General features: G+C 39.3%; 5 protein-coding genes across 7 annotated transcripts; 3 read left to right on the top strand and 2 right to left on the bottom strand.

The window, feature by feature from the left end:
• The first annotated feature begins 1342 nt into the window (after positions 1-1342).
• On the top strand, positions 1343-6009 carry LOC106653391 (twinfilin). 2 transcript variants are annotated; one of them, XM_014372800.2, is made up of 5 exons: positions 1343-1586; positions 1882-1959; positions 2331-2984; positions 3053-3171; positions 5732-6009. In XM_014372800.2, the coding sequence occupies exons 1-5, from the start codon at positions 1562-1564 to the stop codon at positions 5891-5893; spliced, it is 1038 nt and encodes a 345-aa protein (XP_014228286.1). In that variant the 5' UTR covers positions 1343-1561; the 3' UTR covers positions 5894-6009. The 2 variants fall into 2 exon arrangements, with proteins under 2 accessions (XP_014228286.1, XP_014228285.1); XM_014372799.2 differs by lacking the exon at positions 5732-6009 and adding an exon at positions 3486-5015 and having other exon boundaries at positions 1347-1586.
• Positions 6010-6384: 375 nt separating this feature from the next.
• Positions 6385-7635, bottom strand: LOC106653569 (RPII140-upstream gene protein). The gene is made up of 4 exons (XM_014373068.2): positions 7306-7635; positions 6980-7234; positions 6654-6902; positions 6385-6583 (listed from the first exon to the last, which is right to left on the bottom strand). Exons 1-4 carry the CDS (start codon positions 7473-7475, stop codon positions 6499-6501), a joined length of 759 nt encoding a protein of 252 aa, XP_014228554.1. The 5' UTR covers positions 7476-7635; the 3' UTR covers positions 6385-6498.
• A 1536-nt stretch (positions 7636-9171) lies between these two features.
• On the top strand, positions 9172-39311 carry LOC106653492 (probable cationic amino acid transporter). Of its 2 annotated transcripts, none has more exons than XM_014372946.2 (8): positions 9172-9372; positions 18405-18558; positions 18649-19033; positions 20139-20347; positions 24062-24233; positions 24316-25335; positions 26206-26427; positions 35528-39311. In XM_014372946.2, the coding sequence occupies exons 2-8, from the start codon at positions 18424-18426 to the stop codon at positions 35938-35940; spliced, it is 2556 nt and encodes an 851-aa protein (XP_014228432.1). In that variant the 5' UTR covers positions 9172-9372; positions 18405-18423; the 3' UTR covers positions 35941-39311. The 2 variants fall into 2 exon arrangements, with proteins under 2 accessions (XP_014228432.1, XP_014228433.1); XM_014372947.2 differs by having other exon boundaries at positions 18408-18558.
• On the top strand, positions 28170-35170 carry LOC111693390. The gene is made up of 2 exons (XM_023457925.1): positions 28170-29522; positions 34405-35170. Exons 1-2 carry the CDS (start codon positions 28427-28429, stop codon positions 35028-35030), a joined length of 1722 nt encoding a protein of 573 aa, XP_023313693.1. The 5' UTR covers positions 28170-28426; the 3' UTR covers positions 35031-35170.
• Positions 39312-39388: 77 nt separating the features above from the next.
• LOC106653496 (pheromone-binding protein-related protein 6-like) lies at positions 39389-41419 on the bottom strand. The gene is made up of 5 exons (XM_014372951.2): positions 41130-41419; positions 40846-40933; positions 40546-40755; positions 40388-40452; positions 39389-40315 (listed from the first exon to the last, which is right to left on the bottom strand). The coding sequence occupies exons 1-5, from the start codon at positions 41205-41207 to the stop codon at positions 40298-40300; spliced, it is 459 nt and encodes a 152-aa protein (XP_014228437.1). The 5' UTR covers positions 41208-41419; the 3' UTR covers positions 39389-40297.
• Positions 41420-57881: the final 16462 nt, after the last annotated feature.

Genomic DNA, 57881 nt, shown 5'->3' on the forward strand with positions numbered 1-57881 from the left:
CACGTACGGATCGATAATAAAAAAATTCATATCATGCCCAAGCACGTACTTCTGGCACTCGTAATCGTCGCGGCGTTGCTCTGTCAACGATCTCAAGCCATCGGGGTGTCGCTCTGCTGCTCGGGTTGCAGCATCGTCGGCGTCGCCTGCTTCGCCGCGGCGGGCTTCGGCTTCACCGTGCCCCCGGAGGCGTAATCGTCGCCACGCCGGCCCTCGTCGCCTGCAATGCCGCCCTGGCCACGTGCACGTCGAGATGCACCAAGTGAATGTTGCACAGAACTTGGATTTTCATTTTCTTTGTACCGACAGTTATTCACGAAAAATTGTTAATAATTTTAATACGTGTGCGTATATAATTTTTATGAGTCATAATATTTAGTTCTTTTAAGTAATTTGTGGCTGCATTGTTATCGCTGTCTATTATTTCTTATTTTTTTGTGACACGTATTATGTTGAATAAATTGGAGAATTATGACCCCGAAATGCAATTATTACATGGAAACAACCGGTCGATAATTGATTGCAAAAAACGAACACAAACGTATTATCGATCCAAATCCATCCCGTTTAAACTTTTCATGCGAATACACGAAATAAAAATTGAATAAAATTAATTACTCTGCAGTAGTAATTAATTTATGATGCACCACAGTAAATTTATTTATTTTCAATGTAATCCTCACTGCATTACAGTAAGTGATCGGTATAGTCGGCAGCTCGTTGCACAGGCAGACAGTCGCGGCTGTCAGAGTTTACTTTAGGTCAATAAATGAGATTGCTTTATTCTTCAAATTTGATTCACTTCCAGTTGAATTTTTTATTTATAAAATCGTTATCTAAATGCATATCGGATGTACCATATTCCGATTCGATAGATGATTGTAATTTGTGATAAAAATCTAAAAATCTAGAATTTCACTGAAAATTGTAATTATTTCGAACCGATCTACTCTCTTCATTATCAATGAAAAAAAAAATCATCGCCAAGTGTTGCAACTGTTCAAGATAGCAGCGTGTAAATTCACCAAAGAAAATTTATCTCCCGACTATTATATGCATTGTGTGCTCATACGCTATACAACATTTATCGTTCGGCGATTAAATTTCTTCTGCCGCGGGAGGCTTATTACACAAAACAAACTCAACCATGTCTCGTGTCGTGTTAGCCGCGCGTCGTGTACTTTTTGAACTCGCCGCTCCGCGGCGCTTCGGCACTTGTTAATGGACCGCCGCTGCTGCTGCCAAACAAGCTCAGCAACTACACTGCTGGGTTTTTCGATGCGGCTTATATGTCCCCGCGACTGTGTGCGAATGTGTGTGCGAATGTGTAATAGCGGCGGCGGCGGCGGCAGCAGCAGCCAGCCAGCAGTTAGTTAGTTGTTGACCGTGTGGCTCAGTGTGTACAGGCAGTCAGAGAGCGTCGAGAGCGTCTGCCGAGCATCGCATTTCGGCCCGTGCGGTGGTGTTTGTTTTCGTGTGCTTGTGTGCGTGTGTTTGTCATCCCATTTTATACATTACGAGTATCCCGAATAATTTTTGACGCGATAGCCCGCTGACAAAAATGTCGCATCAAACTGGTATAAAAGGTAATAACGATCTCGTTACTGTTGCTCTTACCGTTAGTTTTTTTTTTCATTTGCTGCTTTTTATCGCGTTCGACCTTTCTCGCGATGTCATCGCACCGTGTCGACGACGAAGCAGCTGACGCGCGCGGCTCTTCGGTTATATACACGCGTGTATGTGTGTGGGTTTTCTGTGTTATACACGACGATTAGGGCGGCTTCCCGACACGCAGCTGCGAAAAAATTTCGAGTATCGTTATACTCGTTGATACGTATAATCGTATTAATTCTCTATTTTATAATTTCTTTTTTTTTGCAGCTAACGACGCTTTGAAAAAGGTCTTCGCCAAGTGCAGGGATGGCAAAATTCGCGTCCTCAAAGTTTCCATCGAGAACGGTGAGTTTTGTTTGTTGCACAAATACATCCACATATATATGCAGCACGATCTATTTTCGTTGGAGCAATTAAACTCCGACTTTCTCTGTCTCTGTCTCTCCTCTCTCTCTCTCACCTCTTTCGCTCTCGAGAAAGAGGCTCCGTTACTGACGAATGTAGTGTATTTTCGTTGATATATTTCGGGAGATTGTTTAATCAATATGACGCATTTGAATTATTGGGGAAAAAATCCACTTTTAATTCGATATACCCGACGTCTCGTGCGTGTTATGCATATACTGATCATGCTTGACGCATGAGCGCTCATGCATGGAGAGAACGTTTTTTTTTTTCTCTTTACACAATCTAAAGCTCTTTGCCTTGTATTACAGAGGAACTCGTTCCGACTACTTCCTCCAAGCCCGTCGGTAAATGGCAAAATGATTACGACAAAATGGTCAAGCCGCTCGTCGAGGAGAATCAACCAGCTTATATACTCTATCGTCTGGACACCAAGTCCTCTGATTCAGGATACGACTGGTTGTTGATATCCTGGACCCCCGATACAGCACCAGTCAGACAGAAGATGTTGTACGCTTCCACCAAGGCAACCTTGAAGCAGGAGTTTGGCTCTGCTTCTATTAAGGAGGAGTTGCATGGTACCGTACTGGAAGACATCACTCTGGACGGCTATCACAAGCAGAAGAAAAACGATGCTGCCCCTGTTCCACTCACGAGCGCTGAGGAAGAATTGGCAGAAATGAAGAAAAGTATCGTGCACACAGACTACAGCGTCGAAACCAGACATCAAACTCTCAGCGGTATAGCTTTCCCTGTCACGGATGAAGCTAAGCAGGCACTGACTTGTGATGACTACAACTATGTGCAATTGAGAATTGACTTGGACGAGGAGAAAATTCATTTGGTTACAGCTGCTACAGATGTATCCATTGACAAATTGCCAACTAAAGTACCTTCTGACTGTGCTAGATATCACTTGTATACTTTTAAACATACTCACGAAGGAGATTTATTATCATTAAAAGGTATTACATTATCTTCTATATTTTTACAGCGATGGAGTATCAATTTTTATGTATATTTTTGCTTGTAGTATTTATATACAGTATGCCAGGGTATAACTGCAGTATTAAAGAGAGGATGTTATATTCATCTTGCAAAGCACCTTTAATCGAGTTTATAAATTCTCTTGGAGTGGAAATAGCAAAGAAGGTAGGTTTTCACAATTTTTTTTTAAGTGTACCTCTACTTTTCTAATGCATGTTTTTGTTTCAAAAAAAAGTTCTTTCAATTAAAAATTTTTTTTAAATTGTACTTGATTTATTTAATTAGACTTTGATTTTGAAAAAATATTCAGGTTTATGGTTGACTGTAATTGTAAATATATTTTCAATATAGATAGCTAGTCTTGAATAATTCCAAAAAATTAATACAATTCAAAGTTTCATAGTTGATAATCAAAAAGTATAAGCATAAACAATTTTTTTACCTAACTAAACACAACTGTAATATACACAATAACGCAGTTGGAAGTGACTAGTGGCGAGGAGTTAGGCGAAATACTGGAAGACTCACCTCTCGAAATCCTCTCGAAAAGTACGGGCCCATCGACCCCGGCTACCCCGGGTACGCCTTCGACGCCTTGCGGTCCACCGAACTCGATAAACCATAAGAACCATAAGAAATCCAAGCCGAAACGATCCTGCGTTATAAGTTAACTAGGGCCTTTGACAATATATATTTATTGAAAAAAAAGCACAAAATGAAAGAACAAATTTAAATGCCAATCATTGCCAATCAAATAATCACGAGGCGTTTTTTATAAAGAATTTTCGATTGAATTTAACTTGTGATAAAAGATGATGAAAAATATATATTTTACGCGATTATTCTACAACGGTATCATAGTAATAATATGATGATAATTAATATTAAATACGTGACGACCTAGATGGAATTGTCATAGACTCAATTTTTCGAAATAGCTTTTTAATAATGAGAATGAGATTCAGCTATACAAGTGATACTATTGATACTAAATATTTTTCGATTTTATTGCATAATAATGAAAAAAGTAGACTAACTTGAAAATATTTTTCTGAATTTTTCGAGTCTTCTCATACGCCATATAATATGTATATCGTACGTAATATTGAAAATATTTCATTGTATATTTCTACCTATAATAACAATTGCAATATTTTTCTGAATTGATATGAGGTTATCAAGTAGGAAATACGTACCAATTAAATAGATATTTTGAGATCGAAATAGCCTGACATAATACTTGCGTTTATGATAAACATAAAAAAACTCGTGTTCGATTTCGTCTTGATTTTAAGACGTTTCCGTAAGTTACTACTGTCATGTTGATGTGATAGTTAATAGTTTAATTGTTATAATTGATAATAACAATAACGTTGACAAATGTGCACCTATTTTTTTATTTAAAACAATTTCAAGATAATTTACCAGTGCTTTTTCCTAACGCACAAGTTTCACTTTGAGCAACTTCTATGATTTGTTTTTTAATGATTAATAATTGAAAAAAATATTCATGTCCTTTTTTTTCTAGTCTTGCAATTAAGTGATATTTGAGCTTGTAATATGGTCATGCATATATGCTTGGCTGAATAATTAATTTTAAATTATAAAAATGAAATGTTTTGCATGACCGAAATTTCCTTATATGCTTGCACGCATAGAACTACGTGATAAATAACGTATAAAATTTCGAAGAGTTTGAGTCAATTTGTTAAGTATATTTTTACTTCCAGACTAAAACAATGCGAGTGAAAAAAGTCTAGTTTACTACTAAAAATTAATTTATATCTTATTCCAAAGACGAATTTTGCCTAATTGATTAATTATTGAGTTAAAAATTTTTTTTACATAGTTGATACAAATTGTTCACACCTGTCACACAATAGAAGAATAAATTTTTCATCTGCAATGTGTAATATATTAACATACCAAGTTGTAATTCGCGCACTTGTTGCAAATGACATACTATTTTATTGTTTATTGTAATTATATAGTAAGAAAAGAAAATCTAATTTATGTATTTGCCTGGTTCATCCATAACATTCCAAATTTGTTTAGACTAAGTGAAAAAAAGTAGATTTGTGTAGGCTATTTTTTAGGACATAATATTGTACGATTTAAATAAAAGCTATGTTTGGGATGAAGATAATAATTCAGAAATCAAATAAAATTGGATATAAAATTCACAAAAAGTAGTTGTAAAGTTAGATATAAGTTCTTTCATATATCTGTAACAATTCAACTAATTTATTCATTAGTTAGCTTAAAATCTTTTTTTAACAAAAACAAACCTTTTTTGTTACTAATAGCACTTTTGAATTTAAATTCACCTATTTTAACTTGCTAATATTGGGATTTTGTGATAAATTAACACATGTGTGCCTGGGGCTAGATTATTCTTACATTTAAGAGGGCAATACTTGCTCCAGGCCTATTCTGTAACATTTGTTAAATAAAGAAATATTATATATTCAAGAGTCTAACAAAATTATGTTCTCAGAAAATAGTATTTCAGAGGTAATACTTTTTGACAACTTGTACATCTCAGTTAATGATACTTTTGATATCTTGAAAATAAAGTTGCAAAATTTATGAAAACGACTTGAATTTCTTTCTATTCCTTCATCACATATTTAGTAAATCGTAAACAAAATTTACAAAATGGGCCTGAAATTATTTTAATTATCAACTACCTAAACTGATAAATTTCTTTGTTTCTTTTCTTTAGATTGAAATTGATGATGGAAATGAATTGACGGAATCTTTTCTTTATGACGAGCTACATCCTAAAGTCATTTTGTATAAACCAAAGTTTGCAAAACCAAAAGGTCCACCTAACAGAGGTGGAAAGCGTTTAACAAAAGTTCAAGAAAATGAACCAACAGAGTAAATCTTTTGGATAGTTGTTTCATTTATGAGAAAAGAAAACCTTTGTTTTAAATAGTAATGATTTGAAGTATCAAAATCATAATAATTTTGTAATGAAATTTTAAGCAATTTTTCAGTATATTATTTAAATCTGTATTCATTGAAAAGTTTTAAGTTTTGTTTTGAATCAAATGATGTATATTTATAGATTTCTTTAATTGATTTGAAAAGAAATTGATGTTAGATAATCATCAGGCCTATTGTAAGAATGTGATCTTTATTATACAATCTATGCTAGTTTAAAAAGATTGAATAATTAATCTTTAATATTATCAAAAAATATTTATACTACTTTATATATTAAATACAGCTAGTAAGAGATTTGTAATAAACATGTATGCTCTGTATGCATGCACTCAAAATATGACCTTTTTTTACTGCAAAGATTATTTATATGTGCTTAAGATTGAATTATATTACAAATAAAGGAAACAATCAGTAATGCATTTTCACTTCTAATGAAACTATTTCCATAAACAAGAGAAAAATATATTTAACATAGAGTATGTACAAATTATGTCAACAACATCTTTGATCAATAGCTATATACAAACATAATCATTACGATTACTTTTTTTCGGGGAGCATATCTTTTTTCAAACCTTCCATTGTCTCCGACATTATCTTTTGCTTATATGCGTTAGTTACAGCTCTAAAAATAAATTCGAATTAGTTGATTGCAATATCAAAAGTATAAAATTAAATAAAAAAAATAAACATACTCTTCTCTCTGAGCCCAAATTTGGTACTGCAAATTTTTAAAATCTTCTTCTGTCATGTTGAAACCTTTCAGCACCAAAAACCTGAGGCCTCCGTAAATAGATCCAAAGAATCCTCCAAAGACAGCTCCCGAAACCATACCTCTGAGACCCAGAGGCGACTTGTAAACTGCTCCAGCCGCGCTACCTCCAAGAATGTAAAACAGTATCGAGTGTTTGTTGTAATACGCTTGGAGTCCGGTTGTAACAACTCTGAAACATCATCGAGGCCTTATAAATAGCGATCGAGAAATACCCTTTAAACACAATCATTGCAATCGGGGCCTCACGTGTAAGTCACCGTGAAGAAGGTGACCTTGGGTCCCCACGTGTTGGCACCCTTCATCAGGGCGATGAACATCTTGTCGGACAGCTGCCTCTTGGCGTCCAGATGGCTGCGGAACTGGGTGGCCTCGTTGGTCTCGATGAACTTGATGAAGGCCTCCCTGGACTTCATCACGCCCCCGTAGAGACCGCCGACGATGTAGGAGAACACGGCGGTCTGCACGACGTTCACCAGGTCCGGATGAAACGTGTAGTCTTTGCTGAAGCAAAGACGGAGAGATTGCGTCAAAGTGGCGACATGAGAGGAAAATCAAGGTAAAAGAGAACTCACTGCTTCTTGAAGATGCTGCGGATCCTCTGCCAGCCGGTGGCGTCGGGATCGTAATGGGTGAGACTGTCGCGGCCGTCGTCGTCGGCGATCTTGTCGTGGGGATTCTCCGTCTCGAACAGGATCGGACTGAAGGCGAGCACGCCGCCCCGGCCCAGCACGCGGAAAATCATGATCGCGTCGTTTCTTATTCTCGCGCAATCTCGATTATATATTTTATTATTATTTTATTTCAAGGGTGGGTGTTAAAATCCGACCGGCAGCATGTTATTTCACCAGCAGACAGCTACACACGGCACAAGTTTGGCACGACGCGCGCGCCGACTATCAACGCGAAATAATGATAATCGCAGCTGACGCGCGAACTCGGTCGGTAACGTTGTACGCGCGCGGGAAGATTTCGCGCGCGAATCAATTCCGAAGTAGCTGCTCTCTCGGGGGAATTTCGATCGGTAAAAAATCGATACGAGATATAACGGCACTGCGAGCAGCACTCTCGAGAACCAAAAAAAAACGCTATTAGGGAGTCGAGCAGCTATATATGCGGTATATAATAGCCAGGTGTTGGATCAATGGGACTCGCGACGATAAGGCTCTTATCGAAGCGCGTGCTCGCGCTGTAACTCGTATAATACCTATCTAGCAAAATTTGGCAACGAACCAAGAATGCGCGCGGATCAACAGTTGGTCTCGGCATACACTACACACACACATACGTACATCCTCGAGGGCTCGTTTGCTCGCAAAGGGGGGTGGTAGTGATGTATAATATCGCGTAATATCGTCGATTCGGAGGATTAAGGATCGCGACGCGCGCCTCGAGATATTTTGCATATCGCGTCGCCTGTATACCTATGTATACATGAACGATCCACCCCCGCAAGCGCGTAACGGTACGTGTATAAGCTATATATACTCGTACTTGGCGCGGAAGGATGTAGGTAATGTGCGCCTGTGTGTGTGTGTGTGTGTGTGCATGTACGGTAGCATACGCGAAGGATAGTGCCGTTATTGTATACCTGTGTGTAATAAACGGCCGCGAGAATTGACTCCATGGGGGTTGCATGTGTGTGTGTGTGTGTGTGTGTTTATACATGTATATGTATATAATGTGCGAGCAATATGTGTATACGCGCTTGTATGTGTGTGTATATATTAGTAAATTGAGCGCAGGCGCGTCACCATTGCACAGCAGCAGTGAGCAGTGAGCAAGCAGGCAGCAGCACTCGCAAAAGCAACAGCAGCAGCAGCAACAGCAGTAGGCCAGGAGGAAGGAGCTTTGCTCTTCAAAGCTCTCTCTCTCTCTCTCGCGCGCGCGGAGCTTTTTTTTCTCTCTCTATTCTTCTTCTTCCCCCCAAGCAGCAGTAGTAGTGAGTAACCTGCGTCTCGGTGAGGGTTCGCCAGCGTCGTTACTACTGAAAAAATTACTGCCTCGCGCGAGATTCGAGTTGTATACATATCGACTTTTATTTTAGTTGAAATATAAATATATATCATCCCGATAGCGAGTGTGCAAGTGCGAGCGAGTGAGTGTGCCATGCAGCCAAGAAGGCGCGAGGCTAGCAACAGCAGCAGCGGGACGGCAGCATCGTACTCCGCGCACGACAGACCCAAGGATCCTTAAAGGAGCGCACAGACACCTGGACTATACACTCATATATATAATCTCGTCGAGTCGGAATATTAAGAGTGGAGCACAGCAACGGGGGATACGCTCGGCTAGACTCAACGAGTACTACTACCATACATATACTGCACAGCAGCGTGTGTAGATATATCTTCGCGATCGATCGAGCTTTTCTCACGCAAGCTCGAGCGAGCGAGCGAGCGTCGTTATATATAAAAAGAGCGCCGTTATAAAATAAAATACCTGTGGCCAGTGAGTGTGGTGAGTGTGTGTGTGTGTGTTCATGTGTGCGCGTGTGTAAGTGCAAGTTGTAAATTGCATCAACGCTAAATTTCATTTCACTATAAAAAGAAGAGGAGCCCCAACGAGAAGAGTGTGAAGGATTTTCCTCGAGTGAATTCCTTGCACCCCCGCAGTCAGTCAGTCATTCCGTCACTCAGTCAGTGAGTATATATAGATAATATAAAGTATCACACACATTTATAACGAGGAGCACGACGACTGCTCTCTGTGACGTTCGTGCATGCATACACACACACACAGTACATACACAGCACAGCACACAGCTGCCCCGCGAACGCGCAGCCATTGCAGGATGTGCGCGCGAGTGCGTAAAACCCGCGCTGTACATTACATATACGTATACGTACGCAGTGTGTGTGTGTGCTACTACACGTATACACGAGTGATTCACTTCGCACGCACACATCTTTGCGCACGTATAGTCGAGCATGTGTATCAAACGCGCACGCAACGCGATCGAAGGATCGCAGCGCGCGCGCGGGGGGTGCAGTGCGAGCTTTTTTCTCTCCTCCTCCTTCTCTCCTTTTTCGTTCGTTCGTATACGAGATCCTCGTTATAAAGCTCGGTGGGGCTCGCGCGCGAGCGATAGATCGACGTCGTCGTCGTCGTCGCTTTTCGTTGATATAATCCCGTCGTCGCTTAATACAGCGCTCGCCGCAGCCGCAGCCGAGCGCGAGCTTATGCCGGTGCAGCTGCTGCTGCTGTAAGCTCCGTTAGACGCGACAGAGACAGACTGTAATCGAGCTTTTTTTTATACAGAGGCGTACATAAATCATTGGGCATTTAAGAGCGCGCGTGTATTAACGGCCGCGCTGATTCGATTAGGTGCCGCGACGTGGATACACTCCGGGCAATTTGCCGAGGCGCGCGAGCTTGCAACAAGTATATATAAAACGAGGGGCTTTATTCCGTATACATACACATGCATTATACGCGTATCAGCGCGGCGGCGATCAATCGGATAAATTACAGTGCGCGACGAGTTCCGATCATCGACGTTTCTGTCAATGATTGTCTCTGATCCACCTCCCCCCCGCGGCTTGTGTGCGTACGTACATCAACGCACCGCACGGACGTGGTTAATCCCCGTGGATAGGGACACCATCTCTCGAGCTTGAATAATATATTAATTATTATGTAGGCCGTGCTCAGCATATTTGTCCGATTTTATCCTCCGTCTAGTATACGAGTCGCCTCCTGCGCAATTCGTTCAATTTTAATGAGTTTCCTTGCAAACGACTACGACGACTAGCATCGTGTGTATATGCAAATGTGCTCGTGCATGCATATGCACAGCGATATGTGCTACGTATGCAATATTCCGCTACAAGCGCGTGACCCCCTTGTAGCACACGTCTAGGTGCATACATATACGTGTTGCAATACATACACAGAAACACACACACATATATATAGGCAAACGCATTTATGTGGCTGACCTGCAAAGTGGACGGAAAATCGAGTGGAAGTTGTCGGCGCTCTATATATATGTATACGTGTTTGTATATACGTAAACTTTCGTAGTTTCTATGCCAGCAGCTTGCCACTGCAATCTATGCTTTGCTATACAGCAGCAGCTTGCCAATGTACCAACTCTCTCGTTTCGCACGGGATGTATACCAGTCGAACTTGGTTGGGACGCGCGTCGTTATTCGTTTTTGCGCCGATATCGCCTTGCTGCGCCGCGACAGATTTTCGATTGCATTTTTCGCTGGCTTCGTCTCGTATACATTCTACACTTTTACAGGTATTAATGTACGAAAAGAGAAGAGAGAGAGAGAGAGATAGGTAGAAAAAATGAAAATTTCAGAGCATGAGCTATTCGATTGATTCATAAAAATGAAATCCGTCCTTTATATCCGAATGTCTCGATCGCTTCGATCGCGTGTTTACATTTCGAGCCATCTCGCGTTCGTACTATCGAATTAACACGGCGACGCGGTGTGTCCCCCTCGACGCGCGGAGAATTTGTCCGCTCGACGATGTTACTGCGCGCATAAGTCGATATCTGCCAATGTCACATGATACCGATAGGACGAATGTGAAATTGGTGGAGGTAGGGATTCTTGAATCGAATGTAGTTTAAAAAATTTTTCAAAGTTTCATCGCTCTTATAGAACTTATAGAAAAAAATCAATGAGCAGCTACTTAAAAACAGCATTTCAGAAGGGAAGCCTCGAAAAAACTCCACGTCAAAAAAAACGAGAGTTCAATCCTTTTTCTGTTCGGTGGAATTTTACTTCAACTCATTTTACGATCTTTACACACTCGGATCGATATCCAAGCGAGAGAGAGACAGAAAAGAAGTTTCACTTCGAAAGCAGAAGAAAAAAAGGAATTAATCGAGCAGAAAAAACACGGCTCGTCGTCGTCGTCGTCGTCGTGTTAATCGAGATAATCAGCTCCGGGAGGCGGTTTCAACGGCTCCGCTCGCCTCGCTTCGAAGGAACGTATACTACGTATTATTATACATAGCCACTCGTCGTCGTCGTGCGCCTCTCGCGCGCTTTAACAAATTTTCTTTTCCTTCGTCGCTTTTTTTTTATCTTCCGTGTGCAGCTGATAATGGCCTCGAGTGTATCATCCGCGGCGCACACGCGCTCGAACTCGGTCACGAAAGAGCGGCGCGCGCGGACAGCCGTGTACATCCCTCTTTTTCGTAATTTATTTTCTTTATTCATCTTGCTGTTGTTGTTGTTGTTGTTGTTTTATTCTTCTTTTCCTATTAAAACTCGCCCCAACGCGGCAAATATTGAATATGCTAAAAGTGACGTGTCGCTTTTTTTACGCTCTCTCTCTGGAACTTTTTTTTTTTTATTTTTTTTTATACCCGTGCATCCGACGCAAAGCGATTAGCCAGTAAGTTTTAAAAAGGCTTTGTGTACACCAGCGGCAGCGAGTTTAAAAAATAAGCCAAAAAAAAACGCTCTCGTCCACCGGGAAATTCGAATCTTCAAAAAAAAAAAACAACAAAAAATTACGTACACGCGAGCTCGTATAATAAATTTATACACAACGACGAAAATTCGATCAAAGGCCACTCGAATTACGATATCAGCAACGGGACAGCCCTTCGAATTCAATATGGAGCGCGTAAACCCGTCTATACATACGTTTCGCGGGATTAACGACAGCCTAAGCTTCTTCCATATAGCGTCTGTCGAAAATGATCCGCGCTAAACTCTCACTCGCGCGGATGTATTATATATAGCACCCTTGAGCCGCACAGAGAATATATAAGGAATCAACAAGTTGGTACTGTATCGCGATACCGTTCCCTGTTGCTTTTTGGCTCGAGTCGACTACTCGCACACACAGACGTACATTTAGAGAGATTGACGAGCGAGCGGAAGTAACGCGATTGTCTCTCTCTCAAACTTGGCTTAAAAGCTCCTACGCGCGTCCACGGTCATTATACGCGAAAATTTCCGTTTTCCCGCTAGACCTCGATGGGAGGTGTCCCTTTTACTCAAGTCTGATGAAAAAAAGAGGAAAGAAAAAGAAACTAACCAGAGAATCTCGCCGAGAAAAGACAGCAGTAGTGCGGGTCTATACAATGCGGGCGTCTGACTGTAAGCAGACACGAACTACTTGCTGCGATGCATTCCGTAATATATAATATCGTATCCGTATCGCGCGGAGATACACCCAAACTTTCGTTTCAATGAGATTATCTCGCGCGTGCCGAGAACAGAGAGAGAGAGTTTCGTGTTCGCCTTCGGTAAATATATAATATTGCCTTTTTTTTATATCTAATATACATAACGTGTTTATGTGCCGCAAAACGCTTACTATTTTCATATGAGGCATGTAATAAAAACAACGCGCGGTCGGGATAGGATAAAATCTACCTATTCAGTGCTGGAGGTCTTAAACGAGAAATTCATTTTTTCATACTTTTACAGCCTAACACTGTAAATGAAAAAATTTAAATAATTCAAGCCTCCTATTTAGGCTCTCGATCGATTCGTCGTATTTGCCTTACTAATTCGTATTGTGCACTCAGAATTTTTCAGTTTTATAGTTGGATTCATACTTAGGCAATTCCGGAGCTACAGTCGATGCGATATTTTTTGCTGTTCGCGCGTCTTAATGATTACTGACCAACCTCTTGTATTCCAAGATCTATGTATTAGGGTAAAAAACACGTGGGCGAAGTTGCAAAATTACGAGAAGCGCTGGCTATACTATACAATGCTTAGCATTAGTAATGGCCTAATGACTAAAAAACAATCATTTGAAATATTTTAAAATGAATCACTATCAATTGGCTTTTTTTTATCAATTATTTTTTATTTAATTATGTTGCAAATATTAGGCGCATTTTAAGTGACCAGAAAATAACAATTAAATTATTTCAAAAAATTGAGACCAGTTTTCAATCACTTTTAATACGATGATGTCACTTTGAGCTTTCGACGCTAGATGACGAGTACCTTTAAATCTGTAAATCTGCAAGTGGCAGAGTAAACCCAACTGTATAAGTCAAAGCCCGGTTTCGTAAAATTTCCAGATAAGTGTATATCTTTTCGAATCGTCGAATCGTCGAGCAATTGGAATAATTCATCGAGCGCTCCGCGCTTCTTTCTCTCCCGTCGTCTTTCGCGAATCTTAATTCGCGCTTTTTCGCGGGCTTATATCCGATACACACGGGTACATAACGGACGTGTACGCCGCAACTCGCTGCTGCTGGCTCGCGCGGCCTGGCCCGCGGGGGGCGCCCCGACAACTACACGTCTATAATATCGATTTATCGGGAGAACCTACTTTCTCGCGCGCGCAAACGTAACGAATCTTCGCCTCGCGATGTATACATATATATCGCATCATCCATCCGACCGCCGCATCCTATTATTAACGTGCAAATAAACTTCGACGTCGTTCCTCGTCGTCGTCGTCGTCGTCGTCGTCTCTATCGGAGTCAACGTCACTGATTGCGTCGACGTATTGCGCGACTGAGTGACGTATTTACCTTGCCAATACGCAGCTGCTATACACGTGCATAATGGCATCGTCATTAATATCTTCTCTGTATATGGGTCAAAATAATACTTTTTTACAAAACCGTGCGCACGTATGTCACCGATCTTGACGCGCTTTTGGTATGTTATAGTACATGGTAAAAAGGTCCCAAAAAAAAATTTTTAGACCCCCTCCCCCCTCCTACTCCCCACTTCCGGTATGAACGTCCATTTTCGATCTATATTTTTTCTGAGGACATGAAGCAATTAAAAAATCTGAAAAAATTCACAAAAATACTTTTCAATAATCCAAACCACCTTGAATTTTTTCAGAATTTTTAAGTGCTTCAGGCCTTCAGAAAAAATCATTGAAAATTTTAAAAATCGAGGTACGGCGATATGAGCCGATATAGTAAACGGAAATTTTTTCAGTTTTTTATTGCATTGAAAAACATAACCTCAATTTTTTTCAGATTTTTTCAGATGACCTAACGCACCTTTTGAAGCAAAAAACCGCTTTTTTTGACGAAAATAATTTTTTTAGGACGATACGGAGCCTCGAAAAATCTGGAAAAAATTTTTTCTTGTTTTTTTCATCAAAATACATAACCTCAAATTTTTTCAGATTTTTTAATTGAAGGCGATAGCTTCTAGGGCCGAAAAATGCTATTTTTAACAAAAAATGGTTCCTAGAACCCGATGGTTCCGGTGAAAAAATTTGAAAATATTTTTTTTGAATTCCTTGTCAAATTTTAATAAATTTTGACCGTTTCAAAAGTTCGATTGAAGCTTCCTAGCTCATTTTAGAGCATCAAACGAGTTTTATCATTCCTTAATGTCTTCAGAAACGTCTTCAGATATTTTGCACTAATCTTTGTCCTGCTCTAAAATGAGCTAGGAAGCTTCAATCGAACTTTTGAAACGGTCAAAATTTATTAAAATTTGACAAGGAATTCAAAAAAAATATTTTCAAATTTTTTCACCGGAACCATCGGGTTCTAGGAACCATTTTTTGTTAAAAATAGCATTTTTCGGCCCTAGAAGCTATCGCCTTCAATTAAAAAATCTGAAAAAATTTGAGATTACGTATTTTGATGAAAAAAACAAGAAAAAATTTTTTTCAGATTTTTCGAGGCTCCGTACTGTCCTAAAAAAATTATTTTCGTCAAAAAAATCGGTTTTTGGCTTCAAAAGGTGCGTTAGGTAATCTGAAAAAATCTGAAAAAAATTGAGGTTATGTTTTTTAATGCGAAAAATAACTGAAAAAATTTCCGAGTACTACATCGGCTCATACCGCCGTATCTCGATTTTTGAAATTTTCAATGATTTTATCTGAAGGCCTGAAGCACTCAAAAAATCTGAAAAAATTCAAGGTTGTTTGGATTGTGGAAAAGTATTTTTATGAATTTTTTCAGATTTTTTACTTGCTTCATGTCCTCAGAAAAAATATAGATCGAAAATGGACGTTTATACCGGAAGTGGGGGGTAGGAGGGGGGAGGGGGTCTAAAAATTTTTTTTTGGGACCTTTTTACCATGTACTATAACATACCAAAAGCGCGTCAAGATCGGTGACATACGTGCGCACGGTTTTGTAAAAAAGTATTATTCTGACCCATATATATACGCGAGGCATTAGTATCCGCACGATGTACACGAGTAAAACGATACCTCGTTGTTTGGCGTTTCGTGCCGTGCGATCGCGCGAAATTAAATGAGCTTACGTTCGGTGTCGCAGCGATGCAATAAAAAAATAACAACAACAAAGAGATGAGAGGGAGCGACAGAAAAAAGCTTTTAAATATTCAACTGGCGTGTATCGATGTGCTCGTTGTATTTGCGCGTAGCAGCGAGATGCAGATCGACGTTCGGCGATGCGTACGCTACATGTATACGGGAGCTTGCAAGCATAAATAAACTTTTATCTCGCGACGCGCAGAACTCGCGCATCGGAAAACATCGTTTTTTTTTTCATTTTTTTATTATCTCTCTCTTTTTTTTTATTTCATTTTCTTTTTGTACTGCTGCTGCTGCTGCTGCTTTTGCTCCACTATCTCTCTTGAAGCTGCTATATGCATACAATCAATTTATCCTGCGCTGCTTCCTCGTCGAGGAAGCATGCTGAAAATTTCCCTCTCTCTTTCTCTCTCTCTCTCTCTCTCTCGGATATTATATTTTCCGCGCGTATAATCATTCACGGTGCTCGATGAAATTGGCCTGTTCGAAGCAGCTCTTCTTTCGCAGTTGCAATAGTTTGTGTGTATATAATATATATTTATCATCCGCAACGATGGCGAAGCAAAAACAAGCTCTATTATAACAAGTTTATGTACACGGGTGAATCCCTCGCGTTTATTTCAATTGTTATTTGTAATTGTTTATTTAAAGGGTTGAATTTCGTATGAAGCACAGGGTTAAAAAAAGGCTTTGAATTTAATGTCGATTTGATGAAAAATCAGACATGAAAATTGAAGTAACCGTTACAGAAACTTTGCACACAAAATGTACGAAAGTGCAATCGCGTACATGATTTATAGAGCTAAAATGAATAAAATAGATTTATTTCTGTTTTTGAGTCGAAACATTCTGATTGAATGTAATCAAAAATTTTATGAAGATTCAATCGTATGTAACGCCAGCTTCCACCGCTAGACGGCGAGGTACCTTTAACTGTGTAAATCTGCATGCGGCAAAGTTAAAATAATTGTATAAGTCAAAGCAGGTTATATATATGATCATGTTGTGTTCGGAAAATTTCGATAAATAAATCACATACATTATGTTTAATGCTCAAGTGAACGAATTGGATTTAAGTCTATTCTCAAGTCGAAACATTTTGATTGAATTTACTCAAAATTGTACGAAGATTCATTTTTAAGAAAATCCAGCCTCCATCGCTAGATGGCGAAGTACCTTTATCTAAAAAATTGCAAGTGGCAAAGTCAAAATAATTGTATAAGTACAAACAGGACACTGAAACAATTACGTATTATTTGTTGTTACTATTTGTTGAGAATGAAAAGAAATATAATAAAGCCTGTTTGAATTCACAAAAAAAAAAATGAACGTTCAAGTATTGAGCATTACATAGAAATGTATACACGTTTCCCAATAAAATAGCCACAACATTAAGTCATCACGTATCGCCGTAGGATTCACCCATATACATAAAAACAGCGCGAGTCGTCGTAGTCGCTGCCAGTACCATTATTATACATTAAACTCTCGCAGCCGATCGCGCGCGTTTATCTTTGCTCTCTCTCTTCCTCTCTTGGCAGTTATGAAATGTGTGCCGCGTCGACAGCAGCAGCTGCCGCGGCGTGCGCGGAGGGATATGCAATTTCGCTCTTTTCTTTTCATTTAACCGTCGTCGATTGCGCATTCCATTGTCATCGCTAGCAGCAGCCCCCATGACAATAGTATTTTTTCCTTTTTCTCTTTTTTTTTTCATTATACGCACACATCCGCGTGCAGCACAGATATGCGCAGCCGGCGCGGCTCGCGTTGAAATTCGAATTAATTTCCAAGGAGAAGCTCGATGAATAATTTTCTCATTATACGTCGGGTCTCCAGCTATAATAAGCATTCGATTAAATTAAATATAACGGCGAGCTTTTAAATTATAATATCGTATATACACGATCGATCGGAGATCGAACTTTCTTCTCTCGCGCGTTTTCGGTCCGACTACTTTCGGCTGTATGCGACGATAACCCGCTCGTCGATGACGGTACCTCTCGAGCCGCGTGTGTATTTTTTCATTCCGCTATTTTTTTTCGCTCTCTCTCTCTCGACTTGGGGAATAAAGTATAAGAGGAGGAGGTGGAGGAGGTACTTGTAAAAGGGTCATGCTTTATGTGTGTTGAAGCTATATACACACACATACATAGGAGTATAGAGCACATAGCTCGTGTCAAGGAGGGATTCTCGCTCGAGTTGTCTCGAGCGGGCGCGTATCGATTAGTGCCAAGCGGCTGCTGCTGCTGCGGCTCCCACTCATACATACACACATACACATGCACGCTTTATACACGTTATACATCTTGCCTCGTTTTTCACTTTATACCCTCTCGCGGTGCATTGTTTATCGTCGTCTGTATATTCTTCCGGCAATTGTCGTGAAAAAAGAAAAAAAGTAAAGAAAAACAAGACGCGATGATTGCGCGCAAAAGGGGATACAATGGATGAACTATATATTTCTCTTTCATTCCAGCAGTAGCAGCAGCAACAAAATGAAGCTAGACCTGAACCTGGACCGCGACAAGGGCCTGGAGCTGTTCGGCAAGTTCATACGCACGAAGAACGTGGACTCGCTGCAGGGCGGCGAGTCCCAGCAGTCCAAGTCCGGCTCGAAGCAGAAGCTCGAGGTAAATTAATTTTTTTCCCTCCTCGCCGTGAGATACATATATACTAGGTACTAATAATTTGGCTCTGTGGATGCGATTACAATTATACAGAAGTGCCTGACGACCCTCGACCTCACGTCGCTCGGGGTGGGCTCGTGCGTCGGCACGGGCATGTACCTCGTGGCGGGCATGGTGGCGCGCGCCGTAGCCGGGCCCGGCGTCGTCGTCTCCTTCTTCATCGCCGCGCTGGCCTCGATCTTCTCCGGTGCCTGCTACGCCGAGTTCGGCGTGCGGGTGCCCCACACCACGGGCAGCGCCTACATGTACAGCTACGTCACGGTGGGCGAGCTCATCGCCTTCATCATCGGCTGGAACATGATACTCGAGTACCTGATCGGCACCGCTGCCTGTGCCTGCGCACTGAGCGCGTGCCTGGACGCCCTCGCCGACGGGGCCATCTCCGAGTCGATCGGCGACACCTTCGGCACCATATTCGGTGAGAGTCGAGCAATTATTTCCGCGCTTGCGCCCCTCCCCCCGCCGCCTTGTGTATAAGGAGCGTGAAAAGCTTACAAGCTCTGTGGAGCACCTGTGGACCAGCATCGATCTTGTTTTTGCCCTCTATATGTGTATGTGGCACCTTAACCTCGAGTGCGATATTATTAAAGAGTAAAGTTGTGTATATACACCATCCGTTTCTATATAGGATACACGATAAACTTTGAGCGCCGCTGAAATATAACGGGAGCTCGATTCGGAGCTTTTTATATAAGCTCGAAATTTCCATGAAACGGTCGACGCCGGTAACTCCGGAGATTTTATGTACAACGACGAGAAAGTAAAGAGCCGTCGTTGTCTTTTTTTTTTCATCCGGGCAATTTTCGAAGCTCCGCCGCGCGCAAGCTCACTTATGTGTATGCGTCTCTTATCTCGCGCAAACTCGTTTTGCTGCTCCGTTTGGCAAATTGTATCGCAACTTTTTTTTTTATATCGTATTAGGTATATGCCGACGCGTGTCAATAGAGATCACTGCGAGGAAAAAGCTCGGACGCAAGTGCGTGAGATAATGTTAATTTTGTTTAAGGGCTCGTATGTAGGTACCTTTGAATCTAAAAATAATTTCTTCTCCTTTTCGAGTAGCATTTTTTAAAATTTTAAAATGTTTATTTTTTATAGTCTGTGGCAGTGAAATGTAAAAAGCGAGAGAAGAAAAATTTAAAACGCAAAGTACGAGAAAGATTTTCACATACAGAAAATACTGTACCTCGGTAAAAAAAAAACTTTTTTTGAAGTTTGAAAATGCTATGAAAGAAGTAAAAAAATATTTTTCAAAAATTTGATAACATCCATCGAGATAAGATCAATCGCCGCTGCAATAATTGATGTTTTACCTTGTTTACCGGGTTACATAGTTTATGTGTTTTCTGCCTCGTTCATTATGTATACGAGATCAATGGCCCTATACAATAAGCCTACGCGATTTATTTTCAATCCTTTCGTGCCGTGTATCGTTTCGTTACGTGATCAACATCACCGTAAAATTCATAAACACTACTTTTCGTCATTAATCAATGGCCTCCCTTTGCAATTACTATTCACAGGTCGACCGCCGGACTTCGTGGCGTTCGTCATCACGCTGCTGATGATGACCCTGATGGCGGCCGGGGCTCGCAAGTCGCTGCTCTTCAACAACGTCCTCAACGCCGTCAATCTGTCCGTCTGGGTGTTCATCATGGCCGCGGGCCTGTTCTACGTCGACTCGGCCAACTGGTCCGAGCACAAGGGCTTCCTGCCCTACGGCTGGAGCGGGGTAAGACAGACACAGAGCGATTTTATATATACACGTTATAATGAAATCAATCGTAAGCGAGGAGGAGGTGTCGACAGCCGCCAGCCTCGTAAAGCACGCGAAAGCCGCTCGTTTTTGCTCGCCGGGGGGTGATTGCGAGAAAAACGTCTTCTTCCGATCGCAGGCAGTTTATACAAAAGGGAGCAAAAACGAGCTCGCGCTTTTATCTCTATGAACTGCTCGTGGATATATATCACGATATCGTACGGAAGGATGGCATTACGTACATATAGAGATAGCGCGATGCGAGTAAGCCAAGTCGAGACTTTGGACAATCGGCCGTATGTATAGATACGTATATAGCACACACACACACACACACACACACACACACACACACACACACACACACACACACACATATATACGCGAGGCTAGACAAAAGGAGAACTTGTTGCTCACTTTCGAGCGCACTCCAAGCCTCGGTCGCGACTCGGATCGTAAACGCGCCGCACACAAGCTCATACACATATATAATCCACGCAGTGCTTCGTACTTTTTTTATATAGATATATATATCGTCGTTCTCTTAAAAGAGCAACTTCAGCTGGAGGCGCGATTGAAAAGATAAAGAAGAGGAGTAAAAGCCGGGCGATGAGATTCTCCGAAAGGTTTTAATTCGAGCGCGTGTCGATCGAAAGACACCGAAAGTGCTAAAGTCAAGATTTGCTTTTGATGCATATAATAGGTGTACATTGTACAAGCATAGACAGCGTTGTGACACGATCGATTTTATCTATCGATACTGTAGTGCCGACCTATCAATATGAAAATGATCAATATACGATATGTTGAATAATATGAAATAAAAAATTATTGTTTTTCACAGTATTTTATTCATTCCTCTCGTACAATATCAAGTATGCATCATTGTTGCATGATAAAAACGTAGACTCTCTTTGATTAAAGTCATTATCGTTGACGCAGTATCAGATATTATTTTCCATTAAAATGTTCGAATTGTAATGGCCACTGTTCGGCGTTTCTCCATAATGACTTACAGTACTTAGGGGAGAGACGGGCATGAGTGACACCATAACTTCAAACTTGCTTCCTGAAGCGAATTTTTAAAATTTTTCAAATCTGAAACGATCATTGCAAAGGGGAGCTCAAGCTCTATAACATATATTAAAATTAAAAAATTACAATGAAATTTCTATTTTTTATTGAATTTCAAAAAATTTGTCACAATTGCCCGTCTTTTTTCAATGGCCGGGAATTGTGCCATAGGAGTCGGGCACGAGTGTCATGTATATCATCATGCAAAAAATACATATATGTGTAGAATAATATATTTTTTTACTCAAAAACAATGAAGTTTAGAGAAAAAGTTTATGGAATAAAAAAGTCTCCAAATTTATCGAGAAACATTCTCAAATATTTTCAGAATTTTTTGAGATTTTTTTAAGAGATTGCACTCGACGAATTGTCGGATAATTGACAATCGTCTCCGAAAATTCTGAAAAAATTTGGGGCTTTTCTTTGATAAATTTTAAGACTTTTTTGTTCTATAAACTTTTTCTCTAAACCCAATAGTTTTCAAGATAAAAATCAAGTTTGGTTTTTTATAAACATTTCACTTGAGGGACGCCATTTTGTTAGAAAAAGTAGCTAAAAAAATTTAGGAAAATTCTTTACGGTACTTCTACATCCATAATTACCTCTCATCATATTTATACCTCGAATTTTATACTGCAACACTTGGAAAAAATTTCTTTAAGTTGATTTTTCGCACAAATTTTTACGTTTGTTTTTGTTTAAACAACCATAACTTTTTGACGAAGCATCAAATCTTCAATTTGAGCCCGGATTCTGAAAGGGCATTAAATTTTACATGAAATTATGTATGCGCAAAATCTTTTTGCGTTTCAAAATATAAAAAAAAATCGCGTCGATCACGAACAAAAAATTTCATTATTCTCGACGTGAATGGGTTATTGATAGGTCGTCATGTGACACTGGTGCCCGACGGAAGGTGACCCTCGCGCCCGGTTTGAGTACCTTCTTTATTTTGTTAATAACTTTTTTAATATTAATCGTAGAAGAATTAAAAAAAAAGGAAATTAAAGTTCAAGCTCCTAGCTTTCTAGTGATATAAATTTCAAAAGCAAAAAAATGTTTTTAATCGTTTTGCTACTCAGTTGAAATATTGGTTATATTGGATTTTTTAGTCAAAAATTTTCAACAATTTTTTTTTGTTAAAAAAAATGGATTTTGAAAATTTTTTTTCGTACAAATATCATAAATGATGAAAGGACTATGAAAAAATTTATTTCATAATTTTAAGTTGAAAATTGCATTTTTTATGGGGGTGACACGGTTACCAGCCATGTTCCACTTACCCGCCTCTCCCCTATAATATGATACTTTTTATTATCAGCATTATCTATGAAACTATCGTCAAATCTAAAAATTAATGTTAAATTTATATTTTATGAAGTGGAAAATTATTTAAAACTATTGATTTAAATTGTTACTTACTCGTAAGAATTGAAATTTAATATAAGGGGAATATTTATCAAAGATAAACGTATTTAAAAATGAAAGAAAATCTATTCATGACAATGACATAATTAAGCATCAATTTATACATTTGATTTCTAATTTCGAGTTCAAGTTGGCTATACTGTGTCGATCGATAAAACAGAACGATCATCAGCTGTCGCTTGAAATCTGCAAAATGGTCCTCGAAAATCTAACGAACAAAGATTTGTGTAATATTTGCGTAGCGGCTGCTTGCAAAAGTGACGAAGACAGTGAGAAAATTTTAGAAACAAATGAAATTGAACGCAAGAGCAAAAGGCCAGCGAGGGCCAGAAAAGCCCCAAAAAGGCTAGAAATTGTATGGTGAAATATTGCGTACTTGCTTCGCAGTCCGAGTTTAAGATGATTTTTGTGACAATTTAAGGAGGTTCCCTCGGGTAACACGCTAGTCAATTGATAAGACATTTCTAATGATTTAAATAAACAAGTATAATAATTTAAATAAAAGAGAGTTTTAATTTTCAAATTACACTTGATAGTATACCTGAACATTGATTTTTAAGAGTTCATAAGAGTTTTCGAAAATTCATAAAACCTTGCGGAGATTTGATTTTTTAGCAAAATTGTCGAGCTTTTTTTTCATTTTTTTTCTATATTGTTCATACAATTGCCCGCACAGTTTTTTCCAATGACTTTTGGCGAGCGTTGATACCGATCAATAGAGTTTTTAAAATTATCAAATAACTTTTGTCAATTGTTAATAACTGTTAAGAACTCTTCAAAACAGTCAATTGCAATTTTTTTTTAAATTTATTAAGCGATTGCCTTACCTGTATGAATATTTCGGAAATCGATTATCAGGTTTCATATAAATGTTTAAATTTTATTCATATCAATTACAATTCTTGTAAATAATTTTAAATTCTTTTTTACTTCGTGTACTATTCAATTTACAACGTGGATTTGTTAAATAGTCATCTATAGATGTTTTCAACTCTACAGATTTAAAATTGACTTGAAAAAATGTACGTATTTTGAATCATGTAAAATGTATACATTTTTAAGAGTTTTCAAGAATTAGATGTATTGGAGGTGAATTTCCGTAGGGGCAGGTTAAAAGTTTAAAAAGACAATTCCTCTTATTTCAAATTCATACAATCTATTAAAATCTCGATTTTTTACGATTCGTAGGTGTTCACGGGTGCTGCCACCTGCTTCTACGCGTTCATCGGTTTCGACATAATCGCCACGACGGGCGAGGAGGCGACCAATCCCAAGCGCAGCATACCGCTGGCCATCGTCTCGTCGCTCGTCATCATCCTCATCGCCTACGTCACCAGCAGCATGATTCTCACCCTCATCGGTGAATATACATACAATTTTCAAAAACAACAGTCAAAATGCCGCTATACTAATACCTGCTTTTTTTTTCTTTTAAAAATCAGTGCCGTACGACGAGGTCGATCAGGATTCGGCCCTCGTCGAGATGTTCGGCCAGGTGGGCGCGTACAAGTGCAAGTACATCGTGGCCGTGGGTGCCCTGGCCGGCCTCACCGTCTCCATGTTTGGCAGCATGTTCCCCATGCCGCGTATCGTCTACGCCATGGCCTCGGACGGACTGATATTTCGCCAGCTGAGCCAGGTCTGGCCGATGACGGGCACCCCGGTGCTCGCCACCCTGGCCTCGGGCCTCGCGGCGGCCTTCGCCGCCCTCATAGTGCGCCTCGAGGTGCTCGTGGAGATGATGTCGATCGGCACGCTGCTGGCCTACACCCTGGTGTCGACCTGCGTGCTGATACTGCGCTACCAGCCGCACACGACCAACCTGATGGAGCTGCTGCCGCAGAGCCTGAGAACGCCCTGCCGATCGCCCGAGCCCGGCCAGCAGCCGCAGCAGCAGCAGCAGCCCGCGGCGTCCAAGGAGTCGAGGCCCGATCAGTTGGGCTTCCCCGGCGCGGGCAGCTCGTCCCTGGGCTTGGGCATCGGTGGCGGCTCCGGGGCCGGGGCCAAACAATCGTCGGGCCCGCGTGGACAGCAGCAGCGAGTGATGGTGCGACGCGTGAGGCGGGCCAACAGCTCGTCGCCCGAGTCCGACGACACGAGCTACGACGACGACGACGAGCTCGGCCGGGCGATCAAGGACGACCAGTATCTGGTGGGCGAACGCCACGAGGGCCGCTACTACGGCAGCATGCCGCCGGGCTCGGGTTTCGGCGCGGGCGGTCCGGGTAGCGGCACCGGTGGCTGCTGCGGCAGTTTCCACTGGACGACGCTGCCCCTCGTCGGGCCGGCCGTCTGCTACCTGGCCAGAAAGTTCGAGGCGGCGCAGTACCTGTGCCCGGCGCTGTTTCCCTGGGTCGATCGCCGACCCGCCACCGAGGAGACCGGCAAGCACGTCATGAAGCTCGTGGGGATTTTGTACCTGCTCATATTCATCTTCGATCTGCACATCGTCATCTCGATGGGTCCGTAATACATGCTGTATATGAGTAATTCTTCCTTACTTTTAAAATCTAACGAACTCGGGTCTAGCTCGACTTATTTAAGTGAGACAGTACTCTTGAAAATTTACCAAAATATTTATTAGGTATTTCTTGGCATCCACCTTTTTTTTTTTTGAAGAAAATTCAAGCTTTGTCCCCCGAATATGGTGGAGTTGAAAATCGATTGTACTCTTGAGACCTAAATTGTACTTTTAAAACAAAAAAATTTAGAATTAGCTGTACTAAAAAGACGATCATCATATTTATTTGAAATTTTCCTAGAATCTTCCTTTTTCAATGTACTTTGAGAAAATTTAGTTTAGAATAGTGTATACCCATTGTTTTGAACCCTTTTCGGATGTTTTTTAAACGAAGTCGATTTTTGAAAAAAAAGTTCCTCGCTTATTTTACTAAAATCTTGTAGAAAACAATTGGTTTTTTGGAATCAGCTAACATGGTAAAAAAGTCCTAGCAATAACGAGAAAAATGAGCCCACACAGAACTTCGTGTCATTGACATTGACCCGTTCACGGATAATAGAACATTTTTTAATAGTACCGTAATTCATTAAGTAAATTTCAATGAAAATGTACTTTTTTTACAAGTTGAAAATTAAAAAATTTTAATTCCAAAAAAAACTACACATGAAAAGGAGTAACAGGCCTTTTTTCAATTAATATTTTTCATGAATAATAAAAAAAATTCATTCCTAACAGGGCGTGCCCAAGTTTTTGTGTCAGTTTTTTTAGAACTCTCATTGTAAAAGTACAGAGGAATTACTCATATGCTATACGTATAAAATTTTTTCCCCAACTAATTCGTTCGTGCTTAATTGTGTGTAAAAAAAAACAGGTAGCGCCGGAGGCTTTGCTAAGTTTCTTATGTTTGTGTTTTTCTTCGCGATATTTGGCGTGCTGCTGCTGATAAGCCGACAGCCGCAGAACCGGCACTCGCTCATGTTCAAAACGCCGGCGCTGCCGTTCGTGCCGGCGATCGCCGTCACGGTCAACATCTATCTCATCTTCAAGCTCAGCATACTCACCCTCGTACGGTTCACCCTCTGGATGACCATAGGTAACTCATTGATAATTCTTCTTTTTTTTTTTGAATCGATATAAGGATTGAATAGCTAGTTTTCGGACACTTGCATTGATGAAAAAATTGGAAATGTTCAAGTATCAAGTATTCTTTGAATGAGCAAAAATTAAAAATTTATTAACGTTTCAAAAAATTGAGACCAATTTTCAATCACTTTTAATGGCATAATAATACTTTGAGCTTCTACCGCTAGGTGGCGAATACCCTTATCTATAAAAATCTGCAAGTAGTAAAATAAATATAATTGTATAATAAGCCAAAGCACAGATTTATTACCATCCGAAAATTTTCCTATGAGCCTCTGCCTATGCTAGTTCGTATACTATTGTTATTATTAACGCGTATGTTATACACACAGGCGCAGTCCGACTTCGCTGTGTTTACGTTAGGAGGTTAACGCAGATTCAATCACCGTATAGTACGTGTATATTACAGAGCATGAAAAAAATCCTACGCCTGCAGAAACTTTCTTTAATTATTATTTGTTGTTTTTTTCCAATGATTAATGATCTTAGTGGTCTGAGCAGTTTTTATAAGCGATCCAAGTGGTTGCATATTAGCGCTCTTTTAAAGCAGTAAGTGGCTTAATATTTACGCGATAAGAATAGAGCCTCCGCTCACAAGAATAGCCAATAGGAATTTTTAGAAACGGATTGATCTTCGTTACTGTCTACGTTGTCGCGTCCATTTTTTTTTCTCACAAAAAAGTGATGGGCAAGACTAGGGGTGAGCAGTTTATATGAGTTTTAGATTGGTTCTTGAGCGTAGCTGTGACATGTATGGAATATTGACTTCGATTAAGGGCTCAAAGGGGGCTTAAATAATTATATATTTCTATTTATTGTATTAAGCTGAAAAAGTGAAAAAAAATTTTTTTTCAGAAAACAGGCATAAGAGCCTTTTTCAATACCCCATTTGAAAGTACTTTGTTCAGTTAAATACTTACAAACACATAAATTAACTTGTATCAGCCTATGAGCCTTCAGCGAAGAGCACTGAGGATATCTAAGCTGTTTGTCGTAAGATTCCAAGTGATGGCTTGACACGACTAAGTTCTATGTCATTTCATTTTCTTCGATGGATCATTATCCATCAACGCAACCTCAAGCTAAGCATAAGATCAACTTTGACTACTTCCACATACAATTTAATAAAATATTTTATTCATTAATGATTATTTTTGATAAATTTTAGTAAAATATTTTATTAAATTGTATGTGGAAGTAGTCAAAGTTGATCTTATGCTTAGCTTGAGGTTGCGTTGATGGATAATGATCCATCGAAGAAAATGAAATGACATAGAACTTAGTCGTGTCAAGCCATCACTTGGAATCTTACGACAAACAGCTTAGATATCCTCAGTGCTCTTCGCTGAAGGCTCATAGGCTGATACAAGTTAATTTAAGTGTTTGTAAGTATTTAACTGGACAAAGTACTTTCAAATGAGGTATTGAAAAAGGATCTTATGCCTGTTTTCTGAAAAAAAATTTTTTTTCACTTTTTCAGCTTAATACAATAAATAGAAATATATAATTATTTAAGCCCCCTTTGAGCCCTTAAGTGTTCGAACTTCGATCGGAGATGTTCACTATTGTCTGTACGCGTGTGCGTGTGCATTTGTGTGTGCGCGCGCATGCTTGGCCCATCGATTGTCATCCACGATTTGACAGTGAGCCGGGCGAGCACATGGCGACTTGCCGCCATGTGCTATACCCAGTTTAACCGTCGGTGTGAGCAGCAGCAACAGCAGTAATAACCGGGAAATTAAGTCCGTGTCAAACCTAAGTGAATTACGCGAGTGTTATAGTTTTTCCATTTGACAACCCTTTTTATATTGAGGCTGTGTACGTAGTGTAAGCGGTACCGTCAACATCATATATTTTTCAAGAGCTGCTACGGTAGTGATCTCGGCCGCACGTGCACGTGGTACTCAGTGATCAGTGTTAAAAAATAGACTCAAAATTTTCAAATCAAAATGTCATCAAACAGGACAACTGAATCAAATGAATTACACTTGCTCTCAAATGAATTAAAAACTCGTTTGAAGAGCATAAAAGACATAGACGCCAAGCGAAAAGAATATTGCCGGCTATTAGAAGAGTGGGATTGGAAATATGGCGTGAGAGGTACCGAAATTTTACTGAAGTTGATGAACTGTAAAAGCCTGTTTCCGAGCGTCGAGGATAGGCTTTTTTTTCTAAAAGTCGCTGTAACTGGCAGATTGTGGGGCTGGGTGAAATACTTGGAGGAGAGCGGGTTGAAAATACACGAGTTTATGTTTGAGGATGGAAAGTCTGCTCTGCATTATTTAGCGGGAGTTTACGAGTCGCTTGAGTCCATTGACTACAAAACGGATACCACTAGAATCATCACATATTTCTTTGAGAATAATCTACAAATTTATTGCGACAATCACGGCTACACGTACTTGCACGGAGCTTGCCTGGCAGGCAACGAAGAAGCAGTCAATGCACTGCTGAGTGAAGAAGGCGTGGACGTCAACATCGACACTTATACGCGTTCACTGTTGTACATCGCCTGCCAACATCGGCGGGAAAATTGTGTAAAAATACTATTGGAACATGGAGCGAATCCTAACAAAGGTGATCGTGAGCAGCGATCGACACCTTTGCACGCGTTGGCGCTGCCGTGTCTGTGCGATTGCGTTGCCTTTTCCGATTACTCTTTTAATTTCTGCGATTATAAACGACCGGTTGATGAGATCGTGAAGTTGCTCATCGATAAAGGAGCGCAGATCGAGGCACGTGATCTTCACGGGGACACTCCGTTGCAATCAGCGGTGTCGCGTTTTGACGTGGAATTGACGAGGGCACTTTTGAAGTACGGTGCGAGCTTCAGCAACTTGAACGAGGATAGAATGTTCAGTGCCAACTTCACATCGATCGAAATGAAGTGCTATCCTTTGACATTTAACATGATCCAGATGATGCAATTGTTGCAGTCAGCTGGTTACAAAATGGATTTTCTCACTAGACTCAAAATGATGAAGTGCTGGACAAGAATTCGAGGAAACGAGATTGACTACATAATAGGCGATGAGATGAGAGATGGTACGTTATTTGAGAGAACTTTACACTTCCAAACTACAAAAAAAGACTTTTTTTAAAGGTTTATTTTTAAAAGAATAAAAAGCTATACCGTGAAATTTTTACACAATGTAGTTTAACGGTTAAGGAGGGGGTTCATTTTAATAATTGTTATTTGAGAATTTTTTAAATAAACCTGCGCTCGTATGTCACCGATCTTGACGCGCTTTTGGTATGTTATAGTACATTGTAAAAAGGTCCCAAAACCAAAATTTTAGACCCCCTCCCCCCTCCTACGCCCCACTTCCGGTATAAACGTCCATTTTCGATCTATATTTTTTCTGAAGGCCTGAAGCAATTAAAAAATCTGAAAAAATTCACAAAAATACTTTTCTACAATCTGAACAACCTTGAATTTTTTCAGATTTTTCGAGTGCTTCAGGCCTTCAGAAAAAATCATTGAAAATTTTGAAAATCCATGTACGGCGCTACGATGCAATGCAAAGCCTGATCTTTTTTTTCACTCATTTTTGGCATCAAAATACATGACCTCAAATTTTTTCAGATTTTTTCAGACAGAACTCTGACGTCTAGAGCCGAAAAACCCTATTTTTTAACGAAAATAATTTTTTTAGGACGATACGAAGCCTTGAAAAATCTGGAAAAATTTTTTTCTCGTTTTTCTTCATCAAAATATATTACTTTGAATTTTTTCAAATTTTTTAAGGGGGGAAAGGTACCTTATACCTATATTTATAAAAGATTTATTAAAAATGAAGAAAAAATTTTTTTTGGATTATACAGAGAAAACTGTGTTTTTTTCACTCCTTTTCTAAAGTTTTCTTCTCTGGAAAATGAAAATTGAGGTCCCAGTCACTATAGAATCTTCTTCGATGAAGCAATTGCCCACAGATCCGACAGGTAGCCCTGTGCCGTAGGTTCCAGCTAGAACCGATGGTTCAATCATGGTCCTTGGGGTCTCATTTTGATCATTAGATGTGTGGTTACAAACGCAAGAACTTTCAGATTTTTTAATTAGTTATACACAATTTGCCAGCCACATATACACATTTATTCATTAATATATATGGGCTATTCTACAACAGGTGTTGCAGGCCCAAAAAATGAAGTTAAAAGTAACCATTTACTCTTCAAGAACACAATGAAAAATGAAAATCCTGAAGAGCACAGCCCCCTAGGTCCAACCCTCATGGATCTACAGGGGCTCAAAGTTGGATTTTCATGTTTTGACAATATTTTGCTTGTTACTCTGCTTTTCTGGGGTGCATATGAAAAAATTTTCAAACCATGTTTTTTCATGTAAAATTTGATGTAGAATTCAAATCTGTACTCAGATGAGACATTGATAAGCTTGAAACCCCTTAAAATTGTAAAAATATAGCAAAAGACCATCAAAGTCCAAAATAAATATGTTCGTACACCTCAAATCAGCCTATATTGTAATATGTTCATCGATACACCAAAATACAACTTCTGATAAAGTTTAGTAACTGAGTTTCCAATACAGATCATTTTGTAGCTTTCGAAAGCCCAAAAAACATGGTTTTTTCCTCATTTTCCATGTTTTTTGGCTCTTTGCAAGCTATCAAATTGTCTCTATTAGAGACTCAGTTACCAAACTTTGTCAGAAGTTGTATTTTGGTGTATCGATGAACATATTACAATATGGGCTGATTTGAGGTATACGAACATATTTATTTTTGGACTTTGATGGTCTTTTGCTATATTTTTACAATTTTACGGGGTTTTGAGCTTATCAATGTCTCATCTGAGTACAGATTTGAATTCTACATCAAATTTTACATGAAAAAACATGGTTTGAAAATTTTTTCATATGCACCCCAGAAAAGCAGAGTAACAAGCAAAATATTGTCAAAACATGAAAATCCAACTTTGAGCCCCTGTAGATCCATGAGGGTTGGATCTAGGGGGCTGTGCTCTTCAGGATTTTCATTTTTCATTGTGTTCTTGAAGAGTAAATAGTTACTTTCAACTTCATTTTTTGGGCCTGCAACACCTGTTATGGAATAGCCCATATGATAAAATGACAGATTATGCTACATCATAGCCTGAAAAAAGTGCTCAGTTGTTCCAATACCTTTAAAAGTGCTTGCGTTTGTAGCCATTCTCATGTAGAACAATCCCTGAAAATTTCAGCTCATTTGCTCAAACGGTTCACATGGAAAATTACGGCAACAAAGCAATTTGGAGATGAAAGGTAACTGTGCAAGAGTTAAAAAAAACAAAAATACACCAGTTTATGTCATAATGATACTCTCACGTCACTGAGGCTACTTTAAACTATTTGGACAATAAAAAACAGTTATTCAACTTGAATTTTCAACATATTAGACCCACAAGGACAATGTTCAATTTTATCCCAGAGAGATACCCAAACCCATATTTATAAGTTGTACTAAAATTTTAGTATACGCTAATATGGGTTTTATGTGGAAACTGGTAACTAAGTTGATTATGTCCAAATCAACTTTTCACACAAATATACACAATCTCACATTAGAACTTGAACTCAGTCCTCTACTTATTCACTCACATTCATAAAACATTGGATCTATAATTGAAAAAAAATCACTCAAAATTGATCTTGTTCATCACATTCAACAATATACATGAATAATATATATGATACAGTTATATAAGTACAGTGACATACATATACACTGATGTATATATGTCAATTTACATATGTACTGCTGTATTTCTTGAATTTGAACTGCTAAAAATGTCACATTTTCATAAAAAGCTATTGAAACATCATCATAGATTTATTATGAAACACTATGTTAAGTTGCAAAGATATAACTTCACTGTACATGTACTTTTTTCACTTTCAAAAAAAAGGAATTTTTAGCCATTGGAAAGTCAAGAAGCAGTCAGCAGACTGTTATTGACATTTGATCCGGGCTCGCGCACGAAACAGAGAGAGACAGAAAATATGCCGAAACCCACGTGCTACGAGTGGTGGCGTTACTGTACACCTATAGTCATGTAAACAAACAAATTTCTGCTAGATATACTCTAACCAAAGAATAAAACGAGTATCAATAGATGGCGCTACCGACTTATGAAAGTCTCGAGATTCATGAGAGAATGACAACGATATACCTTTGAGTTGTTTCATTCATTTTTTCTAAATAATCGTAAAAATAACGGGACTAAATAGGCTGTACATCACGATACAGTTAAAATTTTAGAATTCCGATCACGGCACTGGGAAGCTGAGGAAAAATCCATCAAAAAAGTCAAGAAAAAAAATTTTTTTTTTGGAGATTTTAGGTACCTTTCTCCCTTAATTGAAGGCGATAGCATCTATGACTGAAAAACGCTTTTTTTATGAAAAACGGTTCCTGGAACCCAGAGGTTCCGCTAAAAAAATTTGAAAAAATTTTTTTCGAATTCCTTGTCAAATTTTAATAAATTTTGACCGTTTCAAAAGTTCGATTGAAGCTTCCTAGCTCATTCTAGGGCATAACAAAGATTCGAGCGAGATTCTGAAGAAATTTGAAAAATAATGTAATTGTGATGAATGTCTTCAGAATTTCGCTCGAATCTTTGTTATGCTCTAGAATGAACTAGGAAGCTTCAATCGAACTTTTGAAACGGTCAAAATTTATTAAAATTTGACAAGGAATTCGAAAAAAATTTTTTCAAATTTTTTTAGCGGAACCTCTGGGTTCCAGGAACCGTTTTTCATAAAAAAGGCGTTTTCAGCCATAGATGCTATCGCCTTCAATTAAAAAATTTGAAAAAATTCAAAGTAATGTATTTCGATCAAGAAAAACGAGAAAAAAATTTTTCCAGATTTTTCAAGGCTTCGTATCGTCCTAAAAAAATTATTTTCGTTAAATATAGGGTTTTTCGGCTCTAGACGTCAGAGTTCTGTCTGAAAAAATCTGAAAAAATTTGAGGTTATGTATTTTGATGCCAAAAATGAGTGAAAAAAAAGATCAGGCTTTGCATTGCATCGTAGCGCCGTACATGGATTTTCAAAATTTTCAATGATTTTTTCTGAAGGCCTGAAGCACTCGAAAAATCTGAAAAATTCAAGGTTGTTTGGATTGTGGAAAAGTATTTTTGTGAATTTTTTCAGATTTTTTAATTGCTTCAGGCCTTCAGAAAAAATATAGATCGAAAATGGACGTTTATACCAGAAATGGGGCGTAGGAGGGGGGAGGGGGTCTAAAATTTTGGTTTTGGGACCTTTTTACCATGTACTATAACATACCAAAAGCGCGTTAAGGTCGGTGACATACGGGCGCAGGTTTATTTAAAAAATTCTGAGCCTTACCCATAAATAATATACTTTAAAAATGATTATTTAAAGAACATTCAGTTAAATTCTCAAATTAAAATAGCTAAAAATAAACTGACTATAGTAGATTTTCTTACCCAACTGAGAAAAAAAGATTGATGAAACTGTAGCTGAAAATCGACTCGATCCTTTCCGATTTTTTGCCCACTATTTCTACATGAAATATTAGATAATGACGTCGAGATATTTCGTTTAAAATGATTTTTGAGTTTTTGGCGTCAATTTGAAGTAAAAAAATGATTTTTTGGTCAAAATGAAAGTAAAAAGTTATCGTATATATGTTGGTAAAAAGCATTTAAAAATGCCAAAGTTAAATTATCTCGACGTCATCACCTCATATATTATCTACTGAAATATTGTATCAATATGAAGTGGATCGGTCGATTGGATTTTGAGTGCCAATGTCCATCGTAAGTTTTGTGTTTCTTTGAACAATTTATGTAATAAGTTTCATTGTGATCATTTTTTGTAGTTTGGAGGTGTGAGGTTTCCTTGTTTTTTACTCAATACAATAATTGCAATGCGACAAATAATATTGTTTTATATTTTTAGAAAAAGATGAACAGGATTCATCACTCTTCATGCATATTGTGGATCTTCAATTTATTCTCAATGAATTTGGCTTTTATATGGAAAAAAAAGTTATAGATTACTTAAACCAATGTCGCGAGAAATTGAAATCAAGATCATCATCTTGCCGTATTGGTTATCAGCCTCACGAATTGGTCATTCTATATTGGAGAGAAAGTTTTGAGCAAATGAAAAACATAAAGATAACCGAGGAAGTCTCTCTCTATCAATTTTTCCAAATGAGCTCTAGCGAGGGCTACTCGGTACTGAAAAATTTAAAAGATTGGCGTATCCCACCAATAGATTTACCGCAACATAGTGACCCTATATACACTTGTTCCGTTAATTTGATGCACATTATTGTAAAAAGAAACATGGCCAATATTTTAATAAGGCCATGGCTCGACTTGGAATTGCTCGCAGCCGATCTCTTTATGACTGACTATTGCAGCTTGAATCTGCCGCAAAACGTTTGTCTCGAAGTTGCTCAAAATTTGAGCGACGAGGACCTATTTCGTTTGTTCGAGCAGATAAACATTGATGCTGTTATAGACCAACAAAGCGAGTACGATAACAGTAGGATCAGATTCGTCAGACTTACATTGTAGCACACATCGATATCTGGAGAAAACGCGTTGCAATACAGTGAGAATAAAGTCTAAGCGCTCATATGTACCTGTAAATAATTTCAATTAGTGATTCTATTGTGGTGTAATAGTGGTTCTATTTTCAGTAGAAATTTTTTGTACGCATGAATTTTTTAAAAATAAAAATGACATTTTTTTTTAAATTGAAATTGTAACGAATTTACTTCAATAATTCAATCAATAACTTTCACTGATAACCTGTTCATAACAAAAATGCACTACTATTAGAAAATTCTTTGTTTACACATTTATAGGAAAAAACTTTATTTCTTACATTTCAGTAAAATAAAAAAATGTAAAGAACTCAATACAATTCAATTCAAGTTAATTTAATAATAATATAAATATGTTTCACCTCCTAGCGTCCGAAAACTAGCTAAGTGTCCGATTACCACCAATTTTTGCCTACAATCTAAATTCTTTGACTCTTATGCCTTCCATTCATTGATTCTCGACAGGCTTTCTTGTGTACTTTTATTACGGCATCAAGAACAGCAGCTTGGAGGTCAGCCAGGAGGACGCGGGCTTGGAACCCGGAGCCGCTGGCGGCAACATCGAGCTGACGATAACCAAGTCGCCGCGAGGCGGCAAGTCTTCGTCGTCGTCGTCCACGGGGGCGGTCAAGAAGCAGCATCACCACCACCATCACGACAGTTCAGCGACGACGACGTCGACGACGACGACCAAAGCCGAGATAGTGACGCACGAGCCTCGAATGGGCTCGATCGGTCAGGCGATCTTCGGCACGAGTTTGAGCGGCGCCGGTAGTTCGACATCGACGACGACGCAGCAACAGACACAATCATCCACGGGTGGAAGCAGCAATCCGTTGTTCGTCCCCCAGGACAGTTTTCCGACCTGGGACGACTGAATGATTCGCGTGATAGTAAAATTTTGAATCTGCTAATTAGGAAAATTAATACTATTGCCAAAGGAGAGAGAAACAGAGAGAGAAAAATAAATTACAAACGCGGGGGTGGACATTCAAACGAAACTTACCTCGTACGCGGCTAGATGCGGAAATTTTTAAGCGATCGCTTTGGATAATTGCTCTTTTAATTATATTAATTATACATATTATATATAACGATATGATATATATATTTTGATCGACCGTTACATTAACTGTATAATCGGTGAGTTAAAGTTGATACAGAGAGGTAAAAAAAAAGGTACGAAGGGCGGAGCAGGGCTTCGCGGCTGAGGTAAAAATGTATACAAACAAAAACAACAAGAACAAGAAAAAGCTCAAACGAATCATAGCGTGCACGTACACGTATATTTGCTTTGTTCGCACGTGCGCGACAACCGAAAAAAATGCGCTATTCTCAGTTTTCGCTATACATGTCTCTGCGGGCGAATTTTCAAGTATTACAAATTCGATAGCACATTCTATATCTGACTTTATTAAAAAAAGCGCATATTTATTATATACGTGTATATGAATTTTATGGACTGCATCAAAACATATCATTATTAATTAATATATATTATCTATGATATATATAATATCTGTCTGATTATTCGCAATTATCGAGATAAAAAAAAACGCAAGCGTGGAAAATCGGACGCTCTTCATTCTGACTGAAATATATACTGTAGTTGTGAGATTAAAAAAGGAGTGAGATTTTAGCGATGAAGGATAACAAAATTAAATGAAACGTTATTATTATATTATAAACTCTTCGATCGATCGTGTTCGGATCGTGCGCGCAACGAGAATGCGTTTCTGGTGTAGTCGACAATTATTGAATTCTTTAAAGTACGACTGATACTCGCGGTCAAATGCAAATGGTCGAAACGTAGGTTTCGGGCAGTTTGATTCGATCGGAAAATCGGCGGTATACATTGCGTCGCAGTGCATTGTCGGCGTAAAATATGAATGAAAAAAAAAAAAAAAACAAAACAAAAAACAAATTTTTTATACAAAGATTGATGCAACGGTGCAACGACAACGGCTCGTTCTACCGCTGACGAAAATGATTATATTTACTGTATATATTACTCCGTTGTTGAATTTTCGTTTCTATATCGTCTAAACTAATATACTATAATATATTGCATGGTTGTCTTACCAATATGTGTCTCGTATACGTCTCTCTGTAATATATTTCTTCTTTTTCTGTTTTTTTTTTTATTTTTTGTGCTTCCATCTTTACGTGTGTGCGTCGATTTTTCTTTTCTACTACTGAACTCGCTCGCGCGCCTGTTTTTCTTCGCCGAATACGCGAAGACAAAAGCGCGGGGAACCTAGATTCATTTTTTTTGTCGCGCTTTTTGATGCACAGATCTTCTGTGCAAAAATGAATAAATAGAGAAAAAAAGTAGTTGAGCAAAACGCGTAGCAATATTACCTTGTATTGATATATAGGATTATCTAAAAAAAAAAAGTTCAGCTTACATCGCTGTAATCAATAATAATATTAAATTCGATGGATCAAATAATAGACAGAGGGCGAGATACTATTGAGGTCGAAGAAAAACTTATTGAAATATTTATTAGGTGATGCAAATGACCATATTAATGTTAAACAAGAATAAAAAAACTATATCCATCATTTTTTCGTATTCTTATATATAATATACAACACATACGCGCACATTAATTAATCCTATTATATCTCGCGAAACACAAAGGAGAGCAAAAATAAACGACGAGGGTATTTTAAAAGCTCGCGGATTATCTACGGTTATAATACGTGTAATATCCTATTTATGCATTTCCTGTGGAGAAAACTATACACTACGTACGTTCCTTCCGTGACCGAGTAAAAAACCTTAATTTTTAATCTCGTGTAAATATCCATTGTGAAAACTTTTCTCGCGAGCCGTCAGCAGATTTTTCATGAATAATTGTAATACGCGTCGGATGGAATAATATAACAAATTTACTTGCGCGCCGCGTCCGGGTTAGTTTGTGTATGTATAAAAAAGAAAGGAAAACAAGAATAGAAACGAGGAAACTTATTTTTTTTAAATCACGCAAAGTATATCGTATATTTTTGGTGCTTCCTTCAAACTCCTGCCACGGATTTCAGTAATCGTTGATTTGTTGACGTGAAGATAAATGAAAAAAAATAAAGGAGAAGAAGAAAGACTCGTACGCTTCGGTCTTGAAACTGCATCCGTTAAAATATCAATTTTTTTGAATATCCGATTATCACACACTGCATACCAGAATGTATAATAGTAATGAGAGAGAGAAAAAGTAAGAAAAAAACGAAACTATGTAAAAGTATTACATTGTTATGAAATTTGAATGAGATTATAACTATAAAATTTGTTGCTCGTGAATTTTCAAATGATTCTATATTCTAGTCGTAAGTTGATCTAGCCAAGTAAGGAAAATTAAAACATAATTCAGAAATTATAGCGTTTATCAATTTTAATTATATGAAAAAAAGTATAATTGGCGTTCGTTTTTTGCCGCGAAGTGAGAGTAATATTAGACAGACGTAAGAAAATAAATAATAATAAAAAAAAAGTTCATTCCTTAATTGCTGTGAATAATGTAGTGCCTGTATCGCCAGACGCTATTACATAAATAGTCAAAAACGTTTTAGAGTTTCTCGAGTCCATCGCGCGTCATCGTCATTATTAGCGGAACATAATTACAATATTATCGAGAAAAAAGAAAGGATATATAAAAGTATTATATATTTAGTCGAAATGTTTCATGAAAGATAGAGAGAGAGAGAAAGAGATGAAAAATAAAATAAAAAATGTGCATTGATTGATTTGTCAAATGATGAAAGTATTTTATGACGAACAGAGTGTAATCATAATATTTAAGTGCATACCTGATGTTCAGAAAAGAAAAGCGGTTTTTTGATATGTTGATTTATATAAAGAATTGGATCTGCAAATTTTGTGTCTCGCAAAAAAAAGCCTGAAAAAATTTTAATAAACAAACTCGGCCTATGTAAAGGTGAAATTCTCAAAATTCGATCAGTTCAGTTTTTGCGTAATAAATCGAGTAATAGAAGAACGAGAAAAGACAAGAATTTCAAGAACAAGCGAAAAAAAAAATTAACAAATAGTTTTCTCTGTGCGTGGTTTCTGTAATATAATAAACAATATAAATAAGCATTATAAATTTTGAGGCATTTTGAGATTGTGTTATTACAAGCGGCGAGGCAAATGATTTCAGAATTTCTAGTTCATAAAAACAAATCATGATTAAAAAAAAAACTAAAAAAACAAGCAAAAAGAAAACAAAATAAATAAAAACTCTACGAAGTACTTGACTCGTTGTTTCATTTACGCATACAATAAATCTTTTTCTTTACTAAATTGTTATTATTTTTACTTCATAGTTGACTCGAGCAGTTGATAATTTCTAATACTTTGTTAAAGGATTGTTCAATTTGGTTCTTTGGAAATGTGTTCAAGTTGTTTTAAAAAATTTGTATGCATACGTATTCTTTGATCGATATCAAGAAACTTTTTTTCATAATTTTTTTTTCTTGAGTCGTTCCTTTTCGAGATATTAAATAGCAGAACTTCGTGTCATTGAAATTGACCCGTTCACGGATAATTGAACATTTTTTAATAGTACCGTAACGCATTAAGTACATTTCAATGAAAATGTACTTTTTTTATAAGTTGAAAATTAAAAAATTGGAATTCCTTTTTTCAATTAATATTTTTCATGAATAATAAGAAAAATTCATTCCTAACAGGGTGTGCCCAAGTTTTTGTGTCAGTTTTTTTAGAACTCTTATTGAAAAAGTACAGAGGAATTACTACAGAGGAGGTACATGGCTAGTTACTTCATTCATCAATCATTTTCATTAGTAGCTCTTTATCTTTATTTTCACTTACAAAATGTAATTAACGATGAAGGAGAGAGAGAGAGAGAGAAAAATATCGTGCGTCCAGATCTGATTTATTTTCTTTCGACACACATAGGAAGCCGAGAGACGCGACGATGACGAGACGATGTTGCGAGTCTCGTTAGGAAAAACCAGCAACGCAACGCGATGAATAATATATAGGATGTATGTATGTATATAATGTTATGCACTCAAAGCCCGAATACTAGGTTACAAGCTCGGCTCGTATAGGCACAATGACGACGACGACGACGACTACAACGGCGAGCAAGTGTCATTTAGTCGTTGATGTATATAAATAGGCGAGAGTCTCAATCCCTCCTCAGGATTGAATTGATTCAAATTGGATTTTTTTTTCTCCTTTGTTCATTCTTCGCTTGTCTGTTTGTCTCTTCAGAAGAGATAGTAAGTCTGCAACAACGACAAAAAATGAATCCACACATTCGTTTAAATGTATGTCGTTTGTATAAGGGGGGGGCTCACCCTTGGCGATCTTTCGGCGTAACACTTGTTGAAGGTGTAGGCGTACTCGCAACTGTCGCCGGTCGCTGTTTTCACGAGTGGACGAGAGCAAAAAGAAAATCGAGACAATTATCTTATTTTTGTTTCATTAGTATAAAATATAATTATTATAAACTCACCGAAATATTTGCCGAGGGCCTTGCACTCGTTGATGGCGTTCTGCACCTCGTTGCGATAGGCCGGGATGCGCTGGAAGAAGGTCAGCATGCCGTTGAGACTGAGTTCGTTCTTCTCGTCGACGAGGCCGAACTGCTCCCACAGGCAGTACATGTAGCACTTGAGCTCCTGGCTCTCGGGCCATTGACCGTCGCGCACCGACTCGATGTCCGCTGCAAGACGCAGATTCGCGAGAGATTCGGTTATTGCGTGGATTGTTCAAAACGATCGATTAGGGGAAAAAAGTAGAGAGACACACTCACCGGTGGTGACGCCCGTCTGAATTTGGCAGGCGTTGACGACCGTCGACGCGGTCTCGATCATCTTGTCCGACACGAAGCTCGGCCTCGTCTTGGATAACAACGAAAAATTATTAAGACGCAAAAGAGAACGTACAAAATTGAATCGAATTGTACATAATGCGTCGAGATCTATTTGCAGTCATCCGGTCGATCAATCATCGCGATGCATCATGTACAGGTTGTTGGCTTTCGCGTAACGAGGACAAAAAAAGAAAAAGAAGAGTATGAAATTGTTACACACTCACCCCCGCGTAAACCAGACTGATGGCGTAACATCCAAGAAGCAGACCCAGGCCCAGCCTAGGCCTCGGACGGACCGTCATTTTGCTCGCTGCGGCCGACCTGGAGAGAAAGAGAGACGCGATTCGCGCGAGACGCGTTGCTTCGTTCTAAGATCGAAGTTGCAATCGTCAACGGCACACATACACTCGCACGTGCACGAGCAGCGCCGCGGTATACGTCGGATACGAGTATCGCGTATATACAGGCTTTGCAAAGCTCTAGGCGGCCTCGGCGCGCTGCACTGACTACCGCTGTGCCGACAGACAGGCAGGCGAGCTTGCGACCGACGAGCGATGATCCGCCGTCGCTTCCTTCCCCGCTCGGCGGCGGTACACGAAGACGCGTATCTACGCCGATGACGATACTGTAAGCGTGACTCTCGTTTTTCTAAACGTTTTTTGAATACCGACTGAGTATCAATTTTCAGGCCTTGTAACGAACATTTTTAAATAAATAAAGATTCCTGTTTCGGTAGCCCTCCTTTTTCCCGAAATTTCGGTAGTACTCGTTCGTGCTCGTTACAGCTGCTATAAATGTGAAACATACAGCGAACAAATTAATTTGTGAACTCGTTATGGTTACGACATATTTTCTCTAGCGATAAATTCAAAAGTGAAGAGATTACAGTTAAAGACAAAAATCCATAAATTGTTAATCACAGTAATTTACAAGGGTACGAGACACAACGATTTTGGCATGAATTTCTTGAACTGATTTATTATTGATCTTCACTTGTTTGCTTGGGGATATCTATAAAATAGCATTCAGCCATCTAGCGAGCGGTTGCCTTACTTTCCATACGTACTGGTCCAGATGAATCTCGATCTCATTTTTGACGATCAAAATTTTTCGAGGAATTTTGATAAACGAGCATGCTCGACTTAATAGTTAGTAATATTTGGCCAGTCTGAATGTTCTACGAACACTCGATAGATACAAATCACTTGTTGGCTGTTCTATAAAACATTGTAAGCAAAGGGGTTTCTTCAACATGAGTTATGACAAAAATAAATTGTCACTAATTGTAGAAAAAATTATTTTTCAAATTCACATAACAATTTTTATATTACATTTACATCTTTTCCGTTAAAATATACTTGAAAAAATTATTTGTAACGGATAAAACAATTCACTAATGAGAATCTTCTTGAAAAACATTAGTGATCTTACATCCCTCTTATCTTCTTTACAAAACGCAAAAAAGAATTTGCCAAAATTCATGAACATTCTATAAAAAGATTAAGTTATAACTAGTATCCAACTGTGTTCATTACCTACGAATTGCTTGTTCCAAAAATTATTGAGATTTTTACAGTAAGCTGTTGTGACTCGAGATCCTTTCGTGAAACCGGTACCACATCGTCAGTTAATTTGAAATTAGGTTTATAAGAGATAAATAACTATGCTCCGTATTTCTCTAGTCTAAAGTACAAATTTGAAAATCTTGTCGAATCTAATTCCACGACCCCCTTTTTTACACCAATTATTCTTCCAGAAATCAATATCATGAAAAATGATGAATTTGTGCACGAACGCTCGTAACTCGATTTTTTATTTTTAATTCGTATATATAAAGGATCGATGTACATACAGTCGATGAAAAATTCATGTCGAGAGCGAAGGGCTTAATGGACTTTACAAATAAAATAAAAGAAAAAAAACAGATCGCGAGAGCACAGCATCGTGTGCACACGATGACGACGATATAAAAAATTTACATGTAAATTGTACTCATCATATATTTATACTTCGCACGTGATAGTCCCGTGTTGTAATCAAATATTACAAAAGATACAAAAAATATATGTATACAATTTTGCTGTCACTTCACATTATCGAGGAGAAAATTGATGATTGCAATGTATCGAAACTGTGCGTTTCATAAAATGTTAAATAAATGGTTAAAAAAATTTTATAATTTTATTTATGGAAAAAAGTATCGATCGATTGTAAGATGAATAAGTGCGTGCATTATAACGAGGTTTTTATTAACAGATACATTTTTATTAAACCTTTTACATTTTATGTAAAATTTATCCACAATGGCTCTTAATGTTCATTTTCGAATTCTGCGTTAATTAATTCAATTATAGTCATAGAGGCGCTGCAGTGAAATTTTGAGTTTAAAATTTATATCGTAAAAAAATCACAGATAAAGTTAAAATTTTTTCTTGAAAATGTCTACCTGCGGGTTTATAGATGTATTCTTCCAGAAATCGTTGTTAATTTTGCGATTAATGAGTATTAATTGATTTGGAGTTTAAAAAAAGATATAATTACATTGACTTGTAATAACTCGATACCAGTACTTCATCAATATTTATTTTTCTCGACAAAGGCAGATGTTGATGAAACGTTGCGAAATAGTTTTAATTAAAAAAGGCCAGGAATAATTTCAATTGTTGGTGTTGTTGAATTTTTTGTTGACGAGCAATCCTTATAGAGATTGCGTTTTTGAAATTTAAAATTATGACATAATAAAGGATATCTAATAACTATGATTCTGTGGTGGAAAGGCATAAGTCCATTTTTTTGAAAATCTATTTTATGATGAAACGCCTATATTTGGTGTCTACTTTAACGTACAAGGATCAGAATAGACGAGTATACCGTCTATCGTTAGTTGCAGCATCGTGCATAATCACCTTAAGTTTATTTCGTAAGAAACGAGAAAAGGCAAAACGACTTGAGTCCATATTTTTTTTCTCCGTATCATCGCTATGATGCTCCTTTCAATTTCATAAATACATAACACCGTAGGCAACAGCACCATGACCAAATTCATGGTCGGTTCCACCGTCGATCGCCTCCTCGACAACATCCACGAGAGCGAGCTGGAAGATAGCGTGAAGCGAAAGATCTACCTGTACAGCGCACACGACTTCAATCTGGTGACGTTCGAGGAGGCGCACAATTTCACCGAGGTCCCGGTCATTCCGGACTTTGGCTCGGCCATCGTCGTGGAGAAGCTCAAGGACAGACGCGGCAGGATTTACATAAGGGTGAGTGCGCGGAGACGAGATAAAAAAATGACGATACTATCGATGTATTTTTGGGCGCAGATGCTGCTGTGGACAGGCGCCGAGGAGCAGATGCTGCCCCTGAAGATCCGCGACTGTTCGGATCCGTGCCCACTCGATAGGTACGAGCGTCTGGTCGAGCACATCAAATTCCGCGACGAGTACAGTTGCGAGTCGGCGGCGGCGGCAGAAACGAGGCCGAAAGGTCTCAAGGTCGGCGCTGGTATTCTCCGCGACACGGACGATCTCTCGGCAGGCAGTAGAAGGCGCAGAAGGAGGAGATTCGACGCCGACGAGCAGCTGGCGGTTTTGTACGCAGGTCGGGATCTGCTCGAGTTCAAGTACGGCCGGCAGTGTCTCGACGATTTGGATTACCATTGAGTTCGTTTTCGTGATATAGGAAAATTTTTTGTATTTATTGGAAGTAGATGTGTACGTAGCTTTAATTTTTACATTATATGTAACCGGGCGCCAAACACAAGTTCTGTGAACTTATTAGTTACTTTCTATCGGGCGTTATGAGAAGCTCTGCTCAGTCACGAGAAGGAAGAAAAAAAAACATTTATTGATTTCTTCATCGGTGTTAGTAAAAAAAACAGCTGAAGTATAAGAAACTTTTTATGAGTTTTTTAAAATTAAAACTGGAATATAATTAAAACACAAAATAATGTAACTTCACATGATTTGATGAACTAAATGGTTTATTTATTTCGATTGTAACAATAATTGTTGAACAAAAACATTTCAGATGTCTATTAGAGCGTTACCAACATAAAATTTAATATAACTTTTATATTATTAATTAAATTAAAATTAAAACATTTTGCTAAATGCTAAGTTTGTATATTTATTCGTATTTGAGCTGCAGCTAAGTATTATTGTGCTGTTGAAAATTAGAAATTATGAGCTTTTGTCCGTGGCTGCCAAGCAAATACGCCATAAATCTTGGTTATATAAATAACCAATGATCATTTCGCAGCAGAGAATTGGCAATTGGTAACGGATCAGATCCAAAAAAAAATCCAATGCATATCGTCGGTAAAATTTTTTCGTCATCATCTCGCACAGATGATCAGCACATTTATTACCTTCCAAAGTATCGGGAAGAAGATCAGAATCATATTTACGCGTCAACGCGAAATAGTCTGAACATGTAACTCGTTTTGCCGCCTCTTCGGGTCGTAACCGAATCAGCTCGTAGAGGGACAGATCCGGCTTTATCATTATTTCTTTTGCTTCACTCGCGAAGAACTCTTTCTCATCGTACCAATAATAGTCGAATTCTTCAAATTCTCGGAAACCGAAACTCCAGTGTTCATCAAAACTTTTCATGATTGTTAAGGCATCGTTTCGGTCTAATACGTATCCTCTTTTTTCTAAGCACTCAACAACAGACAAAGCACCGGACGATAGGCGACATTTAAAATTAGAAAAAGACTCATCAATATAAAGTTTTTCACCAAAGTAACTCGAGTCGGGGAAAACGAAGCTCGACAGATCAGCGCCATGATCTAAAAGTGCATCGACCACATCCGGCAAATGATTCGCTACAGCCCATTGCAGAGGTGTGCGGCCCAAGTGATCCACTACGTCGACCTGCACCAGCTGATGTTTGTCATCGTTGATCTTGAAGAGTAACTGCATTACGTCGTCGTCGTCGTCGTACGAATCGTAGCTTTCACCGTAGAAATCTAAGTCGTATTTTATCTGGCAAATAATGTGCAGAGCTGTCGATCCCTCTACATTGGCCAAATTTGGGTCGGCCCCACGCCTCAGCAGCCATTTTGCCGCCTTCATATTGCTTCTTGATAACAGAACCAAATGCAATGGTGTGTTACCCTCATTGTCCTGAGCATTAACTTGCACCGTCTGCTGAATATCGTCATTGGTTTCGAAGAATAGCTTAAGCATGTAATAAACTTTCCAGTCTTCATTAATTATAATGTGCAGAGGAGTCAATCCCTTTGCGTTGCGTACATTAGGATTTGCGCCGTTTCTCAGCAGTAATTCCATCGCCTTATCCTTAGCGCGTATCAGAGCTAAGTGCAACGGTGTGTTCCCCTCATTGTCCTGAGCATTAACTTGCACCGATTGATGCTTGTCTTGTGTAATTTTAAAAAATATCTTTAGTACGTTGGTGTTATTGTATGTACTGCAAACGACATGCAGAGCAGTCAATCCCCTCGCGTTGGGTACATTAGGATTTGCGCCGTTTCTCAGCAGTAATTCCATCGCCTCGTCGTTACCGCATTCCAGAGCTAAGTGCAACGGTGTGTCACCGACAATGTCCTGAGCATTGACTTGCACCGATTGATGCTTGTCTTGTGTAATTTTAAAAAATATCTCTAATACGTTGGTGTTATTTGTAATACCTATCGGTATTTCGTTGGTGTTATTGTATTTACTGCAAATCACGTGCAGTGGTGTGAATTCATAGGCATCGGCCAGATTCGGATCAGCACCATTTCTCAAGAGGATCTCGGTGACATTTCTGCATTCGTGTCTCAGAGCCATGTGCAGAGGTGATTCACCCGTCGATTCCAGGAGGAAGTTGGGATCCTGACCGTGCTTGAGAAATTTTTCAACGACGTCTTCAAAGCCGAACTGGCAGGCCACATGGAAATGTGACAATCCAGACTCGTCGGTGTAGTTAACGTCGAATCTGTCGTAGATTTTAAAAAGTTCACAGATCACGTCAGACCAGATACCATATTTCTTCCTAGCTGCATGATGCACTGCAGTTGTGCGACGCAAAATTGGTTTGCCGTCTTGACCAACGTCGGGCTTGTCTTTGTAGCCGGTACGAGCCACGAAACTGATGAAGCATTGTCCTATCCCGTTCGAGCTGTTATTATTAAAGTTACTTATGGAATCCGAGAGAAGACGCTCGATTTCTTCCTTTGCAAAAATATCCAGGAGATTAGGAAGTTGGCCCTGCCAACTTTTGATCAAAGGATTAAGTCGACGAAGAAATTCTAGTCGTTCGCAATCGACTTCCCAATTGACCTCTTGCCGCATAGTTTTTAATTTTTTCAAATATTTTACGCTGGCTGGGCGCATTGTTTGGCACTTTCACACACTATCGCACGTATTGATCACAATTTATATTCGAACTCTTCACAAGAATCAGTGGCTGCAGATGATGTAGTCTTTATTCGATGTTTACGCTGCGGTGTCGTAACGTGTACTGACCATACTCGCGCCACGACCTTGCATATGTCACGAAATCGCAGTGTTGGCGTCGCTGTTCGATCGAAAAACTCGTACGAACACGCACAGCAGCTCGAGCGAAACTAGAGTCGGCGGCAGTCGGCACAGGCAAGCGCGAGAGGGACAGAAGTACAGTACCCGACGCTATCCTTCCTTTGACATAAAACGTTACAGAGTCATAAGCCGTGTCCGCACAAGCTAAACACGACTTTGTGTGCGTTCTTTATAATTAATGCATCGAGTACGAAAATAAAACTCGTTTTTTTACTCGTAAAGGCGTCGAAAACCAAAGTCATAATAGTAGTTTTTGATACAAGGGCCATAAGTAACACCTTTTGGTACGGCGTAGTTTAGGGCCGAAAAGTGTCCCCTATGGCCCGAGTATCGAACAACATTTTATAGTACTGTGCAAAATTCACATTTATGACCCCTTTTCCGAGTCATGAGTCGCACTTCTGGTAGCGCGAAGTGAGCTTAGCGGACGAGCACATGCGAGTGTGATGCGAACGCAGCGGTGCCAGAATGTGCGACTTATGCCACAGAAAAGCGCGTCATAAATGTGAGCCTATGCCACACTGTGCTATAAACAAACTTATCGTACATGACTTGTATAACCCTGTAAAAAAGTCTGAATTAAACCACACGCATTCATTGAATAGCATGAAGAGTTTTTTGTTCGTTGCATTTCATTTCAAGATAAAAAATCACAAAGATTAAAAAGATGATGGTATTGCATGGTTATTGTTCTTATATATAACATAAAAAATCGCGCACCAAACATGTGTTTTGTAAACTTATTCAATTAAGTAGCTTCCTTTCAAGTATTTTATGTAAAATTCGACCTATTTTTTGAAGATTCAATTCATCATTGTGCTTTAAAAAAAAATTGAAAGACGTGAAAGTTTTTTTGTTATTATTTAATAATTTCGATTGTAAAACGCTTTGTTAAACAAAGAAAGATTATTCGAGTGAATTAAGATTACGAGAAAATACATACGTTAAGTACATACGAGAAAATTACATACGTTAAGTAATCGTGAGTCTACAAATCGCCTGCCAAGCAAATGTGATACAAATCCCGGGCAGTCATATTGTCCAAGATCTTTTGACAGCAGACGAGCGGCAACTCGTACTGGATCATCCGAATAAACGAATCCAGGGCCCAACACCGGCAAAGCCGCTTCATTATTATCTCGCACAGATAGAGAGGGCAGGTCTCCCAGAGCCTCTCGGGCAGCATCCACAATTTGCTCGAGTACGCGAGGAATATAATCTTATATAATGTTAAATATATTTAGAATAATGTCGCGTAAAGTACGCAATGCAACAGAAACGTTATCAACTTTTTCATAAACTTTAAATAGTTTTGTTCATGTTCAAAATATGATCTATTATTTAAGTTTTGTAGAAGTTATGCACAAATTCGATTTTCGTCGGGGACACAAGTTTCTATTTTTAGTTTATAATGCCATTAACGTCCGGATGCCGGAAATTTTATCATAAACAATTAAATTGCATGTGCATTTATCGATTTTGCATTACGCATTTTTAATAAGTTAATAAAAATATGTAAAGTTTTATCGAAAGATTGGGAATCACTAATTCTAAATTCTATGACTTATTATGACGAAGCAATAATTTCTTTGCTCTTATTTTTCAATATTTTTTTTAAATTCATATCGATACTTATCAGTATAATGTTGAAATAAATTAGTTGACATGAATAAAAAGATAGTTAAAAATAATACTATATCGAACTATAGAAATCGATTGACGAATGTATACAAACATAAAAGTATGTTAATTTATTCTTTCGATCAGAGTTTAATTTTTGTAATTGACTTACATTGGGCTCAGTTCGAATCTACTTATAGTTTTTCGTCCAAAACGACACAGTTTATTACGGACGCAGAATCTTTTTCTGTGACATGAAGTGAAAATTTCTACTTAATTGGCGAGGGCAAATACAATATTCGATGTAATGTACACAAACAGCGCCTGATTGAGCTAAGCGAAAATGAAATAGCACTGCTGCTGTTGCAAAACTCAATGAGGAAATCTCACGTGCTCGACAATCAAGTTTAATCTTAATGCAGCGATAACAACAACAACTTCAATAACAATAGCAATCGTGAATTTTTCATGTATCGCAATACTTGCTGATATTATGATTGTCAACCCAATGATACAAAAGAAATGTGTCCAGCTTAGTTCAAGTAGAGCGCGCACTTCTGCAGCAATTCTTAAGAAAAGTTGAAAATCAATAAGGTGAATAATTGCTACACATATCGAGCCTTTATTTATGAAGATTTATTTATTTTGTCATATCGTTTATCGTTGAACAAAAATCACTTTCCTCGTGCCTAGCTTTGACCCATACCCGCCACGCATACTTTCCATAAATCCTTGATCTTCAGATGGCCGATGAACATTTCACAACAGCGCTCCGGCAGCCATAGGCTCTTCTTCGAGAACAATTTCAGTGCCCATCGACGGAAAAATCCTATCGTTACTGTTTCGCATAGGTACAAAGTATAAGCATTATAAGGCTCCCAAGCCAAGAGCTCATCGCAGATTTTGAACTTGTTATAGTTTTTAATTGTTAATAGTTTTTCTGCAAATTCAGGTGGCAGTTGAATAAATTCATAGAGTGACAGATTCGAAATCACCATATGCTCTTTTGCGAACAATCCGCTCTTATCAAACAGTTTCATGATCGTTAGGGCGGCGGGTTGGTCAAGTACGTACCCTTTGCTCTCTAGAGACTCGACAATAGACATGGTGGAGAATACAAGTTTCTCGATTTCCGTAATCCTTAGGCCGAAATTGTTATGTCTGTAGAAGAAACTATCGATAGGAAAAATGAAGCTAGACAAATCGGCTCCACGATCTAAGAGAACATCAACTAAACTCGGGTTGAGATTCACCACTGACAATTGAAGTGGTGTCTGGCCCAATATGTCCCGGACGTCGACCTGCAACTTTTGATGCTGCTCGTCAGTAATCTCGAATAAAATCTTCGCCAAATCAACATCATCCTCCTCGCTCTTGCAAGCGATGTGCAAAGGTGTCGATCCCTCGGCGTTGGCTAAGTTTGGATCGGCGCCTCTTCTCGTAACAATTCAGTCAACTCAATGATTCCCATCTCCACAATCAAACACAAGGGTGTGTTACCCAACTTGTCCCGAGCGTCGACTGACACCGTCCGATTCATTTCGTCATTAATCTTGAAGAATGTACTTGCGATACTCATCAAGTCATGCAAGTGGACACACCAAGGGTTGCAAATAATATGCAGAGGAGTCGATCCTTCTGCGTCGGTCATGTTAGGATCGGCGCCGTTTTTCAGTAGCAATCGAACGATTCGTTTTTTACAGCCTTCGGCCAGAGTATAGTGTAGCGGTGTTCGGCCCAGCTTGTCTAGAGTATCGACTTGAACCGGCAGAGGACCCAATTTGCCATTATTGAACTCGAAAAATAGTAATAACATCTTCACTGAGTCATCATCGCAGTAATTCTTACAAATTATATGCAAAGGAGATAATCCTTCCTTATTTAACAAATTCGCGCTAGCGCCTGCTCTCAGCAGCAATTCGACCACTTTCGTGTGTTTGTTCATCACAGCTGAGTGCAGAGGCGGATCAACTGATTTTTGCGCGAGGCAATCCGGATCCTGTCCGAGTCTGAGAAACTGCTTGACGATTTTGTAAAGACCGAACTTACAAGCTACATAAAAATGTGTATTTCCATATGAGTCGATGTAATTCACGTCGAACCTGTTGTATATTTTAAAAAATTCTTTGACAATGATGTTGCAATTACATCGAGCCGCGTAATGCAAGGCAGTGCTGCGTTTCAACAGTGACTTGCCATTTAAATCAAATTTGGGCTCATCTCTGTAACCGGTTTTAATCACAAACTGGGTCAGTGGACTTATTTCCAATGGTCGACCAAATTTTGACGAATCCTTAAACATATCCTCTATAAGTAACCAATCAATTTCTTCGCTTCGAAAAATTTCCCGGAGATTTGGAAGTTGTCCCTTCCACTCACTGATCAAGACTTTCAGTTTTTCAAGAAATTCATGTCGCTCTTTTTCGTCCTCCCAATCGACATTTTTTCGCATGGTTTTTAAATACTCTTGGTCGACTTTGAACATCGTTTTTCCCTTAAACGCACGATCACTGTCGCTTTAATGAAAGGAAATATTTTTTGCTTTTTTCACTGGCTGCACAGTTGATCGGAAATTTCATTGTTTACGTTGCAGCGTCGAAAGCGTGTTGTACAGAACTGAACGATTTGACCCGCGGCGCACTACTGATAACTGCAAGTCTCATAACGCAGCTACATTCTCAAGACAAGCCGAATCACGTGCCTGAGCGATAACGTAAACTTTTAGCTTACAACTTATAGTGAGATTTTAAGTTTTGCGAGGCGATGACGGAAGGTTCACGTTATTTTACTGCTAGTACATTACATACTGAAAATATGGTACTTGACTTTTGGTCTGTCATGAAAGTCAATCATTTTTTTTATACTTTATTATGCGACCCATCGTGCATTATAATTCGTACGATTTTACCGAGGTGTTTGAACGATAAGATTGTATGATCATATGATTGACAAGTAGAATTAAGATAAGATTTAAAATAATCGAATAATAAAAAGATCACATAAAAAAGTTAATGTTTTGTTTCATGATATTAATAATGATTGAATAATTGAATAAAAATAAAATATTTGCTGTGTTCAAATTTTGAAAATGAGAAATGGACCGATGATGAAGAGCGCTCATTGAAAATAACGAAATTCGACGGTGCTTCCTATAATTAAAAATCCAATCATTTATTCATTTTTTCTTTTAGATTTCCTCATGAAGGCAGGAAGCATAATTTCAATAATGAAACTTATTCAGCATCATGTCATTATTATTATCATCAAAGACAATCTACGTACCTTTTATACAAATAAAGCAGAGGAACTCGCCAACTGCAATGCGGGATAGGATGTCAAAGATAACAAGGATGTTAAGAAAAAGGAGACTAAAGATTTTTTTATTTTGTCAACAACGAAATTGAATTTTATTGAGTGGCATAACATTAGAAATTAATTTTCTAAAATTGTTGCTTATACTTTTTAACATTGATGTTTACAAAGATTTATTTCTAATTTCTAGTTTTGACCAGTGGCCGCCTGGAAAAGGCACCACAAATCCCTGACCTTCGATTGCCCGACGATTTTTTCACAGCAGAGAATCGGCAGCTCGTTGCGGGTCACCAGCGCGAACGATTCCAGGGCCCAGCCACGGAAAAATCTGCCCAACATGATCTCTAACAGGTGAGCGATGCACGCCAGGCAAGGCCCTTCGGGAATCTCGTACCACCTATTCGAGTTGGCGAATCTGAAGTAGTCCGTGAACGCGAGTCGTTTTTCCGCCTCTTCGGGCGTCAGCCGAAGAAAGTCGTAGAGCGACAGGTTCGGACTCATCGTCTGGCCTTTTGCGATGCTCGCGAGCTCATCGTCGTCGAACCAACGATACTCGTCGAGATCCGCCGACATTGCCAACAATCCGCGCTTATCGAATATCCTCATGATCGTTAGGACGTCGCTCTGGGTCAGTTCGTATCCTCTCTTCTCCAAGCGCTCGACGACCATCAGTGTTCTGGCAGCTCGCATCAATTTCAATCGCGTTCTATACCTTATACTGCCGTCTGCATCCGTGTACGGCCTCTCGACGAACCGACTCTCGTCCGGGAAAACGAAGCCGGCTAGATCGGCACCGTGATCCAGCAGACTGTCGACCTCGTTCGGCATGGCGTACGCCACGGCCAGTTCCAGCGGCGTCCTGCCCAACCTGTCCCGAGCGTCGACCCGCGGCGTATAACGTCCGAGCTGCTGATTCTCCACGAAGAACGTCTTCAGCGAGTCGTCGTCGCGGTACACTTGGTCCCTCTGGCAGATCACGTGCAGAGGCGCGAAGCCGTCCTCGTCGTTGACGGCTAGATTCGGATCGGCGCCGTTTTCCAGCAGCCGACGTACCAAGAGTCGATCGTTGTTGCTCCACGAGTCGATCGCGTTTTGACTCGAATACCGCTGTCGGACACTGTGCTGATCGGCGCTGTGAGCCAAGGCCCGGTGCAGCGCTGTTCGACCCGAGTTGTCCACGGCGTCGACCTGCAGCGGTCTGGGCCTTTCCTTGCAGCTCTTAAAAATTGCCTCCACGACATCGTGAATATAATACCATTTCTCGCAAATAATATGCAGTGGAGTCGATCCCTCTGCGTCGGCCAAGTTCGGATTGGCGCCTTTTTCCAGTAGAAACTCGATCTTGCTCCCGCATCCACTAGACGCAACCACGTGTAACGATGTTTTGCCTGATTTGTCCCGGGCGTCGATGTGCACCCGTTGATGCATTTCCTCACTGATCTTTAAAAATAACTCCAAAAATTCAACATCGGAGTAATTCTGGCAAATAATATGCAGAGGTGTCAGTCCCTTCTCGTTAACCAGATTTGGATCGGCGCCATTTCTCAGCAGCGATTCGATCACATTCTCGTTTGTGTCCTTCGAAGCCAAGTGCAGAGGTGTCAGTCCCTCATCGTTAACCAGATTTGGATCGGCTCCATTTCTCAGCAGTGATTCGACCACATTCTCGTTTGTGTGCTTCGAAGCCAAGTGCAGCGGCGAGTCACCTGTTTCTGGCACGAGGAGATTAGGATCGACTTGGCCGAACTCGAGGAATTTCTCGACGACGTCGTCGCAGCCGGACTCGCAGGCCGCGTGAAAATGCGTGTATCCACGTTCGTCGCTGTAATTCACGTCGAACCTGTCGTATATTTTAAACAACTCAGGGACGATAAAAAAACTCGATCTTTCAACTCCATGATGTATTAAGGTAGTGCGACGCGACGATGGTTTGCCGTCTTTGTCAACGATGGGCTCGTCTTTGAAGCCGGTGCGAATCACGAACTCGACGATTAATGAATCATCATAATGAGAGCAACGTTCACGCTTACCACTTACGGCATACAAGAGAATATCCTCAATTTCTTCCGTTCGAAAAATATCCCAAATATTTGGAAGTTTTCCACTCCAATTTTTGATGAAAATCAACAGTTTATCGAAAAACTTATGTCGCTCTTTTTCGATATCCCAATTGACCTTTTCACGCATAATTATTAATTTTCTCAACGATTTCTCGCCGTTGGTCATCCTGTAGCGCACTGTGATACACACTAACTAACGAATGCTCGTTATTCAAACGATTTTGCACAATTTTCACGAAACTATCACTGGCTACGGTCGATCGGCGATGTTTCGTTGTTCGCGCTGCGGCGTCGTAAACTGAACTGGAATGAAACGAGCAGAATGTGTCACGACACCGATCGACTATACGAGACACGAGGAATTACCCAGCTGAGCGATGATTCATATAGGTTTATCTCGTGACGCAAAATGCATGACGTAACGTTTTGGAAGCCAACGCTTGATATTATTTCTCAGTCGAATATATCTAACTTATAAAAAAGAGATGGACCTAAAAGTGAAGCCAATCTATTCGGCCTCTGATTGGTCGACTGACTTTTGACTCGAGTAGAAACGTAGTAAAGTGACATCTACGGTCAAAATAGCAACTTTTTCGAAACTGACAGAAAAATGTACGCGCTCGAAGCGCGCCTGAAAGTTATAACCTCAAAATACGAATGAAAAAATTGACGCGCGCGAAGCGCGTCTTAAACGTCTAGTATTTTATACTTTCGCATGGCAAAAAAGTGTAACATAAATAAATATAATTTTTGTGCTTAGTCTAAGGGCCAGTGGGTCCACCGTGGCCACGAGTTCTTTGATGGGTGCACCAAAGTTTTTCTTACGTATTCTATGGTGCATATCGCTAAAATTGGTCATAAAAAAGTTATAAACAAATAATTTTGCAATGACTATAAAATTGAATTTTTTGCTCCAAAAACATTTTTGTTAGCATTTTTGGATCATTTTAAACAAAAAAGTACTCTTGTCATTTTTTCGTAAACTCAATGGTTTACGAGAAAAAAGCGATTCAAATGTGAGAAAAATCCCGGTATTATCTATGTGGCCTTCCAGTATCGCACCGAGCGGCAGTATTTAGTCGAACCGCTTAATTTTTAACTCGCTCTAAAAGTATCTAAATGCACCTAGAAAAAAAAACTAACACATGATTTCGATGGGAAATTACCTCAGCTTTCCGATGGTGAGGTCAGATTTCCAATAAATTTCCATTTTCCTCGAGAAAAATGCCGGAAAACCTTCAAAGTCGAATATCTCAAAAACGGCATTTTTAAGATTTTTCTAAATAGTCTAGATCGAAAGATCAGGAAATTTTCCATCGATATAGATACTTCCCATTGAGAATTTTTATGATTTTAGCGAGATATAGCGAGAGAATTAAGAAAAAACGTGGTTTTTCATGGGTATTGCATAGTTATTTGTTTATAACTTTTTTACAACCAATTTTAGCGACATGCACCATGGAAATTCGGTTTTAGCGGCCCAAAATACATAAGAAAAACTTTGGTACACCCATCAAACAAGACGTGGCCACGGTGGACCCACTGGCCCCTAGACTAGCTTATAAGTATCCGAGTGGCCGATAACTTAAGTTTCTGCGTTATAACTTACTCGTGACACTCACGCACCGGTTCATTTTTCAATACACGCGCGCGAGAAACTCATCCGAATTCGAAGGATACGGAGTCAAATAATCGAATGTGCGCACCGTGCGCACGCCGAGGCACATATCGTTCATCTATGTGTGTGTGCAGTGCTAAATATCGTAGCGATGCGTTTCTTGAAGTTTCATAGAAATTAAATATAAATTTTTTTTATAATTTTATTCGTTTGATTGCCATACGAGATTTGGCAGACCAGAATAAGTGTAAAATAAATAGAAGATGTAATTGGGAGAAAAATTAATTTTATTCATTGAAACTTTGTACATAAAATACAATAAGATTTTCATTCTATTAATCTTTTACACTCTAAATTATTGTAATCTTTCCGCAGTCGTAAAATCAGATATTATGTATCGTTCGCGGTATATAGAAATGTTCCTTGGTAAATTTTTAATATTTACTTTTACGACTTGTGTCAGCAGGATTTTCTTACTCATTTTTCCAATTTGTTCAATTTTTTTTAGCTAAATCTTAAGTCAAACAATATTGCAATATAACAATATTGCAATATAAACGCGAATATAGATGTTTCACATTAAAATTCTCCTTCTTGTCCGGAGGAATGGAGGATCGGAGTATAATTTATCGCCATCACGAGGTTTGGCCTGCAGCCGCCAAGCAAATGTTGTACAAATCCTGGTTGTTCAGCTTTTCCAGGATCATTTCGCAGCACTCGATCGGCAGTCGTTTGTGTATCAACTCGCTGAAGGGATCCAGCGCCCAGCGTCGAAAAAATCCTCTCGACATTTTATCACACAGATGTAAAATGTAAGAATCTTTGTATAGCCACCGATGACGTCCCGAGATGGCGAACCGGAAGTAGTCCTGATACGTGAGAAGTCTTTCCTCCTCTTCGGGCTGCAACTGGAGCAGATCGTAGAGCGACAGACTCGGAATAACCATTATCTCTTTAGCTTCTGTCACGAACTCCTCTTCGTCGTACCAAGAATCTTCCCCCAGCGCCGACTTTTCGAACAATCCAAGTTTAGCAAAACATTTCATGATCGTCAGGGCGTCGTCTCGGCTGAAATCGTAGCCTTTGGCCTCGAGATGTTCAGCGACGGCCAGAGCACCGCAAACTGCTTTCATTGCCTTTATCAACGTGCGATGTCCAATGATTCGTGGATTGATTAATGTCGTGAAATCTTCTTTGGGCAAATCGGCGCCGTGATCCAAGAGCACCTTGACGTTATCCGGCAATAGCTTCGCCACGGCGTACTCCAACGGTGTTTTACCGTGCTTATTTTGAGCGTTGACCCGCAACGGCCGATTGGATTCGTCGCAGATCTTGAACAACATCCTCGCCGATCCGTCCTTGCAATCTCGCGCACAGATTAAGTGCAAGGGAGTATGTCCAAACTCGTCGTCGACTGAATTCGGATCCGCCCCTCTCCTCAGCAGCAACTCGGCTAGATCCTCTTTGCCGCGAAGCAAGGCCCGAAGAAACGGCGTTTCACGCGAACGGTTTCGAGCATCGATCCTCACCAGTCTATTAGATTCGTCGCAGGCTCGAAAGAACGTCTCGGCTAAGCCGGCGCCGGGGAAGCGACTCCAGCTCACGATGTACAGAGGAGTGTCCCCGTTCCTCGTGGCCAAGTTTGGATCGGCACCGAGTCTGAGCAGAAATTCGGCCACGTCTTCTCTGTTATTTTGTAGAGCCAAGTGCAGCGGCGTCCAACCCATCGAGTTTTGTGCGTCCACCCGAAGCGGGCGCCGCTCGTGCTCCCGTAATATCTCCTCGAACAGCGGCGACGAGTTGTTGTCACCCACGTCATCG

The sequence above is a fragment of the Trichogramma pretiosum genome, unplaced genomic scaffold (assembly GCF_000599845.2).
Source record: "Trichogramma pretiosum strain Unisexual culture from Peru unplaced genomic scaffold, Tpre_2.0 scaffold35, whole genome shotgun sequence".
Classification (NCBI taxonomy): domain Eukaryota; kingdom Metazoa; phylum Arthropoda; class Insecta; order Hymenoptera; family Trichogrammatidae; genus Trichogramma; species Trichogramma pretiosum.

Excerpts from the sequence above, each read along its gene's own strand:
- LOC106653391 (XM_014372799.2), top strand. The coding sequence starts at position 1,562 with ATGTCGCATCAAACTGGTATAAAAG. Across the intron at positions 1,587-1,881 it reads GCATCAAACTGGTATAAAAG|CTAACGACGCTTTGAAAAAG; the intron begins GTAATAACGATC and ends TTTTTTTTGCAG. Across the intron at positions 3,172-3,485 it reads GAGTGGAAATAGCAAAGAAG|TTGGAAGTGACTAGTGGCGA; the intron begins GTAGGTTTTCAC and ends ACAATAACGCAG.
- LOC106653569 (XM_014373068.2), bottom strand. The coding sequence starts at position 7,475 with ATGATTTTCCGCGTGCTGGGCCGGGGCGGCGTGCTCGCCTTCAGTCCG. Across the intron at positions 7,235-7,305 it reads CGCAGCATCTTCAAGAAGCA|CAAAGACTACACGTTTCATC; the intron begins GTGAGTTCTCTT and ends TCTTTGCTTCAG. Across the intron at positions 6,584-6,653 it reads ATTTGGGCTCAGAGAGAAGA|AGCTGTAACTAACGCATATA; the intron begins GTATGTTTATTT and ends ATTTATTTTTAG.
- LOC106653492 (XM_014372946.2), top strand. The coding sequence starts at position 18,424 with ATGAAGCTAGACCTGAACCTGGACCGCGACAAGGGCCTGGAGCTGTTC. Across the intron at positions 18,559-18,648 it reads GCTCGAAGCAGAAGCTCGAG|AAGTGCCTGACGACCCTCGA; the intron begins GTAAATTAATTT and ends ACAATTATACAG. Across the intron at positions 19,034-20,138 it reads CACCTTCGGCACCATATTCG|GTCGACCGCCGGACTTCGTG; the intron begins GTGAGAGTCGAG and ends TACTATTCACAG.
- LOC111693390 (XM_023457925.1), top strand. The coding sequence starts at position 28,427 with ATGTCATCAAACAGGACAACTGAATCAAATGAATTACACTTGCTCTCA. Across the intron at positions 29,523-34,404 it reads AGGCGATGAGATGAGAGATG|AAAAAGATGAACAGGATTCA; the intron begins GTACGTTATTTG and ends TTATATTTTTAG.
- LOC106653496 (XM_014372951.2), bottom strand. The coding sequence starts at position 41,207 with ATGACGGTCCGTCCGAGGCCTAGGCTGGGCCTGGGTCTGCTTCTTGGA. Across the intron at positions 40,756-40,845 it reads TCAGACGGGCGTCACCACCG|CGGACATCGAGTCGGTGCGC; the intron begins GTGAGTGTGTCT and ends TGCGTCTTGCAG. Across the intron at positions 40,453-40,545 it reads GGCCCTCGGCAAATATTTCG|CGACCGGCGACAGTTGCGAG; the intron begins GTGAGTTTATAA and ends TCGTGAAAACAG.